This window comes from Podarcis muralis, chromosome 1 (genome assembly GCF_964188315.1).
Source record: "Podarcis muralis chromosome 1, rPodMur119.hap1.1, whole genome shotgun sequence".
Classification (NCBI taxonomy): Eukaryota; Metazoa; Chordata; class Lepidosauria; order Squamata; family Lacertidae; genus Podarcis; species Podarcis muralis.
The window spans coordinates 118,019,119-118,091,207 of record NC_135655.1 but is presented as its reverse complement, the minus strand read 5'-3'; the positions used below and the strand labels follow the sequence as shown (position 1 = coordinate 118,091,207).

General features: G+C 44.0%; 1 protein-coding gene across 3 annotated transcripts; it reads left to right on the top strand.

Moving 5' to 3' along the window:
- The first annotated feature begins 20,958 nt into the window (after window positions 1-20,958).
- On the top strand, window positions 20,959-71,784 carry TFPI (tissue factor pathway inhibitor). Of its 3 annotated transcripts, none has more exons than XM_077917207.1 (9): window positions 20,960-21,402; window positions 46,147-46,272; window positions 52,744-52,944; window positions 55,773-55,811; window positions 56,118-56,294; window positions 58,167-58,244; window positions 66,220-66,402; window positions 69,129-69,311; window positions 70,415-71,784. In XM_077917207.1, the coding sequence occupies exons 2-9, from the start codon at window positions 46,161-46,163 to the stop codon at window positions 70,498-70,500; spliced, it is 1,059 nt and encodes a 352-aa protein (XP_077773333.1). In that variant the 5' UTR covers window positions 20,960-21,402; window positions 46,147-46,160; the 3' UTR covers window positions 70,501-71,784. The 3 variants fall into 3 exon arrangements, with proteins under 3 accessions (XP_077773339.1, XP_077773333.1, XP_077773327.1); XM_077917201.1 differs by having other exon boundaries at window positions 20,961-21,391; XM_077917213.1 differs by lacking the exon at window positions 69,129-69,311 and having other exon boundaries at window positions 20,959-21,391.
- Window positions 71,785-72,089: the final 305 nt, after the last annotated feature.

Sequence of the window (72,089 nt, the reverse complement as noted above, 5' to 3'; positions counted from 1 at the left end):
AACATAGTTGTGTGATTAGATCCCTTTTTCTCCCTGGCTGTTCACTTTCTCGCATCCCTTATCTTTCCTTCAGAAGCTTTGTTGACGAGGGAATTGGCCTGACGTTCTTTACCTCTGGGTTATATTCCGAGGAAGCAGGGTCATTCCATTACTGCAATTCATCTTTCTATCTTTACTCACTACGGCCTGTGATAGCAGTAAGAATGGGGAGCTTTGACAGAAGAGTCAGTTGTAATAAAAGCCACAAAGGTAGGATGCTTTCTGTACGCCACACAGAGAGACCCCCACAACAAGGTGCTGTTGATTCACACTCCCCTCGGGAAATAGGTGACTTGTAAACAGTTCTCCTCTCTCTTTTCAAGAGAGATAAATCAGGAGAGCGAGCAAAACGGGGGAGCGCCGAACGAGGAAGAGCGGGATGTGATCAGAACTTCATTTCCGCTCAAATCGCTTTTCACCAAACACGGCGACCTTGCCACATTTCGTTAGCTGTCCCGAGACCAGAACCAACCTTCTAAAAATGTACTTTACTGGCAAAAGTTCTCAAGAGCCTTTCTGAAGAAGAAAGTTTCCTCTGAGTGAATTCTTTTTTCCTCTTGAAATATCGTTGCAGTGCAACAATATGTTGCGGGGGGAATTGTGCTATACTGTATTTTTCACTCTATAAGACACACCAGACGCACCTAGTTTTTGGAGGAGGAAAATAAGAAAAAAAATATTCTGAATCCCAGAAGCCAGAACAGCAAGAGGGAACTGGCTTCTGGGATAGCCTCTTGCTGTCCTGGCTTATGGGATAGCCATGCGCAGCCTCTCCCGGGCAGGGGGATGAAGGCTACCCCTACCCAGAAGAGGCTGCGCACAGCTAAGGCAGAAGCTAGGACAGCAAGTGGGATCGCTGCCCGGCAATCCCACTTGCTGTCCTGGCTTATGGGATAGCCACGCGCAGCCTCTCCCAGGCAGTGGTAGGAAGGCTCCCCCAAGAGCCGCGCTCCCTTTAAAGAGCACGCGGAGCATGTGTGCAGCTCTTGGGGGTTTTTCCCAGGAGGGAGAAGGGCAGCCCTTTTCCCTCCTCGGGGAAAAGTCCCCAAGAGCCGCACACGTGCTCCACGTGGCTCTTTAAAGGGAGCGCTGAGCAGAGCCTCCGGCCTGCATTCGCTCCATAAGATGCACACACATTTCCCCTTACTTTTTAGGAGGGGAAAAGTGTGCCTTATAGATCGAAAAATACGGTACTTTCATAGCATTTACTTTTGAACAGTAGGATACCTTATATCTCCCATGCAAGCAAGAGTTCATGGATGTAGTCCAGCCAGGGGGGGAAACCTCCTGGAGGATGCAAAGCAAGGGAGTGAGGGATGCAGCCCTGGGACAGGGTGTGTGGCCTAGGAGGAATCTTGAGGTGTGGATATAAGACTGAAGGGCTGGTTTAGAACTTGTTTGCCTTGCTTATCCAGAAACATAAACCTGAATGGGACCTCTACGATTGTTTCAGCCACCTCCATTGTTTCTGCCCTCCCATTGCACTTAGGCAAAATTTGCTACACTTAAACCACTTTGCTAAATTATTTGTAGACTAGTGGAAACTGGTAGATCTTGATTCAAGAAGAGTCTTGGAATCTCTGAGAATTGTTGGACGAAAACGTTGCAAAATATCAATAACGGCTAGTCATGCAGTTTCCCCGGCAATGTCAGCATGAAAGCTACAGCCATCTAGCTCTGGGTTTCCCAAACCCGGGTCCCCAGCTGTTTTTGAACTACGATTCCCATCCTCCCTGACCACTGGTCCTGCTAGCTACGGATGATGGGAGTTGTAGTCCCAAAACAGCTAAAGACCCAAGTTTGGGGGACCCTGGTCTAGATGATCAAGGCTGCAATCTTATGCACTTTTTATCCCGCTGAAGTCAGTGGGAGTTTCCGATATGGAGAGTGGTTTTACTCTCCAAAGGAAGTAAACCTTTTACATGAAGGTACAGTGGTACCTCGGGTTAAGAACTTAATTCCTTCTGGAGGTCCGTTCTTAACCTGAAACTGTTCTTAACCTGAAGCACCACTTTAGCTAATGGGGCCTCCTGCTGCCGCTGCACTGCCGCTGCACGATTTCTGTTCTCATCCTGAAGCAAAGTTCTTAAACTATTTCTGGGTTAGCGGAGTCTGTAACCTGAAGCGTCTGTAACCTGAAGCGTATGTAACCCGAGGTACCACTGTAGTCAACAAAAGAGGCATAGGCCATATCTGTCTGCTGTTTAGTGTGATGCCTTCAAGGACTAGACATTCTAGGGCAGTGGGTTTCAAACAGTGTGCCTTGGCAGCCTGGGGTGCCTTGAATGATGGTCAGAGGTGCCGTGGGCAACCCTGGCCTCGGTCCCTCTTTCCTTCCCTCCTTCCTCTGATGCCCTCTTGCATCACTGCCTCCCAAAGGCTTGCACAGCTGTTTATTACAGCAGGCCTGGCTATAAGCTCCATAGGTGAATGGTGTCTCTGGGGTTGACTAGGAGGTGCTTCCCAGGCTCCCATGGGGCAGTGTGGGGCACCTCTCTTTGGGGCAGGGGGGCAACTCAGAGACCAGGGGACCCAGAGGGCTCTCAAGGAGAGGGGAGCAGAAAGGAGGCTGAGGGAACCCTCCACAAAGGAGAGTGTTCCAAAAAGGGTGAGAGATTGCCAGCTCTGCAGGCAAGGGGTGACGTAACTGGGCTCCTGAGCCCCACAGAGGTGCTGCAGAAAGAATGCAGTTGGTCAAGGAAGCCATGGACTCAAAAAAGTTGAAAACCTCTGTTCTAGGGGAGAAAGTGGGAGAAGCCTTAGTGGGTCAAACTGCAGCTTGAGGTGGGGCCAATGTCACCCTATTTTGTTTTAAATACAAGGCTATGACTGGATCAATCTGGTTTTGCACTGGTTTATAAAAACGAACACATGCCGGGATCCGCAGGACTACTTTAAGACTGCACAAGGATTTGGGCATGCCCAGGAAATCTTTGGTCTTTTGCTGTGTGAATAGCACAACATATTCTCGCTTTTAATGGTGGCTTCCCATGGGATATTAGTAAGGGGCTGCTGTTTGAGAATCGCATTCTCATAGTCCCCCGCAAGAATGCAGAACTGGTTCCATAGATCTTTGGATTTCAGTTATAGTACTTACTAGAAAAGTTTAAATGGTTTTATTGTAAAATCTGTTCAGCTGCAAAATTGTACTTGAGCTCCACCTTTAGGACATTTGAGAGAGAGAGTCAGTCAACCATTTACCTAATGTTTGATTAAAACAAGGGCATTTTAATGGAACTTTGAGCCTCTGGTTACAATTCTCATTTACCTGTTTGGATAACCTGGCTGTTTACCACAGAAATAATCCAATCTTCCTCAACATAGACTTGCCATAAGGCAGACTGGGCTACACACCAGTTGTGATAGGAACCCATTGAAATGCAGTTTCTAAATGGCTTTAAAGGTTGGCTAATGTATTTCTAAAATCTTAATGGTTTGGTTGTAAAATAACACTGGCATACAGAAATCATTCTGCAGATATGCCCCTGCTGGTCCTGAATGAATATGAAACTCTAAATCAAATTCATTCTCTCTCTCTCTCTCTCTCTCTCTCTCTCTCACACACACACACACACACACACACAGACATATATGCACATTTCATTTAGAGTTTCAGGTGAAGATTGGAGTGGTCTATGTATTGAGAATCCACAAAAGCAATTACTGCTGTCTCATTTTTTCCCAGCAAAAAATATGAGATTTCCAACTGCTACAGTCTCGACTTCTAGCTGCTACAGTCTTTGAGAGATAATGAGTTCACTGCCTAAAGAACACTTTCTGTGGAAGTGAGGGGGGGGAAATAATTTGCAGGAATGCTTTTTTTGCTGAGAGTGATTGAAAAGTGTTTCCAAACTCCATTGTTGACTCGAACCGCCGTTTCCAAAGAGCCATGTAAAATATTGAAACTTGAAATTATATTGGTTCAGATAAGAGGCAACACCTGGAGAAGCGAAAATCTGCCCCCGCCAAAGAAATGATCAAGTCATTTGCCTGAGGAAGAATATCTGTATATGCATAGAATTTCCCTTTGCTGCCATTCCTCCACAACTTTAAGAAATTTTGCTAGGTTTTCTCAAAACTCTTTTAGCGTTCCCTCAGAATTCTTCAGATGAAAACAGAAACTGCAGATAGCATCTGGCAGCAACTTCAGATAATTTTGTTGTTGTTGTTTAGTCATTTATTTGTGTCCGACTCTTCGTGACCCCATGGACGCCAGGCACTCCTGTCTTCCACTGCCTGCCACAGTTTGGTCAAACCCATCCTGGTAGCTTTGAGAACACTGTCCAACCATCTCGTCCTCTGTCGTCCCCTTCTCCTTGTGCCCTCCATCTTTCCCAACATCAGGGTTTTTTTCCAGGGAGTCTTCTCTTCTTGTAAAGTGGCCAAAGTATTGGAGCCTCAGCTTCAGGATCTGTCCTTCCAGTGAGCACTCAGGGCTGATTTCCTTCAGAATGGATAGGTTTGATCTTGCAGTCCATGGGACTCTCAAGAGTCTCCTCCAGCACCATAATTCAAAAGCATCAATTCTTCAGCCCTATATGGAGGTAAACACTCATACATCAAATCTGCATGTGAGTGGAGTGTGACCATTTTGTCTGTATAGGGCCTTCAACATGGGATTTTTCTAAGATGGTTCTCATCACTGGCCAGCATGTGTCAAGCTGTATGCCTGCCTGCCTGCCTGAGGACAAAACTCAATATTACAGCAGGAGAAATGGAGATAGTCTTTTCATTATGCTTTAGATTTCAGTCAATGCAGCTACATACCAAGCATGAAAGCCTCATAGGAATCTAGTTTGCCAACATCTAGAGCAGCCATATGTCCGGATTTTCCCAGACATTACCGGGATTTCAAAGGCGGAAGTGACGGGGGGGGGAGCGATTTCCGAAATGTGGCGCTTCATCCTGGATCTGAGCCAAGTCAACCAAAAAAATCACATTTTTGTAACAATTTTTGAGAAGAAGAAGAGGAGGAGGAGGAAGAGGCGTTTGGATTTGATATCCTGCTTTATCACTACCCTAAGGAGTCTCAAAGCGGCTAACATTCTCCTTTCCCTTCCTCCCCCACAACAAACACTCTGTGAGGTGAGTGGGGCTGAGAGACTTCAGAGAAGTGTGACTGGCCCAAGGTAACCCAGCAGCCCCAAGCAGAGGATCCCAGAATCATCCATACGGCGCTGGAGCAGCTCCGCCAGCAACCTATGTACAGCGTATGTGCGGCGTCGCTACGTATGGCACATGTGTCGTACATAATGACGCCACACATGAGCCCTACGTAGCGATGCCCCGCCCTGGGTGTCACAACGCCTTCATTCACACCTGGATGGGTGGGGTATTGTATCGTATCGTATCGTATCGTATTGAATAAGCCGTTCCTATTTTCATCAGAGAAATGTTGGAGGGTATGCTATCCAAAACATAATGAGTCTCTGGCTAGGAGTTAAGGAAGGCATTACTTTCTGCTCTGCCCTGTATATCCTGCAAAGATCACACTGATAAATCAGCACCCAGCAGGACTGAACCCATAGGGAAGACATTGCCAAAGCAGCACCCAGCAGGATTTAATCCACCAGCTGATGAGTGGAGAGTTCAGTCCTGCAGGCTAACAAGCTCTGCTTCATCCCAGACAGGGAACGCAGGAATGAAGAAGACCTCAGCACAATTGGATCTCGCCCATCACTTGACATGGGCAAGGATTGGGGGAAATGGCCTAGTAAACTAACTTGGACTCCTTGGTGAGCTAAGGTTGGCCAGTGGACCATTACTGGCCTGTAGGCTGGAGGTCTCCCCTGTTTTGTTTTGTTTTTTAATAAATTTTTTATTAGATTTTCCACAATGATAACACAAACCACAAAACAAAATGATACACGAAAACAGAAAAAGAATTATTAAACTAAAACAATTTCCAATTATAGTCCATTTTATTCACTTTTCTTAACATTCTAAATCCCATTTATTTAATTATAATTTAGTTTAATCCTAGGCCTATCTGTTTCTTTCAAGCACTTTCTAATTTTTTATATTACAATATTTAATCAAATAGTCCTTAAATTTCCTCCAATCTCTTGAAACTCCTCTTCTTTCTGGTCGCGGATTCTTCCAGTCAGGTCAGCTAGCTCCAAAAAGTCCATCATCTTCATCTGCCAATCTTCCACTGTTGGTAGTTCTTGTGTTTTCCAATTTTTAGCAAGTAATATTCGGGCGGTCTCCCCTGTTTTTGAGTATGCATCTCATTTGAAAGCAATGCAATAAGCAAGGGCATGTCTACTGTCGCATATCCAGATGTCAAGGTCATGCTGGATGTGCCTCAACATTCTGACCCAACTCGTCAACTGCATACAACTAGATTTCGCTGAAAATGGAAATTGAGGGAGGCCCCTAGTGAGGAGGATCAGCAACTTGAGATGTTAGAATATGCAGAATTAGCGGGTCTCACAAGTAGAATAAGGGAGCAAGAAGAACAGGTATTTAAGGAGGAGTGGGAATTTTGTTGTTGAGCTTATCCAAAACAATTGTGTGCAGTTGAAAACTCTGGCAGTATTAAAGTGAATTCAACAGTTTAATAAATACCAAAGTGATGTAAGATAGGAGAATAGAATTAGGTGCATATATCAAAATATGCAGGGATGGTTGGAAAAGTCTAATGAACCTTGGAAGGGGAGGGGGGATTTAATAAGTGTATGGTATAATGCAAGAGGTCTCACCTGTAACGTAAAATATGAAAATTTAATAAAAATTATAAATAAATGAATAAACAACTGGATTGGATAGGGAATTTAAGTCCAGTTGCTTCAGAAGTGGGTATACATTCCTTTTCCTTTCCAACACTGCCCCCTGCCACATCCCCACTGCAAATTCCATCGCAAGGGATGCAAAAAATAATAATAACCAAAAAGGTTTCTTTTGCTAGAGGTGAAAACATGCTGTGAAATTCTCCTTTCTCATTTTGCCTTGGCAGCTTGAAAGAAGCTGAACACATCTCATATAAACAGATACGACTGTACACTTAGCATGCCTTTTTTCCTTCCTTCTGTCAGATTTTTACTGTTTCATATATTGATCCCTGAAAACGTCCACAATGCCTGTCTAGAGCAATTTGCGTCATACGCTTAATACAATTATACTGACTTGAGAGAGCTTCTGAGTTCTCTTTAAGCAGGACAGCAGAGGCCTCTGCTAGCTGTTCCAAGCCAAGCCAAGCCTGTCTGGCAGGTGGCTAAAATATTCAGATACAGCAAACCTTCAGGTATACTGGGCCAAGGCCATTTAGGGCTTTAAAGGTCAGCACCAACACTCTGAATTGTGCTCGGAAATGTACGAGTAACCAGTGAAGATCCTTTAGGAGCTGTGTTATATGGTCCCAGCGGCCATTTAAGGGTGTCTTGGGGAGAAATGGTCAAAGTCGTGCATGTTTTGTACTTTCTTAAAAATCTCACAAAGCTACAAGTACATGGTTCCTTCATCCCACATGTGCAGCCATTTCAGTGCCCTCTCCACCCAACCAGATTCTCAAAATCAGCACAAATAACTAATAGCAGAAAATGAAGGTCACCTGGGGGTATTTATCCTCTCGTGCAGCACCAGATGAAAGGAAGTGAAAACTGGCATGAAGTATGGTGTTAAAACAAGACTGTGGGATCAAGTGCTGTTTTTCATAGAAAGGTGTCTTTTTGTAATAGGACTTCTATTCTAAAAGGGGGGGGGGGGAGTGACGTTCTCTTAGGGTTGCTGTAGAAAAACCAGAACACCTTGAGAAAACCACCCAAACTGTTGAGCTTTGTTTAGACAAACCCCAAGATTGTTGAGCGCTTTTCTTTTTAAATGAAAATGCCAAAGAAACACAGTTTTTTGGTTGACTTCTCTATGATCCACCTTTCGTGACCATGTCACTTCTGCCTTTGAAATCCTGGTGATGGACCTACAGCAGCCCTACGCCACTGAAAGAAAGACACAAGGTCCATAGAGGCCCTCATAGCAAGGTGCTCTACAGTGGACACAGGTGGAGAAAATTGCCTACAATTTTCTGAACATCTGAAGAAAATTTGGCATAAAAGTAATCCCTTTGGCAGTTTCTGCATTATTGAAACTACTTGCCCCCCCCCCCCCGCACCAAGGATGTTGTTCAAGTTTTGTTTTTTTTTAGTGTGTGTTTTTTTAGCTAGTGGAACAGGTGAGGAAATGGATGAAGGCAAAGAAGAGGTGGGGTGAGATCCTTGCAGGGCAGATCAATACTTGCTTCCCACCTAAGGAGGCAGGAAAAGAGATCAAAATTGGTTTTGTACGGTGGGTAGAATTTAATTTTGAAGAGAGGCATAAACTCATGGGGGGGGGGACAACTTGTTTGTGAGGAGAACAGCTGCCAGAAATCAAGAAAACAGAGCAGGCAGAAGGGTTCCCAATAATAGCACTGCCTAATTATTTTTAATCACACATTTAGGATGAAATGCTGTACCCACCCACCTGGGACAAAGCGTTTCACCTCATTTTTCAAACTCCTGAGCCATGTTTTTGCTCAGTTTGTTGGCCCTCATCCGTCCCATATCGTATCTGTGCTCAATTGTTCATTTAGGGATTGAGTAGATGCCTCTGGATTTGATGGAAATAAAAAAAAAAACAGAGCTGGTTGCTGTCAGTACATTGATTTCGGCTATAAATTGCTCCTTATAGGGGTTTTTTTAAAAAATGGAACATTTATCTTAACCAAATCACCTACTCTCCATCCCTTATTCTTCACCAGCGAGAAACGCAAGTTGTTTTGTATGCAACCGAAAGAGCAACAAATCCATTCTCATTTGTTTTGTCTGTTACAATGACATCTCAGGTTTACTTCACCAGACCTTTTGTTAATGGATGGGGGGGGCACAGATAAGATGCCATGGCACATTCCCTGACCTGTTTGGTTAACTCCAGGTGAGCTATTTTAATTATCTAATGGGCTTTGCAAAATCTGCTTGAAGTTCTGGTTGCATCGCAACACTTTAACTGTTGAACAAGCTCCTATTTACACTCAGCAAAGTGTGTCTTTCCTCATATCTTTGCTGCAACTTAGAATACAGTGGTGCCCCGCGAGACGAATGCCTCGCAAGACGAAAAACTCGCTAGACGAAAGGGTTTTCCGTTTTTTGAGTCGTTCCACAAGACGAATTTCCCTATGGGCTTGCTTCGCAAGACGAAAGGTCTTGCGAGTTCTTGCGAGTTTGTTTCCTTTTTCTTAAAGCCGCTAAGCCGTTAATAGCCGCTAAGCCGCTAAGCCGCTAATAGCTGTGCTTCGCGAGACGAAAAAACCGCAAGACGAAGAGACTCGCGGAACGGATTAATTTCGTCTTGCGAGGCTCCACTGTACCAGCTCAGCCAGAAAAGCCCATATGCAACACCTCATCCCCCTAGTTTTCAAAAAGAGAGCTGAATCAACAGAGAAGATGGGAGGGAGGGGAGAGAAAGAACATACTAAATTAGCCTTCGGCTTAGTGAGTCTACTTCTGAGGGTAGTTCGTGAGTCTGCTTTTTTTTTTTTTTTTTTTTTTGGTAATCCACTTTGGAGAGATTTGTCTCCTCAAAAGTGGGGTGTAAACAAGTGTAATAAATACATTTTAGGAACCTGGGAAGCTGCCATATAAAGTGGTACCTCTGGATACGAATGGGATCCGTTCCGGAGCCCTGTTCGCATCCTGAAGCGAACGCAACCCGCATCTGCGCATGCGCGGGTCGCAATTTGCCGCTTCTGCGCATGCGTGTGATGTCATTTTGACCGTCTCCGCATGCGTGAGCGGTGATACCCGGAAGTAACGTGTTGCGTTACTTCCGGGTCGCCACAGAGTGCAACCTGAAAGTGCTCAATCTGAAGCAACTTCAACCCAAGGTATGACTGTACAGTCGTACCTCGGCTCTCGAACGCCTTGGGAGTCGAACATTCTGGCTCTCAAACAACTGAAAAGCAGAAGTGAGTGTTCCGGTTTTCGAACGTACTTTGGAAGCCAAACGTCCGACGGGGCTTCTGCGGCTTCCTGCAGCCAATCAGAAGCCGTGTTTTGGTTTCCGAACATTTCAGAAGTCGAATGGACTTCCAGAATGGATTCCGCTCGACTTCCAAGGTACGACTCTACTGAGTTAGACCATTGCTCCATCTAGCTCAGTATTGTCTGCAGTAACTGACAGTAGCTCACCAGGGTTACAGTCTCTCCAAGCCCTGGCTGGAGATGGCACAGGTTGAAAACTAGGACCTCGTGTGTGAAAAGCAGATGTTCTGTCAGTGAGGTGCAGCCCTTTCCCTGAATACATCAGTTATAAAGAGCCTGAGGGTAAGATGTCCTGAGGGGGACCCCTTCCATGATTAAGGGTGATCATGTGTCCTAGTTTACATTCTACAATCCTCTATTTTTCCTGTTCAGGTCTGGAACATCTCCCCTCCCCCCAAAATAAGTTTGCGGACTTTGGGGGATTTTTTAATTTGTTTCTTTTTTAAAAAATACCCCCTTGCCATATGTCTGGGTTTTCCCAGACATTTTGCCAATTTGGCAAAAATCCCCCCCCCCCGACGCCAAAATGCTGTTCGATCCCAGACATATGGTAACCCTATGTGTCATGCTCCTTCTGAGGTAGTTTGTCCACCTTTTGTTCCCACCATGCACTCAGCTCTCACCTGTGGCCACTAGAAGCTGTCAGCATGAGACAGCGGCCACCCCCTTGACAACGGCATAGATTGGCCAGCTAAACCAGGTGAGGGTAGCCGATGGGTCTCAAACCCTCGGTGAGTTAAGGACTTCCCCTGCGTGCGAAGACAGGCTCTGGCAGATTGAGCGGATGAGACCAAGAGTGGGCCCAATGGTCAAGTAGGCAGTTTCTTCTCATACCGTAGAGGGAAGTGAGGGGCATATGGGGCTTGTCAACCTGGGAAGGTAGCTCATCTGGGAGAAGAAAAACACGGATCCTGTTAGGAGCATCCTACTCTCATGTAGGACCCTGGCAGAGACACATCCCCTATTGCCATGTTCTTTCCCTCCTGGCCTGTCGTTCGGGAGCTTCAAAACCTTTCTTCAGTCCTAACATTACAGCGACTGATACCAAGAAGCATCAGCGCGCTTAGGGATCCTGCAGAGTATTCACGGTTTGTGTAACAGAACCAGTAGCACAGCATTTTGGCTAATCTACTTTTATTTACATATAATACACTCGGAGCATTCTGACTTAGCTCCTTCCTCTTTCTCATCAGACAGCAAAGAGAGAAAGGACAAAGGACAATAGTCCTATATTCCAGAACACAGTAACACAAAACATCTTGTCTCCGTCACTTCCCACACTGTGGAATGAAAACATACACCGTCATGAGATAGACAACAATCTCATGACTGCAAACACGGAGCAAGAATCCTAACAGATCCTAACCTTGCGCTGCCTTGTGGGATATCTTCATGAGAAGAAAAGGCTATGGAGTACACAAGTCCCCTAAGACGGTTAGATGGTGCCTTTGTACGTCTCCTTCTGGCAACTCCTGCAGCCAAGCTGGTGCCAAACATATTGCTCTGCTTTCTTTGGGCCACATCAACGAGGCTGAGAGCTGGGGGGGGGGTTTCATCTGGGCCTCCAGATGACCTTCATACATGCTACCCAGGCTTGCACCTCGGGGAGGTTACGTTGATGTTGCTAACGCAGCAGTTTGACTTCACCCCTGGAGGTGCACTCCATTGTCTCTCAAGACAGACAGATGCCAACAAAGTTATAAACTGCCCTGTGCTCTTTCGACGAAGCGCTGTATATAAATTTAATGAATGAATAAATGAAATAAACCCAGTACAGCATTGGATTAGAGAGAGAAAAATATTCAGCTCTCTTCCCAATTTGACTCTTATCAATATAGTGTATTATTAACAGCTTAAAAAAATATTCCTACAAATCAAATTTGCTTGGCCACTGATCGTTTATATGCATGCTTCTTATGGACTTTCATCCAACATTTTACCATATGTTTCACCAGTTTCAATTTATAACTTACTACAGGGCAATTAAAAAGTTTGAGAAATTAGCATAAACTGCTACAATTCTTTAATCTGAAATATGTTTACACTTAATTCTTCCAGCACCGTATCGCCATCCAACCAATTCAGGATCTGCTTTGATGTGATAAGCATCTCGACTATAGATTAAGCAGTGAGCATTTTTGAGTCTGCAATGTAATTACTGTTACGTTCCTATAATTTCCTGTCTGACTGAACTATCTATAAGCATCAGTCAATAGCTAGGCTGCAGATGTCCTCCAATTTCATCCAGATATCCTATCTTCAGGTTTAATAAGCCTGTATTCTGAACAGTTTTTATCTCGTGGCCAAAGCCCTGTTGCCTTTAATATTAATATGTTCCTCCTGGTTGCCATCTCCTGGAGAGATTTTGGTTATCTGTGGCATCACTTTCATATGTGTAGGCCTCCAGCCTTTCTTTCTGCTTTGATAACCTTCTCACATTTATATATTACAACAACAAAAAACTCTCAATTTTTTCAGTTTGCCTTCTCTGGGATCAATTCCCCTCAGTCTCCAAAGTATTCCTCCTCCTCCTCCTCCTCCTCCTCCTCCTTTTACCCAACTGACTTACGACATTCTTCCTTTACAGCAAAGGTTCTCAACCTTTTAGAGTCCATGGCTCTCTTGACCAACTACAGGGGTACCTCAGGTTACAAACACTTCGGGTAACAGACTCTGCTAACCCGGAAGTAGTACCTTGGGTTAAGAACTTTATCTCAGGATGAGAACAGAAATCGTGTGGTGGCGGCAGCGGGAGGCCCTATTAGCTAAAGTGGTACCTCAGGTTAAGAACGGTTTCAGGTTAAGAACGGACCTCCAGAACGAATTAAGTTCATAACCAGAGGTACCACTGTATATTCTTTCTGCGACACCCCTGTGGAGATCAGGAATCCAGTTATGTCCCCCTTTGTTGAGCTTTGCCTACTGAACTGGCAGCCTCACCCTTTTTCAAACACGCTTGTGGGGTGTTCCCTCAGTCGCTTCTCCTCCCCCCTCTCCTTGGGTGTCCTCTGGGCAGCCGCTGCTCTGCCCCTGGTCTCTGAGCTGCCCCACCCCTGCCCCAAAGAGAGGTGCCAAAGAGACACTGCCCCATAGGGGCCTGGAAGGAAGCTGCCCCCAGCCTTAGCTGCCCAATGGAGACTGACCAAAGGTGAACATGAGACAAACATATGTTGGAAATGTAAAGAAAAAGAAGGGACTTTTTACCATATGTAGTGGGAATGTAGAGAAATTTTCTTTAAAAATTGGGAAATGATATATAATGAATTGAAAAGAATGTTTAAAATGACATTTGTAAAAAAAACAAACCAGAAGCATTTTTGTTAGGGATTGTAGGACAAGACCTGCCAAGAAAAATAAAGAATTTATTCATGTATGCTACAACAGCGGCAAGAGTCTTGCTAGCACAAGGATGGAAGAATAAGGAAATCCCAACAAAAGAACAGTGGTAAGAAAAATTGATGAGTTATGCAGAGTTGGCTAAATTGACATATAAACTGCGGGACAAGGACAACTGTGACTTTAAGGAAGTATGGGAACTTTTTACAAATTATTTAAAAAGACAACAAAATGAACTGGACTCCTTGGCGGGTTTTGAATAAACATACACAAATTTATTTGTTGGTTATATGATAGGTAAGGTAAGGATATGTAAAATTTTATAACTTGCAGAGAATAATATGTGCAGAGAAATCAGAGAGAGGAGCTGAGGGAAGTCCTTGGTGGGGGGGAGGGAGGGAGGAAGAGGGGGGAGAATGTATGAGATTACCACATTTTTCACTCTATAAGACGCACCAGACCACAAGACGCACCTAGTTTTTGGAGGAGGAAAACAAGAAAAAAAATATTCTGAATCTCAGAAGCCAGAACAGCAAGAGGGATTGCTGCGCAGTGAAAGCAGCGATCCCTCTTGCTGTTCTGGCTTCTGGGATAGCTGCGCAGCCTGCATTCGCTCCATAAGATGCACACACATTTCCCCTTACTTTTTAGGAGGGAAAAAGTGAGTCTTATAGAGCAAAAAATACGGTATATGGTTTGATAATTTGCCATGCCTGCATGGGGGAAAGGCTCCCCTTCACCAGCAGGCACTCAGCTCCCAGATGGGCCTTGCACACAGCAAGCACAAGAAAGGCCAGGACAGTGCCTGCCTGCCTGCCAGTCTGCCTGGTCTCCCGTTTGTCTGTCCATTCCCAACAGCAAGGGCTGGTGGACTGGCTGGCTGGCTGGGCTCCCACAGCCACTTGCTTGCTTCCTCCAAGGCCACCTCAGCCCCTAGCAACCAGCATCTCCTGGCCAGTCCCAGAGGCACCAAACAAAAAAAAACAGGCCTCTGAGAGGCAGAGATGCAAGGAAGCATCAGAGGAGGGAGGGAAGGAAGATGGAGAGAGATGCCGGTGTTTGATCGCCTACTGTGTTCACAGCCTAAAGTTGCAGGGGACATTTTGCAGGTGTTTGGCACAATTTTTGAGTGAATCGAACGATGTCAGAATTTGGGCAAAAGCACCAAGGGCACCAAGGGCTCAGCTTTTGGCCTACCTGGAAACGGGGCGTATGCAGCACAAAATGTCACACTGTGCAATTTGCAGGTGTTTGGCGCCGTTTTTGAGTGACTTTGACAACGTCAGAATTTTGGCGAAAAACGTGACCCATGAGTAATGCCGAGAAGGGGACGACAGAGGACGAGATGGTTGGACAGTGTTCTCGAAGCTACCAGCATGAGTCTGACCAAACTGCGGGAGGCAGTGGAAGACAGGAGTGCCTGGCGTGCTCTGGTCCGTGGGGTCACAAAGAGTTGGACACGACTAAACGACTAAGCAACAACAACAATCTACCAGAATTGCACATAGGATTCTGTATCGTACGAAATAACGCATCTTGTTTCGTTCTGTCGTTACATTGCTTGTGGCATTCTAAGACTTCCGGTGAAGCCTCCTCTCCCTTTTCCCTTATAAAATGAGGTTCTTTGCTTTACACTCAGCATGAAGGTCCATTTAAAATGAAATAGGTAGTTTTACTGCTACTTTCTTGTGTTCTCAGGTGTCAAAGTTAGCCTCCTAGCTCTGCCCCACAGCAACATTCCCCTCCACGAATCCCTGCTTGAGCTTTCATTGACCATAAGCAATATCCCATGGAGCTAGGTGGTGACACTCCCTGGAGAGAAATTACATTCAAGGGCTCTAGCCTCTGTGCATGTACAGAGTTCATGATTCAGCAAATCTATTAGACCATTTAAAGAGTTGCATCCCCTGATTAAATTACCAAAGGGGGAAAAAGCCATCATTAGCTTTTCTAACCAGGGACACAAGGAAGGGGAAGCTGTAGATTTAAGAAATTATTCTATTGCTGCGAATTGTCTTGGAGGCTCTTCAAAGAGCTAAGGCAGGATGGAAAAGTCTTAGAAATAAATAAAGCCTTATTCTCAGTTAAAAAACCAAAAACCTCTTTTATTTGCAGCTGTGTAGCTGAGTCCTTGTAAGGTGACTCTCTGGCCCCTGACAGGCATAGAATCACCAGTATCACTCAGCAGCGGAAAAGGGGAGAATCTTAAATATCTTTAAATGAACTTTTTTTTTTAAGCCCTTGTAATTTTGAAAGCTGGCAGCAGAGGGCCATATAAGATAACTAATGTCATTGCCTATTAAGCCACAGAACCATGCTGGACGTTAGAAGCAAACTATTCCGTATAGCACAATTATATGTAACAAAACCTTAATGGCACAAGAGGGAAGGGGGTAATTGACCCCTGCAAGGAATGGGCAAGCTTATCCGTTCTGGTTTCTCTCAGTCTCTTATTTTTACAATCTTAAATTCAGGCCCCCACATTTCTGCAGCAGTTTGTGGTTTTGAGGTGTTTGCTTGTGAAAATAAAATAGCATTTTCGAGGTTGGTATTTTAGCATGCAGCTAAGTAACCATCATACCCATTTTATTAGGATCAGCTGACAGTCTGTGATAGTAAGCTGGCAAAGGTAAAAGGTAAAGGGACCCCTGACCATTAGGTTCAGTCGTGGCTGACTCTGGGGTTGCGGCGCTCATCTCGCTTTATTGGCCGAGGGAGCTGGCGTACAGCTTGCAGGTCATGTGGCCAGCATGACTAAGCCGCTTCTGGAGAACCAGAGCAGCGCACGGAAATGCCGTTTACCTTCCTGCCGGAGTGGTACCTATTTATCTACTTGCACTTTGACGTGCTTTCGAACTGCTAGGCTGGCAGGAGTGGGGACCGAGCAATGGGAGCTCACCCCATTGCGGGGATTCGAACCGCCAACCTTCTGATCGGCAAGTCCTAGGCTCTGTTGTTTAACCCACAGCGCCACCCGTGTCCCTTATTGAAATGGATAGATAGAACTAATTTAGAGCCCCTAATTTCAACGGGTCTACTCTGAGGAGGCCTTAATTGGTCACAACCCCTAACCTTGCTCATTCATGCTGTCATTTTGTACTTCTACTGTTGATAAATGGGAGTGAAGAGGAAAGTAATATTACTGAAAATGTGACCTTTCCTTTGACATTTGTTCAGCTGCCAGCATATCACAGCGCTAACCAAAAACTCAGCTATACAGCTGCAAATAAAATGTTTTTTGTTTTTAATTTATAAACTGTCTTATACCGGGAGGTCACAGAACAAAAAGTGCTGTAAAGTGCAATATACAAATGTGACACTAGATGGCGACAGTGAGCTATGCAAAATGTAGTGTATTTTTCAAAACTTTTTTTAAAAAAACATTTTCGCAGCGTTTCTTATATGTGTGTAGATTCCACCCTAGTAAGGAGTAACTGCATTTGCTCGGATTTAGGCCTTGCTATCCTGGCATCACATTTCCTCCTCCTCTTCCATTGTCTTCCCTTTTATCAGTTGCAGACTGTATGCTGCTTGGAGCCTGAGCTTATGTAGAAGCACAGGGAGGAATCCAGTGTCTCCATTCCTCCTCTGAGGGACAGCTGTTGATTCAGCAAGATGCCTCTGCTACTGTAAGGGAGAGGAAGGATATTCTCACTACTCCCTGCTTCTCTCAGCGTCCCCCTGCTGTAAAGGAGGGTCCCCAAAACTCTGGAACAAATTTCCAGGGGCTGGCAGGGTGCCTTCAGCACACAGAAGTAATTAGCAAAGCTCAGCCTCTCCTTCCCTTAGCAGAGGCATCTAGCTTAAGGTTGCCATATTTCAAAAAGTGAAAACCAGGACACCCCAAAATAAAGTTGTCGAGCTTCATTTAGGAACCCCCCAAAATGGTTGAGCTTCTTTTAGGAAACCCCCAAAATTGATGCACTTTTAAAAACAAACAAACCCCAAAGTTGTTCACCTTTAAAAAAAAAAAAGCCAAAAAACCCTCCCCCAATAATTCTGATTTTTTGATTGACTTGCCTAAGATCCAGGACAAAATGTTGCCCTTCTAAAATTCCCCCTGGACTTCCACCTTTGAAATCCCTGTAATGTCTGGGGAAATCCGGATGTGTGGCAGTCCTAATCTACCAAAATCAAAAGCTAATAATGTGTTCCTTCTTCTATTAAATAGGTTGCTGCCATCATCCCTGACCACTGAGTGAGCTGGCTTGACCTTCTGAGAAAAGGTCTCCTCAGCCAAAGGCCAGCATATAGATAACCTTTTACAGGGACGCGGGTGGCGCTGCGGCTTAGTCATGCTGGCCACATGACCTGGAAGCTGTACCCCGGCTCCCTCAGCCAATGAAGCGAAATGAGCACCACAACCCCAGAGTCGGCCACGACTGGACCTAATGGTCAGAGGTCCCTTTACCTTTACCTTTATCCATTTCAATGGGTTTATTCTGTGTAGGACTAACATTGTACACAACCCAAGTAATTTTATTCAAGAACATTTGCACGAGGAATTCTTCCAAGAGTGCCTTGCAAACACCCTCCCCCTACCCCCACCCAAAAAAGGTGGTGGAATTGTGTGCATTCAGCTGAGGAATGAAACAGGAAAACTGTAAGAAATACATTTTAAATGCACAAAACCTGAACAAGCAGAAAAGCCCTGTGATCTTGAGATATTTTCAGGCACTTGTCATTTCAGCCAGGCATCTGGATCTTACACACAAACATACACAGAGAGTAAAATGTTTATTTTGATGATATATATTCTGATCTCCAGCGGCCATGCGTTCCTGACAGATGAAAGAAAAGTATCGGGTAAATTCCTTTGCGTGAACATGCTGGGCAGAGTGAAGGGCAAAGGTACCATTTCAGATCTCAGCAGGGTTGGACGAGAGTCAATGGTTTGCTGTTGGATACAGTTCAAGATTCTATTTCTTTTCAAAGGAAGGACCGCTTTTTAGAAGCATTTCTTAACAAAGCTAATGCACAGGTCAAAAGGTCACATGCGCACTGCCCTTTTCAAAGCGAAGGTGTGGCTGCGTTTGTCATGCATCTCCAGCATACAGGCCATTTAAGAAGTTCTCCTCTGCTCCACTGGAGAGAGGCTGAGAGGCCAGAGGGAATGGAAGACATCCTTCTTGCAGAGAAGAAGGGATGTGGCGCAGTGGCAAAGCACCTGGTAGTTTAGACCACAACACCAGCCGTGTCCCCTAGTCCTGTAATAAGGAGACTCATTTGCACTGCAACCCTACATATACCTAGCAATAGGTCCCATAGAGCTCAGGAGGATTTATGTCCAAGCAGATGACACAACATTGATGGAAGAAAGTGAGGAGGAATTAAAGAACCTTTTAATGAGGGTGAAAGAGGAGAGTGCAAAATATGGTCTGAAGCTCAACATAAAAAAAAAAAAAACACGAAGATCATGGCCACTGGTCCCATCACCTCCTGGCAAATAGAAGGGGAAGAAATGGAGGCAGTGAGAGATTTTACTTTCTTGGGCTCCATGATCACTGCAGATGGTGACAGCAGCCACGAAATTAAAAGACGCCTGCTTCTTGGGAGAAAAGCAATGACAAACCTAGACAGCATCTTTAAAAGCAGAGACATCACCTTGCCAACAAAGGTCTGTACAGTTAAAGCTATTGTTTTCCCAGTAGTGATGTATGGAAGTGAGAGCTGGACCATAAAGAAGGCCGATCACCAAAGAATTGATGCTTTTGAATTCTGGTGCTGGAGGAGACTCTTGAGAGTCCCATGGACTGCAAGAAGATCAAACCTCTCCATTCTGAAGGAAATCAGCCCTGAGTGCTCACTGGAAGGACAGATCCTGAAGCTGAGGCTCCAATACTTTGGCCCCCTCATGAGAAGAGAAGACTCCCTGGGAAAGACCCTGATGTTGGGAAAGATGGAGGGCACAAGGAGAAGGGGTCGACAGAGGACGAGATGGTTGGACAGTGTTCTCAAAGCTACTAACATGAGTTTGACCAAACTGGGGGAGGCAGTGGAAGACAGAAGTGCCTGGCGTGCTCTGGTCCATGGGGGCACGAAGAGTCAGACACGACTAAATGACTAAACAATAACAACAACAGGTCCCATACAGCTCAGGAGGATTTATGTCTAAGTAGACACGTTGAGGTTTCCACTAAAAGTGATGCTACATATCTTTTTTTCTTTGTTTAAAATTCATTTAATTTTTTTCAATACAAACAACAACCACAAAAAACATATACAACAAAAACCACAATAACACTAATAACTAAATTTAACAATTCAGATTTGAGTACTGATATACCTATAACTACACCTTTTTAACAATATTTCCCCACCTCTCCTCCCCCTACTTCCCATCACTGTCCACCTTATCGCTTAAGTATTCCTTCCAGATTTCTTCATATTTATCCATTTTTAATTGCGTCGACATGCAATTTGTTCGTATGTAGCTAGTCTGTCCATATTGCCAATCCATGTGCTCAATAGAATCTTTTTGTGGCTCTTCCAATTCATCAAAACAAGTTTTTTGGCTTCTAATATGGCACGGTACACCCATTTTTTTGAACCCTTGTAATCTCCCACGTTTCCGGTATATAATTTAGAATTAAATTAAATTCCCCTAAATAACAATTTTTTTTATTACTCTTGCTATATATATCCTCACCTCGCACCAAAATGATGCTACATATCTTAGGAAAATCCACATTTCAGTTTCTCGGGGGAAGGACATTCAGCACAAATGACTTGTTACTTTTTGACTTGCCTGTTTGGTTCTAAAACACCATGGCTTTGCTGCATCACTTCTGTTTGCCATCCAGTGCTTCAGTGGCACTGCAGGTTTATGCAGCTGGATGCCCCAAGTTACATCATTTATCTTAGGGAAATCCACATAAGGAGCAAAGGGCCGGAACCAGAAGAACTCCAGCTGGGTACGTGTGCATGCTTTGCCTTTGTTTTCACCAAAGCCAGACTAAACGTCTTTCCTTCTGCAGTGTTGGATGGCAGGTTGAGAGGAGTTCCCTACCAGGACAGACTTTGCTCATGTGCTCAAGACATTGATTCCATAAAACATATTTTGTTGCACTGTGCAAAATATGAGCCATCCAGGGCTGAACTGATACTACCCTTGCTGGTATACCTTTCCCGGGAAAATCAGAGGCTCACCATGTCAGGTTCCTATTGGAAGACCGGACAAATGCTAGAACATTAGCAGTGGCAAAGTTTTTATCGGTGGTTGCAAGAACCAATGATCCCTATATTCTGAACAAAATGCTTCTTTAACCTGGAGGTAGGCTGTATGAATTGTGCATTGCTTTTGTAACGATTTGTTGGGTCTCTGGACCGTAATAAAGATTGCTGTTGCCTTTGTCCCCAGCATCCTTCCCAAAGCCCAAAACAGAGACACTGTTTTACCACTGAAAACTTCAGGCAAACACAAACTGTCTCTGGTAAACAGGGGCAGCCGGAATTCGGGGAATCTGGTAGCGGCAAGCAGCCCAAGTCTGAACATGTCTGCAGACACCGTGTTTCATGTGGGGTTGGACCGAGAGCCATTAACTCTTTGGGGAACCAAAGAGGGCATCTGTGAACCGAGCCTGAACTTAGTCAGACAGTCTGTGTTCAGTCTGTTTCCCATACGTTGTAGAGATAGCGTACTTGCGGGGGAGGGTTATCCTAAACGCAGCCGGGGGTCACTGTGCTCTGAACAGGAAGCTCTGCTATTGCTTCATTGCAGCTGATCCTCTGGAATCCCAACGCCTCTCCTCTCCGGAGTCAAGAGGGGCAACCTCAGAGCACAGCAGTCACATCAGGCTGTTGCAGCTGTGCTAACAGCTCCAGCAGCGAGATCAGATTACATTTCTCCCCTTGTCTCTCTCTTTCTCTTTCTTTCTCTCTTTGCTTCCCCTCTGCCCCCCAAGGCCTTACCTTCTGAAGCGGGAAGGGGAAGGAGCAGGCTGCAAAACTCACTCAGGAATTCTCCCTCTGAGGAAGCGTTTGACATTGTGAGCTGCTTGGTGAGTAGCTGGTGAGATTCTGTCTATTTGAAGCTGTTTATTTTGCTAGATAAAGACCGCCACCCTCCCAGGTGGGTTTCACATAGCTGGGTGTTGTTGTGAGGTATGTATCGGGTTATGGAAATTGAAGACTGGCAGCCTATTTGTGTTTACTTATGTGCATTGAACTCAGTGGGACTTACTTCTAAGTAGACATCTGCAGCTTTGTTGTGCATGTACAGTGGTACCTCGGGTTAAGTACTTAATTTGTTCCGGAGGTCCGTTCTTAACCTGAAACTGTTCTTAACCTGAAGCACCACTTTAGCTAATGGGGCCTCCTGCTGCTGCCGTGCCGCCAGAGCACGATTTCTGCTCTCATCCTGAAGCAAAGTTCTTAACCCGAAGCACTATTTCTGGGTTAGCGGAGTCTGTAACCTGAAGCGTATGTAACCTGAAGCATATGTAACCTGAGGTACCATTGTATACTCCATACAAAAAGACAGACTTAGCGCTTGAGGAAAAGAAATTATCCCATGATTTATACTTGGGCTCTTCATTTCCTTGGCTCAGCACAATCCAAAGCATATTCTACTTGGAAACAAGGCTTTCTGATTCATGTAAAATGTAAGTGTTCAGCCTTAATAAAAACCCAACGCTATTATGAACCCCAGGAATAGCAGCTGAAACATAAATCATTAGGGGAGTTACTCTGCAACTACTTGCACACTTTAAAGCAGGGGCAGCCAATGTGGGGTCCTCTAGATAAGTGTTTCCCAAACTTAGCCGTTTTTTGGACTACAACTCCTGTCATCCCAAGCTAGCAGGACCAGTTGTCAGGGATGATGGGAATTGTAGTCCAAAAGCAGCTGGAGACCCAGGTCTGGGAAACCCTGCTCTAAATGATGCTGGACTGCACCTCCAAATTTCCCTGACCATTCTGGCTGGAGCTGATGGAAGTTGTAGTTAAACTACAACACATAGACAACTTGCACTTTAAAGCAATATGTACCAGAAAGGACTTGGCTGGGCTTCAAGAGAGGGAGCAGACAAGTATTATAATACCTTTTATGGACAACTTTATAAAGGCAACCTTTTAGAAAAGTATTTCCCAACCTTAGATCTCCAGTTGTTTTTGAACTACAACTCCCATCATCATCCCTGTCTAGCAAGACCAATAGTCAGGAATGATGGGAAATGTAGTCCAACAACAGCTGGACACCCAGGGTTGGGAAACACTGTTTTAGAGCAAGAATGGGAACCTCTGGCTCTGCAGATGTACCGTATTTTTCGCCCCATAGGGCGCACCTAGTTTTTTGGGGAGGAAATAAAGAAAGAAAAATTTATTCCCCCCCTCCCCAGGCATGGGGCTGGGGCGGGGGAAGCCCGAGCTTCCCCCGACCCCAGCCCCCAGAATAGGCTGCTCTCCGCAAGCCGTGGGAGCCCTCCCACGGCTTGCGCAGAGCTACCCAAAGCCCGGGTGCGACTGCTCAGTGCGCCCGGGCTTCGGGATGCAGGCAGCTCTCCGCAAGCTGTGGGAGGGCCCCTGGCGGGAACTCCCGCGAGCTCCCAAGGCGCACCGACCCCTCTCGCTCTCGAGGCTTCAGCGAAAGCCTGCATTCGCCCCATAGGAAATGGGACATTTCCCCTTCATCTTTGGAGGGGGAAAAGTGCGTCCTATAGGGCGAAAAATACGGTACTTGTCCCATCAGTCCCAGCCAACTTAGTCAGAGATCATGGATGATGGCATCTGTAGTCCCACAATGCCTGAATAGCCACACGGTCCGCATCCCTGATTTAGAGAGCAATGAGAATTGCTTGACATGCCCAATATATGCCTATGTAAGTCAACGGAGAAGTAAGTCCCACTGGGACTTACTCAATGGGACTTACTCCCATGTAAACTTTCAATAGGTTTGTAGCCTTAGCTGGAGAGGCATTAGTGCATTTTGGCCTGTAAGCCTATATGTGCTTACTTGGGAGTAAATCACATTGAACTCTGGGAAGCTTTCTTCTGAGTAGACATGCACATACACGATTGTACTGTTAGTACAGCCATCTATCAATGTCTATTCAGTTTGTACAACCAACGTTTTCCTTATAATGCTGTATGTTTAGTTAGGAATGAAACAGACGGTGCCTGATCTCTAAATGCTGCAACTCAGGAAACAAGATGCATTTTCCCCCCTTCATTATCTGAAAGCCACAAAGTGGCCTTGAACTGCCTTATTTCTTGGGAGGGAATCTAATGTACAGAACCACTCTCGCAAATACAGGCAAAGGTTAAAATCTGAAAACACCTTGCCCTGGGAAACCTTCTAAATTAGATTGTGATTCACCCTTCATTATGTTTCAGTCGAACTTCCTCTCTCATACACACACACACAGCTTTTTTTCTGGGGGTATGCAGGGTTACGCATACCCTTAAACATTTTGTGAATCTTTGTACTTTTGTCCATTTACTGCATTTATTATTCCTGATTAGAACTATACAATGGTGATTTTCTTGAGTCAAAATGAGATTACCCCTAAACATTTTTTTAGAAAAAAGCAGTGTGTGTGTGTGTGTGTGTGTGTGTGAATTTTTCTGTTTTACATTTCAAAATATTCATTTAGACAACCTTAAATCAATTACTTCCCTTCCTCTCTTTCTGTGGTTCATTTTGCATACCATGTTGTTGTTTAGTCATTTAGTCATGTCCAACTCTTCATGACCCCATGGACCAGAACACGCCAGGCACTCCTGTCTTCCACTGCCTCCCACAGTTTGCTCAAACTCATGTTAGTAGCTTTGAGAACACTGTCCAACCATCTCGTCCTCTGTTGTCCCCTTCTCCTTGTGCCCTCCATCTTTCCCAACATCAGGGTCTTTTCCAGGGAGTCTTCTCTTCTCATGAGGCGGCCAAAGTATTGGAGCCTCAGCTTCACGATCTGTCCTTCCAGTGAGCACTCAGGGCTGATTTCCTTCAGAATGGATAGGTTTGATCTTCTTGCAGTCCATGGGACTCTCAAGAGTCTCCTCCAGGACCATAATTCAAAAGCATCAATTCTTTGGTGATCAGCCTTCTTTATGGTCCGTGGCATACCATACATCCCTGCATATTTTACATGAACTAAACCATTCAGTATTCCATTGTTACATCCATCAACACTTATTCACACTGTTGAATTTATCTTAATGTTACCAGCATTTTTAAATGTACACAATTTTCACCCGTATATTCAGTAAATATTTTCCAGTCTTCTTTAAACGCACATTCTTCTTGTTCTCTTATTCTATATGTTCAATCTGCAAGTTGCACCTATTGAGAACTTTCATGCAACTAAATACATCACACTAAAATGCGCGTGCAGAGAAATAGCAAACCCAGGATGACTTTGTGTAGCTCAGCATAAAAATACAACCATGTGACATGTTCTTCTCAGTGTTATCTTAGGGCAAATCTAGACTAGACGGTGAAGGTCTGTAATCAGATTTCCCATCTCTAAATTTTGGAACAAAGGAAGCTGCCTTAGTTTGAGTCAGACTGTTGGTCCAACTAGCTGAATGCTGTCTACAGTGCAGATGTGTACCTTGGTTCCCTTGCACCCTTGGCCAAGGAGGTGCATTGGTGCCTCCAAAGCTGGGAGAGACTATAAACCAGAAATTCTAAAAGTTTGCTTTTGCTGGGTAGAGGTTGTGGTGGGCTGCTCTGACGGCCCACTCCAGTGACTGGATTTCTTTTTATATATATAAATTTATTTATTTGGTTTTTGACATTGAAATTTTACAGATATATATCAAACATAAATCATTAAAACAAGATTCCAAGGAATTTCCTGAACTTCCATCCTCCCCTTTGTGAGCCCTAATTTAATCATTTCCTCCCCCATCTTTTTATGATAATCCAAATCCTTTACCTCTTCCGTTATGTGCAGAATCAACCTTAAACTACAAGTGATATTCCAATCCTACTAACGATTTTAACAGTTTACAATGGTCTTTAAGAAAAGTTACAATTTTCCCCCATTCCTTATTAAAATTTTGGTCTTCCTGATTTCTGATTCTTCCGATCATTTTAGCCATTTCGGCATAGTCCATCAACTTGATCTGCCATTCTTCTCTGGTAGGGCCAATAACATCTGGGCAGCCATGGTCGCATACATAAATAGTCTTTTCTGCTCCCTTGGGATTTCAGCACCTAAAATTCCTTAAAAGAAGGCTTCAGGTTTTTTTAGCAAAGGTTATTTTAAGCATTCCCCCCCAACTCATTATATATCATTTCCCAAAATCCTTTTACTACCTTACAATTCCACCACATATGATCAAAGGTGCCTTCTTTTTCCTTACAATTCCAGCATATATTTGAGCATGTTTTATACATTTTTGTTAATTTACTAGGAATTAAGTACCATCGGTACATGATTTTCATATAATTTTATTTCAACCTATAACATGCCGTGAAATTGAAATCCCAGTTCCATAACTTCTCCCAACCAGTGACTGGATTTCTGCACCCAATGGAGCCTTTGCACCTTGCCCAGCCATGCAGAGCTGTGTCAGAGCGGCCCAGGGATTGTGCAGGCTCCTTGCCACTTCAAGCTAGAGTGGAGAGATGCGATTTTTGTGCCCCTTATGGGCCTGCGCCCCAACCTGGCCAACCCCTAGATATTCATTCATTCATCATTCATCATTTTATTTGTATGCTGCCTATCCATAGTTAAAACAATGCTCAAGGCGGCTTACAACATGGCAAGATTTACATAATTACCAACATAACAAAAGTCATAAACAATACAGTGGTACCTCTGGTTGCGAACAGGATCTGTTCTGGAGCCCCATTCGCAACCTGAAAGGAATGCAACCCATGTCTGTGCATGTGCCGGTCATGATTCACCACTTCTGTGCATGCATGTGACATCATTTTGCGCATCTGCACATGCGCGAACGGTGAAACCCGGAAGTAACCCTTTCTGGTACTTCCGGGTCGCCGTGGGATGCAACCTGAAAAGACGTAACCTGAACTGAACGTAACATGAGGTATGACTGTAAATAAAACACATCAATTTCCACATAAATCATCAAATCAAAAACTAAGAATACAGCATTAATATCAATCACAATGTAAAATGACATAGATAAAAAATATAAGCAATTTTTTAAAAAATGGCCCAGCAGCAGCAACAGCAACAGCGCTCCTTTATGGAGCCTGTCAGGCCCCACCCCAAGCCATGTGGAGAGAAGCAGGGCAGGGCCTATCAGGCTCCCAGCAGGTCAGATATGACCCTGACCCTGAGTGGCAGCAGCTCTCTGGGTTTTCACTGCAATGAAAATGAAGGTGTTCAATATGATCTGGAAGGACAATAGAAATGATGTCGGCTAGATGTGTAATGGGAAGGTAGGACCTCCCGGACGGCACAGATTCCTACGTCTCCTTCAGAAAGCAGTAATAGAATGGCGAGCTGGTTTTTTGGTTAGTCTGGAATAATACGAAGACGTGCCTAAATCTAAATGACAAATGGCTGGCCTTGCTCTGTACCGGAAATAATTCATTACCGGGATGCATGACAATAACGATGCCAATAAGCATGACGGACCAGGGATTACGAAAAGGAAATAAGCCATAAGGAGCGGTCACACAATATGATTCAGTGCTCTGGAAACTGGTCATAAACCTAAAACAGAGCAAAAAGGTGAAGATAGGAGCTCTTTCCCCAACTATTTCCCCCAGCTACAAATATGTGAGACCTCTGTTTTAACGCACGTCCGCAAAGGGAGACAGAGGCTCTCCCATATCCCTTGCAAACCAGTTCTCTCTTTTAGAATCAGGGACTTGAATCCAGATAAGGTTTTTGTTTGCTTACAAACCCTTGAAAAGCACAGCTTAATTGTGATCCAAAAGCTCTGAAAAGGGGAAACCGTGGGACAGAAAGGGGAAGGTAACTTGGGTACTTCCCAATCCTGTCAGGCTGAGAATGTAGTTTGAGTGACTGGTTTCATAGCTCCGCCTAGATGCCATGACCCTTCAGAAAATTGCATTCAAAGTTCAAGTAGGTAATCTCTGGGTCTTCAGGACATAAGGCTGACTGTAGCAGTCTTCATAGCCAAAAACAACTCTCTCTTTTTCCCAGAATCTTTGTATGCCTTTATATCAACATCCATCTTATCCTTAATGTGAATGCCACATATTCCTTGTGGCCAGATCCCAAAGGTGATGGTGATTATGGTAATTTATGGATTATTGTTTTTACCTGCCTTTCACCACAAGGTCCCAGGGTGAGGGACATGGGTGGTGCTGTGGTCTAAACCACTGAGCCTCTTGGGCTTGCCGATCAGAAGGTCGGTGGTTCGAATCCCTGCAATGGGGCGAGCTCCCATTGCTCTGTCCCAGCTCCTGCCAACCTAGCAGTTCAAAAGCACGCCAGTGCAAGTAGATAAATCGGTACCACTATGGCGGGAAGGTAAACAGAGGTTCGGTGCGCTCTGGTTTCCGTCACAGTGATCTGTTGCACCAGAAGCGATTTAGTCCTGCTGGCCATATGACCCAGAAAGCTGTCTGCAGAGAAACACCGGCTCACTCGCCCTGAAAGCAAGATGAGTGCCGCAACCCCATAGTCGCCTTTGACTGGACTTAACCGTCCAGGGGTCCTTTACCTTTTTTTTTACAACAATAAACCATATAATAATAAAATATTAAATTCAGCATACCCGCCAACATTTCTCTGATGAAAATAGCGACGTCCTATTCCATATTAATAATATGATTAATGATTTTATTATTTATACCCTGCACATCTGACTGGTTTGTCCCAGCCACTCTGGGTGGCTTCCACATATACGAAAACATAAGACATTAAAAAAAAAAAAAACAACTTCCTTGTACAGGGCTGTCTTCTAAAGTTACTTACCTCCTTGGCTTCGGTGTGTGTGTGTATGTCACATAACTCAATACCCTCCAACATTTCTTGGATGAAAATTAGGGCGTCCCAAGTAAAAGTGGAACATACTGGGTTCAGATCAGAAACTGGGATGGTTTTTGCAAATCCGGGACTGTCCCTGGAAAATAGGGACACTTGGAGGGTCTGAATCAGTTAGAACAACTTTCCATCGGAAGAGTAGGGTAGGGATATATATATATATATATATCTTCTGCATTTGATGAAAACTATACAAGGAGTTCCTGCCAACCTAGCAGTTCGAAAGCACGCTAGTGCAAGTAGATAAATAGGTACCGCTCCGGCAGGAAGGTAAACGACGTTTCCGTGCACTGCTCTGGTTCGCCAGAAGCAGCTTAGTCATGCTGGCCACATGACCCGGAAGCTGTATGCCGGCTCCCTCGGCCAATAAAGCGAGATGAGCGCTGCAACCTCAGAGTCGGTCACGACTGGACCTATTGGTCAGGGGTCCCTTTACCTTTACCTATACAAGGAGGGTGCTGGAATCACTTCTGTGAGGAAGAAATTCAAGAGCTTAAACCACACTGGAGTGCCACTGCCAGTCAGTGTTGGCAATATTGAACTAGATGGACGAGTGGACTAAATCGGTGTAAGACAGCTTCACATGTTCCTAAGACATGGGCATTTCTAGAGAGTATATGGAGCTTTAGGGCAGCAGTATCTGAAGCCACTTCCAGCTCCAGGGTTTTCTCTGTTAAATTGGAACAATGCTCCCTGATGTAATTGCAAGCAGTATCCTCCTGTCAAGTATTTATTATTACACCATCTGTATGTGTTTTCCCTAACTCCTTTAGACTGGCCTTGTTTGTTTAAAAATTAATCTCTGGAGAGCAAAGAAATGGGCCAACACTTGTTTTCACAATTCAGATATTAATTCTAAGTAGAAGCGGAAATTCCCCCCCTTCCAGGATGCTGCTAAACTTTTAAAGTCAATCTAAGTTCAGTATAATATTTAACCAGGGATGAACAACGCGGTCTGTTTCAAAACAAAGGCCTTATTCTCCCCTTGGTTACTCGCTCATGACTGTTTCAGACCTCAAGATGAAGGGAGACTTGTCTGGGATATCACGGAAAAGCCCCACAGATTAACAGTCCCTTTAAACCACATCAAACATGATTGCTGTTTGCTCAAATCAGTTCACGCACCTTCAGCCCCATCATTTGTCAAGCGTATTGTACTCAGATGTAGAGTAGGATGCTGTGGTATAAACTACCAAACTTCTTGGACTTGCCGATCAGAAGGTCAGCAGTTCGAATCTGTGTGACGGGGTGAGCTCCCGTTGCTCTGTCCCAGATCCTGCCAACCTAGCAGTTCGACAGCACGCCAGTGCAAGTAGATCAATAGGTACAGCTGTGGCAGGAAGGCAAACAGTGTTTCCATGCGCTCTTGTTTCCATCACGGTGCCAGAAGCTATTTAGTCATGCTGGCCACATGACCCGGAAAGCTGTCTGTGGACAAATGCCGGCTCCCTCGGCCTGAAAGCGAGATGAGCGCTGCAACCCCATAGTTGCCTTTGACTGGACTCAACCATCCAGGGGTCCTTTACCTTTTTACCTTTACTCAGATGTAGAGAAATGAAGCAATGTAAATGCATGAGTGAAACTTTGCCACCTGTGAATTTAAGACTCAACATTGTGCCCTGAATGTTGCTGGTCACTCGTGAGGCTACTGAAAGTCAGAAGTCAGGCATGTCCAAAGTTCGTTTGGGGGGCCTAATCCGGGGCCTAATCCTTTCCTGGGGTAAAATCCTTAAAAAACCCTCAATAACTTCAACCCTCAATAACTTCATTTATTGCATTGCCTGTTGCTGCTGCCAGCAGTCACAGCTGTTCCCTTTGGCTCCTTTCCATCACAGTTAAAATAAAATAAAATGATTTCAGGATATAAACACAGGTAAATGTGAAGCCAGCCAATCAAAGAAAGGAGCACAGAGATGCATGACACTCTGACATGTGACACAGTGGCAGGATACTGATGGCATGCTCTGAAGTTGCACTTTTTAATGTACATGCACAGAACTCAAATATACAGTGGTACCTCGGGTTAAGAACTTAATTCGTTCTGGAGGTCCGTTATTAACCTGAAACTGTTCTTAACCTGAGGTACCACTTTAGCTAATGGGGCCTCCCGCTGCCGCCTCGCCACCGCTGTGAGATTTCTGTTCTCATCCTGAAGCAAAGTTCTTAACCCAGGGTACTATTTCTGGGTTAGTGGAGCCTGTAACCTGAAGCATCTGTAACCCGAGGTACCACTGTAGTTCAGGGATGTTGGGGAAATGGCGAATCTTCGGCCAAGAGGATACTGTGGGTTTCCGTAAATAGCAAGGCAATTACGATTTCTCACGGGGAAAGTTCATCCATCCCTGCTTCTTAACACATCTTCCACAGAGCTGGAAACGGGTATCTCTCCCACTAGGGAAACTGGAAATGGAGAAGCAGCCAGAGAGTTCTCTGAAAAATCCCAACGAAAAAAGAAGTGGAAGTTGGAATTGAAGGTGTTTGCTTCTCCAGGGCACGTCTGGAATGGAAATCATTCTGGGGAATAAGATTAGTATTCACTGTTATTGTTGCTTTCAGTCCTCCCGCAATATGCAACTCATTATTTTTATTCTCCCATTTGCGTTGTGTTTCCTTTGCATTGAAACGAATGGAATGGAATAGCACAATGACAACATGACTTACACAATTTAGATAATATGTAAATTATGTAGGGTACATAATTTCCCTGTACCAGACAGCGAGGCACATAATGTAGCTTTCAATAGAACAGTATTCATGGGCGTAGCCAGGATTTTTTTGGGGGGGCAGGCCTTTTGTTGGGGGGCAGTTTGCTATGTATTTTTATTGATTTTTATGATGGGGGGACGCTGCTGCTTCCTGCCCCCCCCCTTGGCTATGCCCATGAGAGTATTGGTTTTTCATTATTTTCTTGAATTTATAGCCCGCCCGCCCTCCCTCCCTAAGGAGCCCAGGGCAACAGACAGATACACGATTTAAAAACAAGAAGCATGCAAACACATTCTAAAGCAGCTAAAATATTCTAAAACCAATAACAATGGAAAAACAGAAGGATAACAGCAGGAAGATTTAAAGAAGAAACTATTGGAAACTCAAGGCAGTAGAACCATAAGATGATTGGACCCTACTGAACTTGAAGCATGGGAAGCCCCAACAAAAATCTATAATTTGGCAAAATATTTGGACTTTATGATATGTATTTGTATAATTTGGAATATTTAATGTGATTTGATTGGATTGTTAAAATGGAAAACTTAATAAAAATTATTCAAAAAAAAAAAAAAGGAAAAACAGTTATACAGTGGTACCTCTGGATACGAAAGGGATCCGTTCCGAAGCCCCGTTCACATCCTGAAGTGAATGCAACCTGCGTCTGCGCGTGTGCGTGACGTCATTTTGACCATCTGTGCATGCACGAGCAGCAAAACCCGGAAGTAACACATTCTGTTACTTCCGGGTCGCCGCGGAGCACAACCCGAAAACGCTCAACCTGAAGCAACTTCACCCCGAGGTATGACTGTAGTTAAAAACATTCTTCCGTCGTGGTTGAACTGCAGAGGAGCGGAAATGGCGCTGCGTGCGATGAATAAAGTGTGAAAAGCTGCCTTCCTACATCCCTAGGCAACAATCACAGCAATACAGATGCTACCTTGAAACACAAACACTGTTATTCAAGACTTCCCCATTCTACTTTACAGAACTGAAGTAAGTGCAAAGGAGTGGTCAAAAGTGCATCCTTTGTGCTCTGATTCGAGGAGAAGAAGAAGAAGATCAGCTGTTCTTTTAAGAACTTTTATCCCACCCTATTACAAAACATTGGGAGAAAAGCAATAACAAACCTAGACAGCATCTTAAAAAGCAGAGACATCACCTTGCCAACAAAGGTCCGTATAGTTAAAGCTATGGTTTTCCCAGTAGTGATGTATGGAAGTGAGAGCTGCACCATAAAGAAGGCCGATCGCCAAAGAATTGATGCTTTTGAATTATGGTGCTGGAGTGCACCATGGACTGCAAGAAGATCAAACCTCTCCATTCTGAAGGAAATCAGCCCTGAGTGCTCACTGGAAGGACAGATCCTTAAGCTCAGGCTCCAATACTTTGGCCACCTCATGAGAAGAGAAGACTCCCTGGAAAAGACCCTGATGTTGGGAAAGATGGAGGGCACAAGGAGACGGGGACGACAGAAGATGAGATGGCTGGATAGTGTTCTCGAAGCTACCAGCACGAGTTTGACCAAACTGCGGGAGGCAGTGGAAGACAGGAGTGCCTGGCGTGCTCTGGTCCATGGGTTCACAAAGAGCCGGACACAACTAAACGACTAAACAACAACATTACAAAACAGGCTTGGTAGGAATGACACTGTTCACGATGCCAGCCGGTAATGTCTCAGCTCAGCATTCTGATCTGCAATTCGTGTCCACTGACTCAAAAAATGAAATAAAATAAATAAATTTGAACTGAAAGCAGAGGAACACTTTCAACGTCTGTGCAGTGTATAGCTGTCCAATGAAATGTTCTTCCTGAAGGAACTCATTGCACTGATGGCTTTTATTCTGATATTTGCTATGCTTATTGAGGCATTTTATAACCTACCCTTCATCTCAACGGATCCCAGGGTTGGGGACAAAAAACAACAACGTAAAACACAGTAAAAAAAAATCTAAAACCCTTTTAAACAGTAGGAACAACTAAAACCACAATCCAGGCTGTCTGCCAGCAACTGACTAATCTCCTCCTTCTTCTTTGGAGATCACTCATAGCCAAGTAAAACATGGTTTTAACAGTGGATCCATAAGTGACTGTGGAGGCCAATTCTGGATCCACACGTCCTTCCACAGTGGTGACATAGGTTTGATCTTGGTGAGGGTTTGCCAAGCGTGCCTTCCTCTTTGCATGCTTCTCCCTTTCATCCTAAGTTCAAACGTCTTCAAAGTCCATGACACCTTTGGTAAACTGACTAATAAACCCCTCAAAATCTGTGGGGGAAAATGTGTAAGTCTTCACTTAAGTCAATTGCAGGAGGGTCGAGTGTGCTTTGAAGAGGAGGGAATTCCACATATGAGGTGCCATTACAGAGGCAACTCTGTCTTGGACAAGCACATAATACACTTCCTCAACAGTAGGGTTGTCGTATTTCAAAAAGTAAAAACCAGGACATCCCGTTGTTGTTGAGCTTTTTTTTTTCAGGAAACCCCCAAAGTGCCGCCCTATTCAACAGCAGTATGCTGAGGACCAAATTGCAAACATGCGCTGGATTATGGAGAAAGCTAGAGAGTTCCAGAAAGACATCTACTTCTGCTTCATTGACTATGCAAAAGCCTTTGACTGTGTCGACCACAGCAAACCATGGCAAGTTCTTAGAGGAATGGGAGTGCCTGATCACCTCATCTGTCTCCTGAGAAATCTCTTTGTGGGACAAGAAGCTACAGTTAGAACTGGATATGGAACAACTGATTGGTTCAAAATTGGGAAAGGAGTACGACAAGGCTGTATTTTGTCTCCCTGCTTATTTAACTTATATGCAGAATACATCATGCGAAAGGCTGGGCTGGATGAATCCCAAGCCGGAATTAAGATTGCCGGAAGAAATATCAACAACCTCAGATATGCAGATGACACAACCTTAATGGCAGAAAGTGAGGAGGAATTAAAGAACCTTTTAATGAGGGTGAAAGAGGAGAGCGCAAAATATGGTCTGAAGCTCAACATCAAAAAAACGAAGATCATGGCCACTGGTCCCATCACCTCCTGGCAAATAGAAGGGGAAGAAATGGAGGCAGTGAGAGATTTTACTTTCTTGGGCTCCATGATCACTGCAGATGGTGACAGCAGCCACGAAATTAAAAGACGCCTGCTTCTTGGGAGAAGGGCAATGACAGGCCTAGACAGCATCTTGAGAAGTAGAGACGTCACCTTGCCAACAAAGGTCCGTATAGTTAAAGCCATGGTTTTCCCAGTAGTGATGTATGGAAGTGAGAGCTGGACCATAAAGAAGGCTGACCGCCGAAGAATTGATGCTTTTGAATTATGGTGCTGGAGAAGACTCTTGAGAGTCCCATGGACTGCAAGAAGATCAAACGCATCCATTCTTAAGGAAATCAGCCCTGAGTGCTCACTGGAAGGACAGATCGTGAAGCTGAGGCTCCAGTACTTTGGCCACCTCATGAGAAGAGAAGACTCCCTGGAGAATACACTGATGCTGGGAAAGATGGAGGGCACAAAGAGAAGGGGACGACAGAGGACGAGATGGTTCGATAGTGTTTTCGAGGTTACCAGCATGAGTTTGACCAAACTGCGGGAGGTAGTGGAGGACAGAGGTGCCTGGCGTGCTCTGGTCCATGGGGTCACGAAGAGTCGGACACGACTAAATGACTAAACAACAACAACATGCTGAGGAGAGCTTTCTCGAAATATCTTAAGGCATGGATAGGATCAAATAGGAGTCTCCCTGCATCGACCTCCTTCCATGCCACGTTCTACCTTGTTCTGAAGTATTCCCCCACTTTCTGGAGGTGGTATTTTTGTTTTTGGAGGAGAGTGCTGGGGCTACAGGAAGAGACGGAATCAGCCAAAGTTGCCTCCTCTCCTCTTCAACTAGTTCAGAATGCGGCGGTTAGACTGGTGACTGGGAGTGGCCGTCGAGACCACATAACACCGGTCCTGAAAGACCTACATTGGCTCCCAGTACGTTTCCAAGCACAATTCAAAGTGTTGGTGCTGACCTTTAAAGCCCTAAACAGCCTCGGCCCAGTGTACATGAAGGACCATCTTCACCCCCATTGTTCTGCCCGGACACTGAGATCCAGCACCGAGGGCCTTCTGGCAGTTCCCTCACTGCGAGAAGTGAGGTTACAGGGAACCAGGCAGAGGGCCTTCTCAGTAGTGGCGCCTGCCCTGTGGAATGCTCTCCTGTCAGATGTCAAGGAAATGAACAACAATCTGGCTGTTAGAAAACTTCTGAAGGCAGCCCTGTTTAGGGAAGTTTTTAATGTTTGATGTTTTATCATGTTTTTAATATTCTGTTGGGAGCTGCCCAGAGTGGCTGGGGAAACCCAGCCAGTTGGATGGGGCATAAATAATAAATTATTATTATTATTATTATTATTATTATTATTATTATTATTATTATTATTAAGTCCCCCAAGATTGGAGGGGTGTTCATGCACAGGGTCTATAGCTACAAACAAGCCCCCTCCCCATTCCAAATTCCATTCCATTCCATTCATTCATCATACTTAGGTTGTTTCAGCCAGGCTTAGCTTTTCTTGTGATTGTGGACACAGGTTCTCCTGCAAAAGCACAGTAATGGCATTTTTTAGGATGATACACAATGACTACCCAAGCTATGTTTTTATTGCTTTTTTTCAAAAGAGGTGTGAAGGCAGAACAGGTCTAGCAAGGCTCTCTTAAAAACCTTTAAAGTAAGCTGTGTTTGCAGTAGCTTCAACCTTTGCATGTGCAATTTCACCCATTATCTCCTTTCTGTTTGCCCTTTCCCCGTATCCTTTGTGCCGCAGCCGCAGAAGTGACTCACTCCAAGTGACAGCGCAGGAAATGGAGCAGAGAGGGTTTGGGAGAGCGCGAGTCAGTATCACCCTGTGACATTCGCTAAGGCTGTCCGTGGTTGGCTCACAATCCACAGGCTGCCTTCTCTTTTGCTTGCCATTCTGCCCAATAGGATGCCCACAAAAAGCTAAAGAGGGGGTTAAGAATAGGCTTTAAAAGTCTAATTACTGTGGAAATCAGACCCAAACAAAGTTGTCTGAAAGGAAAAAGTGCCGCACACCAGAGGAACGCTCCCATTGCATGTAGCTAAGGAGATATCTAGGTGCTGTTATGTCTTCTTTTTTAAAGAAAACGCTCCTGTGTTTCTTTTTTTGTACACCTTTTCTACAAGCAGAGATGCTATAAGGAGTGCCACTCCGAACACAAAATTTGTTACGTTTTTTGTTTTGTTTTGTTTTTGCAAAGTTTCCAGCAGCTGAATCCCATATGGCAACGTTTCCTTTTTTATATAACAACAAATAACAATTCCACATCCAGATGTTGAGATTACTCTGAATCTCCTGACTCCCCCCCCCCATCACTTCCATGGGTCGTAATGATAATATTTACAACTGCATATCAATATTTATCCGAATTTTTATCCTTCACAATTATCCATAATTTCCATTACTTTACAAGTGTGGTTAAAATCCTGCCAATGTTTTGACCTGCTTGCAATGGTCTCATAAATAAATTATAATCCTTTCTCATTTGTTTTTAAAGTTCTTTCCTTCTTGATTTCTGAGCTTCCCAGTTAGTTTTGGCATTTCGGCATAGTCCATCATCTGGGTTTGCCATTCTTCTCTGGTCGGAGTTGATTCTTCCTTCCATCTTTGGGCTAATAGTATCCGTGCTGCTGTTGTCGCCTACATAAACAGTCTTTCCTGGTCCTTTGGGATCTCGGTACCTGTAATTCCCAATAAGAAAGCTTCTGCTTGTGGTTCAAGGACCCACCATGGCCTGCGGATAAGAAACACACATGGACATGGTATATTAGGTTAATGGGCTAAAAAAGGCCACAACTTTATTGATTACAGCATGTGAGAGGTATTGGCTTAGGCATTGGATAAAACAACAGAGCATGACTCCACCCCCTCGGGGAGGGGTGAGTCTATCAAGGGTTAACCACCAGTGGGAGGAGCCTGTTGATGCAAATACAACTGAAAGCTCCCCCTGATGTCACCGGGGGTCGTGCCATGGCCCTAGCCACCAGCAAGGGCGTCGGACAGGATCCACGACCGCCGGATTCCTTTACCGGAATACCCATAAAATGGAGGGGTAGGCGATGGCCACACCCTGCCCTCCAACACACAACCATATTCTAATGCCTAACCGCCAATACCCAAAAGTTGTGACGATTTGTAGGCAAAAAACCAAGTGGCCGGTGCCAATTTGCTAATTGGATAAAAATTCCTACCAGGCCCCTTGGCCAACCAAGGCGACCAACCACAGGTCCATAGCAATGTCAAGAACCAAGCAATGAACCAAGGGAGGATGGGTGGGTGATCTGACTGTTTTTTAAACAAAAGTTATTTTAAACATTTTTTTCATTTCATTATATATCATCTCCCAGAATTTTTTAACTACAGTGGTACCTCGGGTTAAGAACTTAATTCGTTCCAGAGGTCCGTTCTTAACCTGAAACTGTTCTTAACCTGAAGCACAACTTTAGCTAATGGGGCCTCCTTCTGCCACCCCCACCCCCCATTTCTGTTCTTATCCTGAAGCAAAGTTCTTAACCTGAAGCACTATTTCTGGGTTAGCGGAGTGTGTAACCTGACGCGTATGTATCCTGAAGCATATGTAACCCGAGGTACCACTGTACTTTATACGTCCACCACATATGATATTTTTTTTAAAAGATATTTATTGAAGTTTCAAAAAAAATTATATAAAATAAAAAGAGCAAAAATAGAAACACAGACAACAACAAGTATAATTTCGATCCCTTATTTTCTTAATTCCTTACTTTCCCGACCTCCTCATACCTCCCCTTTCTGTATTCCAATTTCTAATTATTTAATTCAGCAGACCCCCCCAAAAAAAAATTTCTATTGATTTTCAACATTTCTTTTCTTAGTTACATAATCATTACAGCTAGAAACCACTTAATTTCTAAACCAACATGTTCTAACATTCAATAATTTTACAATGTTTTTTAAGATAGTCCTTAAATTTCTTCCAATCTTCTTCCGCCGTCTCTCTCCCCTGGTCTCGGATTCTGCCAGTCATTTCTGCCAGTCCCATATAGTCTATCACCTTCATCTGCCATTCTTCCACGGTGGGTAGATCTTCTGTCTTCCAATACTTTGCAATGAGTATTCTTGCTGCTGTTGTAGCATACATAAAAAATGTTCTATCCTTCTTTGGCACCAATTGGCCGACCATACCCAGGAGAAAGGCCTCTGGTTTCTTCAAGAAGGTATATTTAAATACCTTTTTCATTTCATTATATATCATTTCCCAGAATGCCTTAATCCTTGGGCATGTCCACCAAAGGTGAAAGAATGTACCTTCAGTCTCTTTACATTTCCAACATTTATTGTCAGGCAAATGATAGATTTTTGCAAGCTTGACTGGTGTCATGTACCACCTATATATCATTTTCATAATATTTTCTTTTAGGGCATTACATGCCGTAAATTTTATACCGGTGGTCCACAACCATTCCCAATCAGCAAACATAATGTTATGACCAATATCTTGTGCCCACTTAATAATGGCTGATTTAACTGTTTCATCCTGTGTATTCCATTTCAACAGCAAGTTATACATTTTTGACAAATTCTTAGTTTTAGGTTCTAGCAATTCTGTTTCCAATTTTGATTTTTCCACCTGGAAGCCAATTTTCCTGTCCATCTTATAAATCTCCATTATTTGATAATAATGAAGCCAGTCTCGCACTTTATCTTTTAATTTCTCATAACTCTGCAATTTCAATTTATCCCCTTCTTGTTCCAAAATTTCCCAGTATCTCGGCCATATTGACTCCATATTGAGTTTTTTCACAGCCTTTGCCTCCATTGGCGACAACCACCTTTGAGTTTTGTTTTCCAGCAAGTCTTTATACTTAATCCAGACATTATACAATGCTTTCCTGACAATATGGTTTTTAAAAGCTTTATGAGCTTTAACCTTGTCGTACCACAAATATGCATGCCACCCAAAAGTGTTGTTAAAACCTTCTAAGTCCAAAATGTCTGTATTCTCCAGAAGCAGCCAATCTTTCACCCAGGAGAAAGCTGCTGATTCATAATATAATTTAAGGTCTGGCAGGGCAAATCCACCCCTTTCCTTTGCATCAGTTAATATCTTAAATTTTATTCTGGGCTTCTTGCCCTGCCAGACAAATTTAGAAATATCTTTCTGCCAGTTCTTGAAACAGTCCATCTTGTCAACAATTTGCAGTGTTTGAAACAAAAATAACATTCTAGGCAATACATTCATCTTTATAGCTGCAATTCGACCCAACAAGGAAAGCTTCAAATTTATCCAAATTTCTAAGTCTTTTTTCACTTCTGTCCAACATTTCTCATAATTATCTTTAAACAAATTCACATTCTTAGCTGTCATATTAATCCCCAGGTATTTCACTTTCTTAACCACGGTTAACCCTGTCTCATTCTGAAACCTCTCCCTTTCTATAGGTGTTACATTTTTCTCTAATACCTTAGTTTTTGATTTGTTCAATTTAAATCCTGCTACTTGACCAAACTCTTGAATTAATTCTAGAACCCTTTTAGTACTAGATTCTGGCTCTTGTAATGTAAGTACCAAATCATCTGCAAATGCTCTCAATTTGTATTGTTTAACTCCGACCTGTACCCCTTTAACCAGCTGGTCCCTTCTAATCATGTTCAGCAAAACCTCCAGGACTGATATAAAAAGTAATGGAGAGATTGGGCATCCCTGACGTGTCCCTTTTTCTATCTTGAATTCTTCCGTAACCACATTATTTACAATTAGCTTAGCTTTTTGCTCTGAGTATATTGCACCTATACCGTTTTCGAATCCTTGGCCTACCCCCATCCCCTGGAGATTCTTCTTCATAAAACTCCAAGAGATATTGTCAAAGGCTTTCTCCGCGTCCACAAATATCAAAACTGCTTTGGTGTTTATATTCACTTCCAATTTTTCCCAAATGTCAATTATATTCCTTACATTGTCTGACAAACGTCTTCTCGGGAGAAAGCCCACTTGGTCTCTATGAATCTCCTCCACGTCCACCACATATGATAAAAGGTACCTTCTTTTTCTTTACATTTCCAACGTATGGCAACATTTCCTCAGCATATCACCCCAAATGGGAATGAATGATAGCTGGGATTGACATTTGGTCAACCTAGAATTTACCTAGGTAAGCAGCAATGATAGTGAAATACTATAGGGAGCTGCTTTATACTGAGTCAAGCCATCAGGCCATCTCGCTCAATATTACCTACTCAGACTGTCTGGCAGTTCCTGGCAGCCATGTTTTTTAAAGGGGACATGAGAACATCTCAACGCTCCATTACTAAGCATGTTTGTTTGCAAATTGCAATAGGGTGTGCTTCTGGGAAGAGGTGTTTGGGATTAAAGTTTATGACGGATCAGTCAACACACTAAATATTCCAGAAAGAGACTGCAGCTGCTTCACAAATGACAACTATTCTGCCTCAAAACAGACAGTTTGATTCCTTTCTACTTTTTGGACGTTTGACAGTATCAAATCCAGCTTGGGGGGGGGGGCGCGTTTCTAGAAATAAATGTGCTGGATCTGTCCCTTCACCACCCCCATGGCTCCCTCCCTCCCTTGCCCCCCTCAGCGCACCCCGTGAGCCCTTTCCATTGTGTATATCTTTATTGTTTTAAAATAGATACATTCGTGCCCCAAAGGCAAACAAACCAACAGGCAAACATACAATCAAATAAACCAACTATAAATTGACAAACAGACCGTAGCAATATATGAAACAACACAATACGTATAACTAACATCCTTTGTACTCCCAATGATGTGAACGATTGTAAAACAAGAAATTAAAAATGACTTCCAAATAGTCTCTCTGTACTTTATCTGTTGGGACGCGGGTGGCGCTGTGGGTTAAACCACAGAGTCTAGGGCTTGCCGATCAGAAGGTCAGGGGTTCGAAACCCCATGACGGGGTGAGCTCCCATTGCTCGGTCCCTGTTCCTGCCAACCTAGCAGTTTGAAAGCACGTCAAAGTGCAAGTAGATAAATAGGTACCGCTCCGGCGGGAAGGTAAACGGTGTTTCCATGCGCTGCTCTGGTTCGCCAGAAGTGGCTTAGTCATGCTGGCCACATGACCTGGAAGCTGTACGCCGGCTCCCTCAGCCAATAAAGCGAGATGAGCGCCGCAACCCCAGAGTCGGTCACGACTGGACCTAATGATCAGGGGTCCCTTTATCTTTACCTTTACTTTATCTGTTGATTATCTTATGCAGTGGTATCTCTTGTTACGTACTTAATTCGTTCCGAAGGTCCATTCTTAACCTGAAACTGTTCTTAACCTGAAGCACCACTTTAGCTAATGGGGCCTCCTGCTGCCGCTGTGCCACCGCTGCCTGATTTCTGTTCTCATCCTAAAGCAAAGTTCTTAACCCAAGGTAATATTTCTAGGTTAGCGGAGTCTGTAACCTGAAGCGTATGTAACCGGAAGTGTATGTAACCCAAGGTACCACTGTATTCTTCTACACATTTCCATTCCTGTTTGAGATTTTGATTAGATTGCATTCTAATTGTTGCCGTCATTTTTGCTAATTCAATCATTTCAAAAAAAATATGTTGCCAGTCTTTCAACGTTGGTACTTCTTCTGATTTCCAATTTTTTGCAATCAATATGATTGCGGCAGCTGCTGCATATAAAAATATTCTCTTCATGTCTTTGGGGGATGTCATTTGTTATAATTCCTAAAAGGAATGCTTCTGGCTTCTCACCAATTGTTGTTTTAAACATTTTTTTCAGTCCTTCATGTATATTTACAAAAAAAAATTAATAATTTTATCACATCCCCACCAGACATGATATAAGGATCCCTCTGATACCTTACATCTCCAACACAAATTCGATGTTAGTTTATAAATTTTGGCCAGTTTTACAGGAGAGGTCTGGGGTTGGGTCTCTGTGTCTGGAAACTTCTCACTTTTGTGTGGCTGGGATGTTACCTTCAGTCTTCAAAGGTAACATTCATATCCATTGCTCCTTCTACTTTCCCCTCTGAGCCCACCCACCAAAGGAAGGTTTTCCATGAGAGCCTGAAAAAAAGGTTCTCCACCTTTGACTCTACCAGATTCAGAGCTACAGTAAGGGCAAGCTCTGCTTTTAAACCCAAGTTTTGTGATGTATTGAACGCAGATTGTAGCCCGAGCAGTCCTGTATTGCATAAGGGAAGAGGGAAAGTGAGAGCAATGTGTCTCTGGCATCCTCATCTCTCTGCCCCTGTGATGTAACAGTTTAGGAATCTGAGATACAGAAGGAGGGGGAAATGGAAGTTCTGTACCAGCTTGTGTAATGTGAGGAGTTATAGACAGTAATTTCAGTGGAAACACTTCCTTCTCCCACTCACTTCCCTTCAAGGCATGCTTTTCAAGGGAACAAAAATATTGGGCAATTTCTTTGTGAAATCCTGTTCCTTGTAATTAGTGTTGGATCTATTCCATTAATATTTCACAAGTCATTCACTTAAAAAAAATTGTTGCTGCTTGCAAATGTTATTTCATTATCTGTTTCTGTTTCTTAAGCTGCACAAGTAATGATCTCTTCAATTATGCTGCTGGTTATTATCAGAAATCTCCTAGGGAGCAGTTTGGGTTTAACATATGCATTTCTAATATTAAAGAGTCGTTAACATTAAGGCAGTACAGTGTTCCATTAGTGGAGAGTTTAATTCTGTTCCTAATTAGATACTTAGGAATACTTGCTCCCAGAATATTTCTTTTGAAACCAGAGCTGACTTAGTGAGATCCTGAAACTATAGAATCATAGAATCATAGAGTTGGAATAGTTTCCCCTAATGCAATGCATTTGGGGGATTTCATTTTCATCAACATATTACTTGGCTAGAGAACTGTGAAATTCAGAGAACTGTGAATTTTAAATCATAGAATCATAGAATCACAAGGGCCATCGAGTCCAACCCCCTGCCAAGCAGGAATCACCATCAGAGCACTCCTGACATATGGTTGTCAAGCCTCTGCTTAAAGACCTCCAAAGAAGGAGACCCCACCACACCCCTTGGCAGCAAATTCCACTGTCGAACAGCTCTTACTGTCAGGAAGTTCTTCCTAATGTTTAGGTGGAATCTTCTTTCTTGTAGTTTGGATCCATTGCTCCGTGTCCGCTTCTCTGGAGCAGCAGAAAACAACCTTTCTCCCTCCTCTATGTGACATCCTTTTATATATTTGAACATGGCTATCATATCACCCCTTAACCTCCTCTTCTCCAGGCTAAACATGCCCAGCTCCCTTAGCCGTTCCTCATATAAAATTATAGAAGATAATCTTACATTCTAGGTGCTCAGTATGATTGGTGTCAAATGCTTCAACTGTAGCAATGTGGTCTAGATATTTGATCAAGTCATTTACTTTATGATCAAGTCATTTACTTTATGACTAAAACCTCTTTGGAGAAATTGTGAGCAAATGAAAGTATGTAATAAAAGACATAGGTTTGCAGGAAGGCAGCCTAGAGTTGGACTTACTGTCAAACTTCCTCTCCGATCAACCATTGGCCATGTTGACTCAGGCTGATGCGAGTTGGTGCTCAACTATCTGGGGAACCACATGTTAACCATGCCACCGACCTAGGACATTCATTGTATATCCATGTTCATGGCCTCCCACAAGGAGGTACTGGGGGCATGCATGTGCCAGGCCCCATGTCAACAGGGCCCCAGATTCTTCCTTAAAATAAAAAAAGGTAAGTTAAGTGGACATTTCTGAAGAACGTTAGAGCACAAAAGTGAAGGCAACTTTACTGTTTCAGCACTCTTAAAACCATAATAATAGAATCTTAGAAATGGAAGGGACCCTGAGGATCATCTAGTCCAACCCTGAGACAAACCATCTTGTAAAAAGCAAAAATAGCATTTACTCTCTCAGAATACTTGTTGAAGAGTAACGAATACAGCAGCTTTGTTCAGGCAGGCTTAACGTAATAATCCAGTTACAAAGACATAGCGGTCTAGATCAAAATGAAGTCTGAGCTGGAATGAGATGAAAGAGCAAAAAGGCAGGTGAGGAAATTATATATTAGGGTTGCCATATTCCCAAAAGTGAAAATCCAGTCATTTCAGGAATCATTTTATTATATAGGGCTATGACCTCCCATTTCAGGAGGAGTGGGTTTCAGAGTTCTTTCTAGCAAACTTACAGGAAAACTCTGTGAGCTTCAACTCCTATCATGTGCCTATCTAGCAAACGTGCGTTGTTGGTTTGACTGCATTGTAAATACCCCACAAGTTCAATGCTGGTGATGGGGGAGGTCCACCCTTGCACCTGAGGACACAGGACAGGCTGGCTGTCACACATAGTTCTGCCCTCCAATACCTCATGCCTTCTGCCTGCCCCTCCCCACCCCCCAATTTGCTGCCTGAGGTGGCAGCCTCGCTCTCCTCATTATTAGGGCCAGCCAATCCTCACTTTGATCCAGCCATCTCCGAAGCAGCCAAATCTATAGCCCTTCTCTTGGAAGTCAAGAACAGGGCTGCTGTTTGAAGTGAATGGGCTCGCTGTTTGAGGTTGGGTTTTTTGCGTGTGTGTGCCTTGGGCTCGATTCAGAGAGTGAAATAGATGCTTTCCTTCTTGGCTGGAAGCTGTCTGAGTCCTTTACTGAACAACGAGGGAAGGCCTGCCAAGGAAGTGTGTGCTCTTGGCAATGTCAACACTGCCCTAGTTTAAGAAATTGGATGGCAGGCAGCTACACTCACTTCAACCGTGACTTCAGGATGGATGAGAGGGCAGTTGCTCAGGACACATGCCTCACTTGAGATTTAAATTTAAATCTTTGTAGCACGAGCACAACGGACCGGATGTGATTGCGTTTTTTCAGCACTCCCCGTGGCTTCTTGACAAACTGTGTGGTGACAATACCTGGAAAGGAGGGCAAGAAATAACCTCTGTATTGTTTTTGCCCCTTCCTCTCTTTAAGATAAAAATAAACACAGGGGAAGTGCCATTCCAATGACTTTGCATTGGCATCATTTCAGAGGCTCAGGCCTCGCTACTCACAGGGGTTTCTCCTGGGAATGGTGCAGGAGGATAAAGGAAACAGCCCTGAAGTTCTGGCCACATGTACGACTATCACCCTGTTGGACAGAAGCCCTGGGTGTGTTGAAGGTGCCACTAGCTCCTGGTTCTCTGGGAACAAGTTACAGTGGTACCTCTGGTTACATACGCTTCAGGTTACATACGCTCCAGGTTACAGACTCTGCTAACCCAGAAATAGTGCTTCAGGTTAAGAACTTTGCTTCAGGATAAGAACAGAAATCGGGCTCCGGCGGTGCAGCAGCAGCAGGAGGCCCCATTAGCTAAAGTGGTGCTTCAGGTTAAGAACAGTTTCAGGTTAAGTACGGACCTCCGGAATGAATTAAGTACTTAACCTGAGGTACCACTGTAGTTCCCCTGAGGCTAAGTTGGCAGACATGGAAAAAGTAAGGGAGGCAGAGACCTTGATAGATGAGGCCTTCAGGGACATTATAGCTGTGCCCCATTCCCACGATGATAACTCTCCTGGTGTCAGGAGAAGGCAGGTTTCAGGGAAGGAGAGTAGCATTTTGAGGAAGAATGAAACTTAGATGGCACTCATTCCTTGGGGGACATAGAGCTATCCTCTTGCGCCTTTCTTTATCCTGGGGGGTGGGTCCAGGTTCCTCACCCCCGATTTGTCCTCCTTGCTATACAGTGGTAACTCAGGTTACATACACTTCAGGTTACATATGCTTTAGGTTACAGACTCCGCTAACCCAGAAATAGTACCTCGGGTTAAGAACTTTGCTTCAGGATGAGAACAGAAATCGTGCTCCGGTGGCGCGGCGGCAGTGGGAGGCCCCATTAGCTAAAGTGGTGCTTCAGGTTAAGAACAGTTTCCAGTTAAGAAAGGACCTCCGGAACGAATTAAGTACTTAACCCGAGGTACCACTGTACTAGGAGATAACTCTGGCTAAGCTGAGAGTCAATGGCTTGTCCAAGGCCATTAAAACAGAATGTGGTATTTCAAAACAAATTTGGGTTTCAAATGCATCACGTTCTCCAGCGTCATGTTTTCTTTTGCTTTATTCAGGAGAGGCGAGCAGGATGAGAGCGGATGTATTTCTAGCTGCCATCTTGTATCTTCTGTCCAGCAACGGGCCATGTCATGGGACTGCACCTTCAGAGGAGGAGGAAGAGGAATATGGAGAGGCAGTCGGTAAGAGATCTGACTACAGCGCATTGAAATCAAGCGCCCCTGTTTAGCTGAATAACATGGCACCGCGTTGGGCCAAGTTGCACATCAACTTTGTGGCTTTCTTCCGTTTTCCCTCATATTTGAGCAGTCTGTTTGCAAGAGCAATTCTTTGCCCAGTGAGCATGTGAATAACTTGAAATAAAGTCATACCTTGGTTTTCGAACAGCTTAGCTCTCAAACGTTTTGGCTCCCGAACGCCGCAAACCCAAAAGTGAGTGTTCCGGTTTGCAAACTATTTTTGGAAGCCAGATGTCCAAAGGGCTAACACAGCTTCCGAGCTTCCTGCAGCCAATCGGAAGCCACACTTTGGTTTCCAAATGTTTTGGAAGTTGAACAGACTCCCGGAATGGATTCCGTTTGACTTTTGACATATGACTGTAATAAAACCCATAACCTTGTTAATTTGAGCTAGGGACGGAGGAGAATTTTGCTTGGTCCACATTTTCAAGTCAACTGACTAAATGCACACATCTTGGACTAATACACAGATCAGAACATCATTTGGATTGTGCACTTCTCTGAATTTTGCGATGGAACTATTGGCTCGTTAAAAAATGCACCCAAATGCTTAAACATATATTTAGAAATATGTAAAATGAGATACACACAGGTCTTGCTATCCGAACACAATGCGTTCTCCAAGAATAATTTTTCTGGCAAGTGTTCACATAGCGAGTTGATGATTTCCATTGATTCCTATGGGAACGTTTCCAATGTGTTCCTGGTCATGGAATTCTGACCCCAAAATGACCAAAACAAAAAAGCCCAGGAAAACCCTCTGAAATTTGCAAAAGGCAAATGGAGAAAGAAAAAATGTTCTCTATTGTGTCCCCCTCCCTCCCCCTTCCCAGCAAAACACCCCAAAGTAGGACTTGTTAAAAGCTGCTTATTTGGTCTGGCTGTTGGGATATCTGAATCTGCAGTGTGCATAGCAAGATTTGGGTGCTAATTCCTCGTGTTTGGATAAGTGAATTTTCATACAACAAGCGTTTGGATTGCAAGACCTGTGCGTACATATTTTCTGTTAAAATTTAACGGCATATTTAAGTGTGAAATTTCTTACAGAATTTTTTAAAAAAACACAAATTAACGTAGAAATAAGATGGAACAAGAGGGACGCAGGTGGTGCTGTCGGTTAAACCACAGAGCCTACGGCTTGCCGATCAGAAGGTCGGCAGCTCGAATCCCCGTGGCGGGGTGAGCTCCGGTTGTTCGGTCCCAGCTCCTGCCAACCTAGCTGTTCGAAAGCATGTCAAAGTGCAAGTAGATAAATAGGTACCGCTCCGGTGGGAAGGTAAACGGCGTTTCCGTGCGCTGCTCTGGTTTGCCAGAAGTGGCTTAGTCATGCTGGCCACAAGACCCGGAAGCTGTACGCTGGCTCCCTCGGCCAATAAAGCGAGATGAGCGCCGCAACCCCAGAGTCAGCCACGACTGGACCTAATGGTCGGGGCCCCTTTACCTTTAAGATGAAACAGATTTTTGAATAAGAACATGTGAAATTGACATGGAATGGAAATAGGTTGATTCCTCTGTCCCTAATCTGAACCAAACCAAAAAAACAGCAAAAGATAGACAATTACTATGGAACGGCACTGGGGATAAAGCCCAACACCACAAAATATGCATGATGTGGGTTTTTTACAAAAATTCCTGGGTGCACGTTATTTTGTGTGCTACAAAGAGAGCACTGAGGTGCTAGATCATGTCCAGCAACCTTTATCCTGGCCCGCCCCCAGCTGCATTTCCCAAAGGGAATAAGTCACAGCAGTCAAAATGCCTTTTTTTTTTGTAAATGGGAAGGCCTGTGAAGTATTAGCATCGCAGTTTGACAATTGGGCTCATCTAACAGGAAAAGCTTTCAGCAAAGTATGCCTGGGTGGCTGGCAAGTTGTCAAATCAAGCTGAAGGAGGGGACAAAGAAGAAGGTCATCTTCTCTCTGTGTGACAAGCTGTTTTCCCTTGATAAAGTTCATCAGCAAAATGTATTTGGTAAGAGCCTTGCATTTACAGCTGTGCAGAATGCATATACATGGGAATAGCCCTTCCTATAAAAGAAGCAGCTAGCCGACAGAAGAACAGACCACAAAAAGACGTAGCGACTCGTACCCATTTGAAATCAATTGTTCCAATCTAAAGCCCGTTGTACACAAATGGATGTGCAGAATTAAATTGCTGCCGCATTCTGGAAAGAGATTTGCTTTGGCTGGGTAGTTTTGTTTTATTAGACATTCTCAAAAGAGAGGGGTAGAGGAGATGCGAGGCTGCTTTTCTTGTGATAGCCACGTGTAAAGTCTACTTTTCAGCATTCTGCCATAAGCTCCAATACAGTGGACCCTCTATATTATATTTCATTAACTGTGCTGTGTATAGTCAATGGACACGGATGGCGCTGTGGTCTAAACCACTGCCGACCCAGTTCAGCTGCTGATTGATTGATTGATTGTGTGACTGCAGTACATTGTTTATTGCTTTCATTTTATGGATCAATGGTCTCGTTAGATAGTAAAATTCATGTTAAATTGCTGTTTTGGGGGTTGTTTTTAAAAGTCTGGAACGGACTAATCCGTTTTGCATTACTGTCTATGGGAAAGTGTGCCTTGGTTTTGGAATGCTTTGGTTTTGGAACGGACTTTCAGAACAGATTAAGTTTGAGAACCAAGATACCACTGTACCTGAGACCTCCAAGTATAGGGCAGTATATAAATTCAATAAATCATCATCCTCATCACCATAATTTTGTTGTTTATACCCTGCCCATCTGGGCAGCTTCCAGCAAAATATAAAAAATAATAAAATGGCAGACATTAAAAACTTCTCTAAACAGGGCTGCTTTCAGATGTTTTCTAAAAGTTGTGTAATTCTTTACAGTGGTGGAACTTCGTGCTCCAGCACTGGGGGGCGGAGAGCAGGCAGGGACGGGCCTGGCGTGCATCCCGGAGGCATGGCGCACCACCGACAGGGGTGTGGTGCATGTCCTGGGGGCATGGCATGCCGCCTGCGGAGACGTGGTGTCCAGTGTGGACGGGGGAACAGCCACTATGGCACCCCACTGGGATCGCACTGCCATGGGCAGTGCGCTCCCCCCACAAGTGATTCTTTATCTCCCTGACATCTGATGGGAGGGCACCACTGCCGAAAAGACCCTCTGCCTGGTGTATATATAACATTTTTGGATTGCTCTATGGGATGTGACTGTAGACTTGGCGACGTGTCTGTGGAGGTCGTCACCATGAACTCCTGCACTTTAACATTGACTGCTACACCGCCTTGTTTCCAATGAATTGTATAATATTATAGGATAATTGTCAGCTGATGTCATCTACTCTCAAGACTAAATTACAAATCTACTACATTTTTAAGTTGCACGCAAGCAATTGTCCAGGCCTTTGTTCCCTGGGGCAGGGGTCACTGCGAGCGAGTCCGCAGTGATTCCTGAAATGGCCCGTGTTTTGTTCCTCTTTGCAGCTTATTTCTCTGGGAGCTTCCCCATGACTAACAGAAGCAGAATAAGTTCTGCAAACTGAGGCAGCAGTTATTCCCAGATGACTTCATGAGACAGCATTTTAAGCTCAGTCCTCAGGGGGGTAGGACATATTTTTTAAAACAACAACAACAGCATTTAGAGAGCCACCCAGTTTCTTGCCGGTTTCTCGTGGCTTTTATTGCTATGGAAGTGTTGGCTGCTATGCATGTGTTGGTTCAGATTTGTTGGAGCCCATAGGGAGAAGTAAGGCAGAAAGTGTGTAAATTTTGAGGAAACTGAAAATCAAGCATGTATGTTGGCGGAAATAAGGCAGAGCTAGGATGCTGGTCCTAATAAGTCCCACAGAGACCTTGCCTTACACCAGGGGTGCAAATTGACGAAGACGAATGTTATAAATAGTTTAACGGTTTAGCCTCCACTGAATTGCAAAAGCAATCTCAGACTGTTTTTTTTTTTGGGGGGGGGGTTGAGCTATCTTTTCAGCATGCTCGCTGCATCCTAGAATGACACTGAGTACACTGGAAATAATGGAAGCATGGAAGAAATAGCGATTGCTACATAAGAGATGAAGATGCGTTGCTGCATCTCAAAATGAGGTCCTCTTGGGCTGCAAGTTCTGGAAGGCTTATACAGTGGTACCTCAGATTAAGTACTTAATTCGTTCTGGAGGTCCGTTCTTAACCTGAAACTGTTCTTAACCTGAAGCACCACTTTAGCTAATGGGGCCTCCTGTTGCTGCTGCGCTGCCAGAGCACGATTTCTGTTCTTATCCTGAAGCAAAGTTCTTAACCTGAAGCACTATTTCTGGGTTAGCGGAGTGTGTAACCTGAAGCGTATGTAACCCGAGGTACCACTGTAGAGCCCTTTGCTTCTTTTATTTACAGTGGTACCTTGGTCTCAAACTGAATCCATTCTGGAAGTCTGTTCCAAAACCAAAGCTTTCCAAAACCAAGGCACACTTTCCCATAGAAAGTAATGCAAAATGGATTTATCCGTTCCAGACTTTTAAAAACAACCCCAAAAACAGCAATTTAACATGAATTTTACTATCTAACGAGACCATTGATCCATAAAATGAAAGCAATAAGCAATGTACTGCAGTCACACAATCAATCAATCAGTAGCTGAACCAAGTTCCACACAGTCACCAAAACAAAAAGAGCCGCAAAAACAAAAACGCAAAATAAATAGCAAAAACAGACAGACCTCAGCTTAACACTCAAAACAGAAGTATGGCACTAAAATCGGAAGTGTAACACTCAAAACGGAGCATGTTTGGCTTCCGAAAACTGTTCACGAACCAGAAAACTTACTTCCAGGTTCGCAGTGTTTGGGTTCCATGTTGTTTGAGAACCAAGGTGTTTGAGAACCAAGGTACCACTGTATTTATATTTGTTGCAATATTCTAATCAATGCTTCTTTTTAAAAATAAGTAACAGCAATTGTTGGGCATCAGGCCCAAACGTGGCCAGCGTGTTAGTTTTTAAAGGAAAAGAAAGAAAATTGGCATCCATATCTAGCACCAGCTCAAAGGTACGTGAGGCTGGGTCTATGGCTCAGGGATAGGGCCATGAAGCTATTTACTGAGTAGCGGACAGCCTAGTTGGGTGGAGGCACTTACCCAGGCATAGGCAAACTCATCCCTGACCACTGGTCCTGTTAGCTACAACTCCCATCATCCCTGACCACTGGTCCTGTTAGCTAGGGATGATGGGAGTTGTAGTCCCAGAACATCTGGAGGGCTGAGTTTGCCTATGCCTGCACTTGCCTGACCTCCCAGCAAGGGTGTCACTGCTTCTTACTAGGAAACTGCAAAAACTGTGGGTGTTGGCTTTAGATCTGGATGTTCCAGTGAGTCTGTTGAATTTATGACTCCCTGGTGTGTTATTTTCTGGGGTGATGCTGCCCTCTGGAGAACATTTGGTGCTCATCAACATTCAGGTACGACGTGGCACATTTTACATATCTGTAACCCCCTGCAAGAAAAACAGGTGTGCATTTAGAGCCCAAAGTACCATTTGCATAATTTTTTATTTGTTAGATTTCTTACCCACCCTTAACCAGAAGGCTCCAGGACAGGTTACGTCAATGAAATGGGCAATCTTGAAACAAAGAAAATGGTTGCAACTATACAACAGGAAAAGTGTAAAAACAAGTAAAAACAGGCTCAATATATAAAACAAGTATATTTTTTAAAAAAAATTAAAATTCAGTGTATAAAAACAATGCAAATGTTGAAAAACAATTCCACATATAAAAACAGTTAAAAATACTGGAATTGGTGCCACACTGTCTAATGCAGGGGTTGACAAACTAAGGTCCATGGGCCACAAACAGCCCACGGGGGTCATTTAATCAGCCCACGAGCCACCCCCGAACCAAGCCGCCCGCCCAGCAAGTCCCTGTACACTGCACTAAACCGGTGCAGCGCAGCTTGGGGACTTGCTTTTGCAGTACTGGAAATCATATCTGCACATGCACAGATGCCGGAAATCGCGTCTGCGCAGACGCCAGAAATCGCTGGCATGCACGCTCATGTGCATGTGCAATCAGGCCCACGGAGGGATCTCCACTGGAGTGAACCGGCCCAGGCCGACCCCTGATCTAATGTAATCCACAAATGCTGATCTATATTTCACTGTTTTTTGTAGCATGGCTTGAACACCCAGGTCTCTCTCTTACCTATCAGTGGTAAAAGGTAAAGGTAAAGGGACCCCTGACCTTAGGTCCAGTCGTGGTTAACTCTGGAGTTGCGGTGCTCATCTCGCTCTATAGGCCGAGGGAGCCAGTGTACAGCTTCTGGGTCATGTGGCCAGCATGACTAAGCCGCTTCTGGCGAACCAGAGCAGCGCACGGAAACACCATTTACCTTCCTGCCGGAGCTGGAGTTAGAAATGGCGTTTATAAGTGGATTATGATATGCTGAGCTTTCCTTCACCTTCCTCCAGGTCCTGCTTGGCCCCCACTGAAACTGGGCATGTCCATCTGTGCCTTCAAAGCGGATGGCGGGCCCTGCAAAGCATTGCATGTCCGGTATCACTTTGACATCCAAACCCGCCAGTGTGAAATCTTTAACTATGGTGGATGCGAAGGCAATGAAAACAACTTTCTGACTCTAGAGGAGTGCCAGCTAAAGTGCATAGTACCAGGTCAGTACATGTCTTCCTCCATTTCTCTCTTTCTTTAGGTTAAATGCAGCACATTTTCCTCCCATCGGATCCTTATAGGAAATGTTATTTCACTTTATGAATTGATACCGGGGTTTGCTTTTCTCCCTCTTCTCTCCCCTCTTTCTTTCCCCCCTATATTTTAAGACAGTCTTTTTTAAACTGATTGCATGTTAGCGCTTCCAGGAGGCTTTTTGCTGAAGTGCAAATACTTATAAGTAATATAAGTAAACAAATAACTGATACATCACTTCATGTCTGGGACACGGGTGGCGCTGTGGTCTAAATCACAGAGCCTAGGGCTTGCTGGTCAGAAGGTTGGCGGTTCGAATCCCCGTGATGGGGTGAGCTCCCGTTGCTTGGTCCCTGCTCCTGCCCACCTAGCAGTTCAAAAGCATGTCAAGGTGCAAGTAGATAAATAGGTACCGCTCCGGCGGGAAGGTAAACAGCGTTTCCGTGCGCTGCTCTGGTTCGCCAGAAGCGGTTTAGTCATGCTGGCCACATGACCTGGAAGCTGTCTGCAGACAAACGCCGGCTCCCTCAGCCTATAGCTCGAGATGAGCGCCGCAACCCCAGAGTCGTCCGCAACTGCACCTAACGGTCAGGGGTACCTTTACCTTTACACTTCATGTCTAGTATTGGAGGCAGCCAATGGGAGCAGCAGGTTTTCAAATGACAGGACTGACTACCATGTTGTTTGCATCAGAGGGCATCAGAGGAGGGAGGGAAGGAAAGAGGGACAGAGGCCAGTTTTGCCCATGGCATCCCTGACCATCATTCAAGGCACGCTAGTGTGCCATGGCACAATGGTTGAAAACCATTGGTCTAGACTCTAGAGGCTGACAACTGGATGTCAGCTTCCTCTTTAGAACTCAACAGGGAAGCAGAATTAGTGCCTCTGCCTCTTGCTGGCTCTGGCATAGCTAGCCATGTCCTCTGTCGCCACCTACTGTGGGCCTCCCTGCCTTTCGCCCTACCAGTTCTAATGAGCACACTCATTAGACTCTTACATGCATAGTTTTTAAACTTAATACTTTATCAAAGGCTTATCACTTGATGACTGAAAAAGTGAACTGCTCCCACTGAAATTGGTTCCCTTGGAAGTGACAACAGATTACCCTGAAGCCCTTACTCTGGTGTGGAATGGGACCATTTTACAAGTGTCAGTCATCACTGTGACAAGCATGTGGCGTGTGAACCAAACCCAAACATTGCAGTGCTCACACAAGTGAATCAATTCAAAGGCAAAACGTCAGCTGTGTTTGGAGCATCCTTTTAGCAAAAGAGGAAACGAGCAAAGCAAATGTGGTTAGTATCAGGCCAACGGAAAGCTAAGAGCTGCTTAAGGCATTTGGCTCAATTCTTGGATATGAAGAAAAGCGTGGGAAAGCCCATTAAAACAGAGCATTATAGCACACTGTTTCTTAAACTGATGGATGGGACTGACAACTTGCCCCCTAATGTTCCAGGAATGGGTACCATATTTGGTTCGTGAAGCATCCCACCCACTTTGACTAGCGCCATTATAGCAGGTTGCCCTTTTTGCTTTCTATGCAATCATGAAAGCTTCAACAAAGCAAATACACACATAAACACAAACACACACAGTACTGGCAACACTTGTAGGCAAGCAAATTCAAATTGTAGATTAGCTTTTGACAATCAGCCAGGAATTCATTGTGTATGGGTTAGGCTCGTGTGTTGGAACACTCCAGCTGGTCTCTGGATTCAGGTTTCAGCTGAAATATCAAATCCCGTTACTGCTCTCATTCACTCCTCTTCTTGCATTAATCCCAACATGCCTAGTTGTCCACAGCTGTCAGTACTTCACGTGAGCCTTACTCCTGATCAAATGTCACCTCTGAAAAAATTAAGATGACATGGCTGCACATAAGACAATATTCATGCTGGGACAGATTTGATCGAATCTACTATTAAATCTACTATTAAATTGGGACGCGGGTGGCGCTGTGGGTAAAACCTCAGCGCCTAGGGCTTGCCGATCGCATGGTCAGCGGTTCGAATCCCCGTGGCGGGGTGAGCTCCTGTCTTTCGGTCCCAGCTCCTGCCCACCTAGCAGTTCGAAAGCACCCCTAAGTGCAAGTAGATAAATAGGTACCGCTTTATAGCGGGAAGGTAAACGGTGTTTCCGTGTGCTGCGCTGGTGCTGGCTCACCAGAGCAGCTTTGTCACGCTGGCCACGTGACCCAGAAGTGTCTCCGGACAGCGCTGGCCCCCGGCCTCTTAAGTGAGATGGGTGCACAACCCTAGAGTCGGACACGACTGGACCGTACGGGCAGGGGTACCTTTACCTTTACCTTTACTATTAAATCAGTTAGATTGTTGTTGCAATCCTATGCCTAAAAAAAGGTAAAAGTAAAGGACCCTTAGATGGTTAAGTCCAGTCAAAGGCAACTGTGGGGTTGCAGCACTCATCTTGCTTCAAGGCAAGGGAGCCAGCATTTGTCCACAGACAGCTTTCCAGATCATGTGGCCAGCATGACTAAACCGCTTCTGGTGCAACTGGACACTGTGATGAAAACCAGAGCGCACGAAAATGGCATTTACCTTCCTGCCGCAGCGGTACCTATTTATGTACTGGCACTGGTGTGCTTTCAAACTGCTAGGTTGGCAGGAGCTCGGACAGAGAATGGGATCCTGTACAGCATTTCTAAAATAAAATATGGAATTCTGGAACCATGAGAAATGGTTCAGTGCTATGGGGTATATCATTATGGGCAAAAATATATACTTTTTTTAGTAAATGTTATTTTTTTCCCTACACTAAAAACATTTTGTTTCGATTTCAGATGTGCCTGAGAAGAAAAAGAGATCAAAATCTCAGACAGGTAACTGAAATAAATGTGTTCTATGTGTGTTACCTGTGTTTTGTTTCTTTTTAGCTACTGCTGTTTTTAATCATCTTTTTGATACTTTAAAATGCATCTTAGCTGGTTTTTTAATCAATGTTTTAGTTTTGTGATCCTCAGCAGCAGAAAATACGTTGCATGCTTGCTTTGCCCCTATTTGTCTCCTACACCTTGCCAAAATGCTTAAATTGAGTTAGATCGTGCCCACTTTTGGTAAACTGCAGTAAGTCCTTCATTAATTGGATTATCTGACACTTTCTCCCCTCAAACAATCTCCATTCTCAGGAAAGCCTCCTTACTGCCTTCTGGAGAATGACCCCGGTATCTGCCGAGGATTAATTACCCGGTATTTCTTCAACAAGGAATCGATGAAGTGTGAGAAGTTCCAGTATGGTGGTTGCCTAGGAAACCAAAACAACTTTCATACTTTGAAAGAATGCCAAGATACCTGTGAGGACAACCGTAAGTGGCCTTGTCTTCTGGTACTGTATCTTACAATATCCCTTGGTGCCCATAGTAGATGGTATGATGGTTATACCATGTCAAGAAGGTCCAATCTCTACCTGAAACTGTGATGTCTGCCATGTCTCTTTTCCCCTGAAGATGGATTTTGTTGTACTTACATCACACATTGTCCATCAGTTATCCTTTTCCTAAAGACTTCCCAGTCCATCTCTCTGTGGCATTCTATGCAAACACTGATCGGTTGCATATCCTGATCTTCCACCCAATTTTGTCTCAAGTCTTCCCATATTTGATATTATCTGCTGCTCATAGGTTTATTCTCACTTGGAGATTTGATTGAATATTATACCTTCTAAAATGTTCTCCCAGGCACTTTCACTCTTCTTTTAGCCTCATCTTTATTACTTCTTATTTTCATGGTCACAGATGCTAGTTCTGTATATTCTATCAATTTATTCTGCCGCATTTATTTTGTAGGTACCTCTTTTGCTTTCCATTTTTTGGGGCGTCTCTTTTATGCCAACAGGCCTTTGCAATTGTTTAAAATATCTCTCTGAGTAGCCTGTGGCTTTAATGATCGCTCTGTATTGCTTTTAAACATTTGTATGTCACTGAGGTTGTGCAAGAGGGTGGCATACAAATACAGTTGTACCTTGAAAGTTGAACAGAATCCGTTCCAGAAGTCTGTTCAACTTCCAAAACGTTCGGAAACCAAAGCGCGGCTTCTGATTGGCTGCAGGAAGGTCCTGCAGCCAATCGGAAGCAGCAAAGGACATTTGGCTTCTGAAAATCGTTTGAAAACCGGAACACTCACTTCCAGGTTTTGATCGTTCGGGGGCCGATTTGTTCGGGAGCCAAGGCATTTGAGATCCAAGGTACAACTGTACTTTGTAAGTAAATAAATAAATAGGATCACACTGCATGTTCCCATTCAAATCAGTGGGACTTAAGTCACAACTAACTTGGCCAATTGATTTTAATGGTACCTAAGCTCAACAATAGTGATGTATGGAAGTGAGAGCTGGACCATAAAGAAGGCTGATCATCGAAGAATTGACGCTTTTGAATTATGGTGCTGGGGGAGACTCTTGAGAGTCCCATGGACTGCAAGATCAAACCTATCCATTCTTAAGGGAATCAGCCCTGAGTGCTCACTGGAAGGACAGATCCTGAAGCTGAGGCTCCAATACTTTGGCCACCTCATGAGAAGAGAAGACTCCCTGGAAAAGACCCTAATGTTGGGAAAGATGGAGGGCACAAGCAGAAGCAGACGACAGAGGACGAGATGGTTGGACAGTGTTCTCGAAGCTACCAGCATGAGTTTGACCAAATTGTGGGGGGCAGTGGAAGACAGGAGTGCCTGGCATGCTCTGGTCCATGGGGTCACGAAGAGTTGGGCACGACTAAATGACTAAACAACAACAGCAATAACAAGCTCAACAAATTGGGGCTGCAATCCTTCCCCCGTTTACTTAGGAGTAAGCTCTTTCAACTCTGTGGCACTACCTTCCAAATAAACATGGTTAGAATTGCACTGTTACTCTGGATCCAGCCCATTGTTTCCTCTTAATCTCAGGGCAAGTCGAAGAGGAAGAGGAAGTGATTTAATCCTCAATGAAGAAGTTGGGGGAAGTACTATAAAGTATCAGAATTCTGCACTGCTGAATTTCAAACGGGAATAAACCTTTTGTAAAATGTAACTGAAACATAAATCAGCCTAAAAGAGCAACTTGTGCTTAAATAAAATAGTGAGAAGATGGTTTTGAGTAATGCCCTCTTATTATATGAGTTATACATCAATCATTGTTTTCTCTACTAATTATGCACACTTCTTAAAAGCTTCTTTTATCATTGTTTCATCCCTTTTAGTTCGTTCTGCCAATTCATTGCAAATAACCGACATGCTGGTTAGCACAACGAATAATACTACTCCAGTTGTAAAGCAAGGTATGTATTCAAAATTTAGCATTAAGTACGAATTATAGGGTTCTCTCATCAGCGTGAGATGAAATTCAAAGAGGTACCAGTGCATTAAGAACTGTCTATTGTTGTATTTGTCAGTTATGAGCACGGAAATGGGAACAAACTACCACTTTTGTCAAGTGTAAGTGAAATGTAAATGAACCTAAAATGGAAACTTATTTCCATGATACCTTTCTCTCCTGTACGGCACTGATATGCAAATACGTTTTGATAAAACATACCGAAAAAGCTCAGGCTTGATGTGAATATATATGGTTGCATTAAGATTCTTTTTGGTGGAAGATGGTCAATGTGCAGGAATACATGTGCATTTTTAAAAAATATTTTTTCAGTTTTTAAAAGATATTTTAACAAGAATACAAATCCAATGTTACAATAAACATGAATATTTTGACTTCCTCCTGCCCCTTTTGAGGTTTCTTATATTACATATTTTTGCTTCTGACACTGCATTTTCTTCGTTATTCCAGTTATTACTTAATCCTTGATTTCTCCTTGAATTTCATTTTAACTGGTTTAAGTTAACCCTGCTAATCAACTTCTATGTGTACAATAACCTTTCAGATAATCCATACATTTCCCCCAGTCTCTGATAAGTCTTTCTCCTCTTGGTTCCTTATAGCTCCTGTTAAGCTTTGCCATTTCAGCATAATTCAATAATTTCAGCATAATTCAATAATTTAAACTGCCACTCCTCCATCGTTGATACACAATCTTCTTTCCATCTCTGAGCGTTAAGCATCCTGGTCTCTGTTGTAGCATAAAGGTAAAGGGACCACTGACCATTAGGTCCAGTCGTGGCCGACCCTGGGGTTGCAGCGCTCATCTCGTTTTACTGGCCGAGGGAGCCAGTGTACAGCTTCTGGGTCATGTGGCCAGCATGACTAAGCCGCTTCTGGCAAACCAGATCAGCGCACAGAAACACCGTTTACCTTCCCGTCAGAGCGGTACCTATTTATCTACTTGCACTTTGACGTGCTTTTGAACTGCTAGCTGGGCAGGAGCTGGGACTGAACAATGGGAGCTCACCCCGTTGTGGGGATTCAAACCGCCGACCTTCTGATCGGCAAGTCCTAGGCTCTGTGATTTAACCCACAGCACCACCCGCGTCCCTGGGAGTAACCCCTGTAAATTCAGTAAGACTTAATTTGGAGTAGACATATATAAGTCTATTTTTAGTGTTGTTGTCATTTTGCTGCGGATTGCTGTGGGTCTGCGCTGTCTTCCCTCCGGAATCGCAAGCGAGGAGAGTGCTCTTGCGCTCAGGATCTGCTTGCTGCAACGGTGGGAGAGAGGGACCAGTGACAAAGGTCTACAGAAAGCCTCTCCCCTTGCCAAGCCCTGCTTTGCTGCCAGGCAGGAAGGAAGTTCCCCCACCCCAGGCTGGCACAGTGGCGAGGCTTGGCGAGTCCTCGCAAAGCCCTATCTCCGCACTGGACTGACAGGGGGCAAGCTTTGTAAAGGGTTTCTCCTTAAGAAGTGCTTTTCTCCCCGCTTAGGGAGAAGCCCTCGTGGAGCCTAATGACGCCCCCCTCCACCTCATTACAGTAGTGCAGACACACCAAGTCTATAGGGCTGAGGCCTCTTCAGCCCTCTGATGTTCCCTGAAAGGGGGTTCAGGCCCCCCAATCATGAGGGGGCAGAGGAGGCCTGCTGGGATGTTGCCCCAATGCTGTGCGGCCCGACGGGATGTTGGCCTGGGCCAACCAGCATGGCATGGTGTCTGGTTGGCCTCTGCCAGTGCAACAGTCGCCATGCACGCACACAGCTCTGCAGTGTTGAGCGCAACTCGGCTCCCGAGCAGTGGCAGCAGGGAGCATTTTGATTCGAGCACTGAAGCATCTCAGACCACCCCTGATCTTGGGTTTGGATTGCTCCCTCAGTAAGTACCGTATTTTTCGCTCTATAAGACGCACCAGACCACAAGACACACCTAGTTTTTGGAGGAGGAAAACAAGGAAAAAAATATTCTGAATCTCAGAAGCCAGAACAGCAAGAGGGATCGCTGCACAGTGAAAGTAGCGATCCCTCTTGCTGTTCTGGCTTCTGGGATAGCTGCGCAGCCTGCATTCACTCCATAAGATGCACACACATTTTCCCTTACTTTTTAGGAGGGAAAAGGTGAGTCTTATAGAGCAAAAAATACGGTACCTTGGCTCAATTCCTTTTTATCTTAGACCTTCGCTAGTTTCTCTTCTAAAAGCCATATTTTAAGGAGCAAGTACTCCTCCGTGAGTCTTCGCTGTACTGGAGATTGAGGCTTGTCGTTTTTGTGATCCACAGTGGTGCGGAAGGCAGAAAGCAACAGCTGGGGAAAGACGGATCCCTTTCGCCATGTTTTCCTGCTGGCAATCTGCACTTGCACTCACATGTGCTTCTGGGGACCGGCGTGTAATGTGTGGATAGTGGTTAGAAAACAAGGAATGAACATGCATGCCACACAATAAGATATCCTTGAAACATTTCGAGTGTGTACATGGAAACCGTTGCACTAGTTTATAAAAAAAATTTGCACCGTGGCTCCATTTGCCATAAACTCTGGAAACCACTTGAGCTGCAGTCAAACATCCCGATAACTGGAAGAAAGCCATTTGTGTTGGAAATAATTGAGTAGCGTTATGATAGGGTTGCCATATTTCAAACAGTGAAAATCCGGACGGAAAAGTTGTTGAGTTGCTGCTGACGGCGGTATTCCGGACGTATGGCAACCCTACATTATGACAAATCAGTACTTTATTCTTTTATTTCCTTTTTTAAATAGAAAAGGAGCAATTTCTACCTCCGGTGTGTGGTTCAATGCCTCAGCCTTAATTGTCTGCTTTGCGATAGACATGTTTCACTTCATCCTGTCTTTTGAAACACACATTCAAGAGATAAAGGTAAAGGGTAAAGGGACCCCTGACCATTAGGTCCAGTCTTGACTGACTCTGGGGTTGCGGCGCTCATCTCGCTTTATTGGCCAATGGAGCCAGCGTACAGCTTCCAGGTCATGTGGCCAGCATGACTAAGCCGCTTCTGGCGAACCAGAGCAGCGCACGGAAACGCTGTTTACCTTCCTGCCGGAGCGGTACCTGTTTATCTACTTGCACTTTGACGTGCTTTCCAACTGCTAGGTTGGCAGGAGCTGGGACCGAGCAACGGGATATCACCCCGTTGCGGGGATTCGAACCGCCAACCTTCGGATCGGCAAGTCCTAGGCTCCATGGTTTAACCCACAGCACCACCTGCGTCCCTATGCTCATTCATCTCCACAGTGAACAACGGGTGGAAATCTGCATTTTATTTTATTTTTGCAAAACCCTGGTAAGGGATTGTACATAATCAGAGTGCCCAGATCTCAGGAAAGAATCGTTCCACTCTGGTCTGAGTACTGCTTTTACAGCTTTACTAAGACTTTTTCATGATGCAATAAAAAGAAACAAACTATTCTAAAGAAAAAAAAGAGTTTAGAAAAAGTGAAGAAAAAGAGCTGGAAGAATGCAAAGTCCTCTCTCATGATATGTCCTAACTATTACCCCACGCGGACAAAGATGCAAACTCTCAGCTCTCACCTGGAAGCGCCCCTTTCTCTGCCCAGCCTCCAACCCTGGGAGATCTCCTCTTCCCTGCCTCTCGCAAAGGTCTTCTGCCAACTATCTGTCATCTCCATCGCAGGCAATGTACTGCAGGCAGAGACGCAGGTGGCTCTGTGGTCTAAACCAAGGAGCCTCTTGGGCCTGCCAATCGGAAGGTCAGCGGTTCAAATCCCCGTGACAGAGTGAGCTCCCATTGCTCTGTCCCAGCTCCTGCCAACCTAGCAGTTTGAAAGCAAACCAGTGCAAGTAGATAAATAGGTACTACTGCAGCGGGAAGCTAAACGGCATTTCTGTGCGCTCTGGCAACCGTCACGGTGTTGCGTTGCGCCAGAAGTGGTTTAGTCCTGCTGGCCACATGACCTGGAAAGCTGTCTGTGGACAAACACTGGCTCCCTCGGCCTGAAAAGCGAGATGAGTGCTGCAACCCCATAGTCATCTCAGACTGGACTTGACCATCCAGGAGTCCTTTACCTTTACTGCAGGCAGAGACATACCAGAATAGGAGGGCAACCAGGATCAATTGCAGCACATGAGTCAGGGCACTACGCCACCCTCCTGGTTGCAGGGGTGCCAGGATAGAGCAGGCAGAGTGGCACGGAGTTTGCAGGAAGCCCCGGATTGCGGGTGGCAAGTGCAGATCTGTGTGAACGTGCGCCTCCTACTGCCAGGACTGTGCTTTGCTAGCCAATGGCCTGCCCCACCCCAGTATTATTTTTTTGCTGCGTTATGAACATGTGACAACAGATGGTGCTATAGGGCAGTCAGACGGGTGGGGTACAAATAAATTATTATTATTATTATTATTATTATTATTATTACAGTGGTGCCTCGCAAGACGAAAAGAATCCGTTCCGCGATTCTCTTCGTCTAGCGGTTTTTTCGTCTTGCGAAGCAAGCCCATTGGCGGCTAAGCGGATTAGCGCTATTAGCGATTTAGTGCTATTAGCGGCTTAGCGGGCTTAGCGGCTAAGCTGTTAAAAGCCTATTAACGGCTTAGCGGCTTTGAAAAAGGGGGGGAAAGCGGGGGGAAGCAAGCCCATAGGGAACTTCGTCTTGCGAAGCGCCTCCGCGACGGAAAACCCTTTCGTCTTGCGGGTTTTTCGTCTTGCGAGGCATTCGTCTTGCGGGGCACCACTGTATTATTATTCTCAGTGCTTTTTTCTGGGGGGACACAGAGGGACACATACCCTTAAACATTTTGTGAATCTTAAGTTTGACCTCATTGAGGGTCAGTAGCTCAATATTAGTAGGAAAATGAGAGTATCTCTAAAGATTTTTTAAAGGAAAAAAAAACACTGATGATGATGATTTTTTCTCTATCTATCCCCAATGGGATTTTGCATTGAGAGCTCTTATACTGTTTCTTTTTATAGTGTTTTTTTATTATCAGTATAGATCCAGCCTTAGTTTGATCCAGGAGGGCCCCTTCTCATGAGAAGTCTCTCTCCTTCTTTCCACACAAATATCTGAGATCTTTCCGGATCATATGATTGTAGCTGCAAGAGGGTTTATTGCACAAAATGGAGGCCTGTAAATAACACAGGAGGCATGATGCTTATGGATATTGTCGTGGCAACTGCACATTGTATAGTTATATGCACTCTTTCTGAGTTTGTCAAAGTCAGTAGTAGTAGTAGTAGTAGTAGTAGTAGTAGTAGTAGTAATAATAATAATAATAATAATAATAATAATAATAATAATAATAATTTATTTATACCCCACCCATCTGGCTGGGCTTCCCCAACCACTCTGGGCGGCTTCCAAAAAAATATTAAAATACTGTAATACATCAAACATTAAAAGCTTCCCTAAATAGGGCTGCCTTCAGATGTCTTCTAAAAGTCTGGTAGTTGTTCTCTTTGACATCTGGTGGGAGGGCATTCCACAGGGCGGGTGCCACTACCGAGAAGGCCCTCTGCCTGGTTCCCTGTAACTTGGCTTCTCACAGTGAGGGAACCGGCAGAAGGCCCTCAGCGCTGGACCTCAGTGTCCGGGTAGAACGATGGGGGTGGAGACGCTCCTTCAGATATACTGGACCGAGGCCGTTCTTTTACATGAGACCGTGTAATTCTTTTATATCATATGAGATATAAAAATTCACAGCATATTATTCTCTGAAGGAGAACTACTTGATAATGATTTACAACTGGTATTTAACTCCGAGTAGGCTTGCTAAGATGTATAAGGCTGAATCAGATAAGTGCTAGAGGTGCAATGAGGTTGAGGGAACGATTTTTCATATGTGGTGGGCCTTTGAAAGGGTAAAAGAGCATTAGGAAATAATCCATAATGAATTGAAAATAATAAAAGTACTTTTCAAAAAAAAAAACCAGAGTCCTTTTTGTTGGGGATAATTCAGACGGAAATTCCCAGGTTTCAAAAAAATGTTATTTATGTATGCCACTACTATGGCCCATGTTTCATTAGCCCCAAAATGGAAAACGAGTGAGGTCCCAACGAAAGAAGAATGGCAACTTAAATTGATGGAATATGTGCAGCTTGCAGACTTAACATATACAATAAGAGAGCAATAAGAACATACGTTTAGAGAAGATTGGAAAATGTTTATTGAATATATAGGGTGAAATTGTGTACACTTGAAAACGTTGGCAGCATTAAGACAAATTCAACAGTGTAAATAAGTTTTGATGGATGTAATAATGGAATACTGAAGGGTTTAGTTTATTTAAAATATACAGGGATTTATGATATGTAAAACGAACCATGGAAAGAGAATAAGGGAAGTCATTGATATCTTACAATTACTTAAATGAGTATTCAAAATTGCAAACATAAAATTTAATAAAAATTATATATACAGTGGTACTCCAGTTGCGGATGGGATCTGTTCCGGAGCTCCGGTCGGATCCTGAGGTTTCCACAACCAGAGGGACCACTTCTGTGCATTCACGCAGCGTGGTAGAGCACTTCTGCGCATGCGCACACGGTGAAACACTTCCGGGTTTGCTGCTTTTGCAACCCGAAGTTTATGCCGCCCAAGGTTAACGTAAGCCAAGGTGCTAGGTAAAAGGTAAAGGTACCCCTGCCCGTACGGGCCAGTCTTGCCAGACTCTAGGGTTGTGCGCTCATCTCACTCTATAGGCCGGGAGCCAGCGCTGTCCGCAGACACTTCCGGGTCACGTGGCCAGTGTGACGAAGCTACTCTGGTGAGCCAGAGCCGCACACGAAAACGCTGTTTACCTTCCCGCTAGTAAGCGGTCCCTATTTATCTACTTGCACCCGGGGGGTGCTTTCGAACTGCTAGGTTGGCAGGCGCTGGGACTGAACTACGGGAGCGCACCCCGCCGCGGGGATTCGAACCGCCGACCATGTGATTGGCAAGTCCTAGGCGCTGAGGTTTTACCCACAGCGCCACCCGCGTCCCAAGAGTTCCGTGTCCCAAGAAGAAGAATTGACCAAAGCACAGGACTGTTAGAATTCGTGTGTCAAATTTAATTTAATGAACCCCATTCGTTGTGACTTGTTTGTTAGTGCAAAACATTGCCTTGGTTTTTATCTACTTCCTTCAATTCAGTTTCTTACGTGATTTTTAAAATATTTACCTCCATATAGGTATGCATGCTTTGTTTCTCTGCATTTTAATTTTTATAAACAGCAAATGTTAAAGGTCCTAGGCTTTTAATCATATGATATAAATATGGTTTCTCATATTGTATAATCCAAAGCCTATGACTTTTAACATTTTGCAGTGTTGCGGCACCTTGTAGACCCCTACAGTATTGGCATTTAAGCAGCCGCTTAACACTCACCTGTTTACCCAGAGGCGATCTAGCAATGTTGATGTATCAGTCCAATCTACTGATCTGTGATGTCTTTTGTACTTCTTTTGTGAATGCAATGCCATTGTTGATTTCATGCTCTTTGTGGTGTGTGTGTGTGTATACACACACACACACACACACACACACATTTCTTTGAAATAATTTTTAATTTGATTTTCAAGAATATAAACATACAACAAAACCAATTCTGAACTCAAATATCAAGATCACTTTGAATCTCCTGACTCCCCACCCTCATCCCTTCCATGGTCCTATTAAGACTTTTTCAAATACGCGTCTTCTTTCCAAATAACCTGCTGAGAACCTAAACGCAGCAAGCAGAGGAGCACATCTTTTTAAGAGGTGCCCAAACGCAATGGAATGTATATAGTTACATACAGCCTGTTACGTTGTTGTGTTGTTATCAGTTTTGGAATTTACGTGACAAAGGGTTTGGTAGTGTTTTGAGAACATAAATGCAGCAGGCAGAGGAGCGCATCTTTCTAAGAGGTGCCCAAACGCAATGGGGGCATTAACGATTTGGTGGATCCTTAATGAGCTTCTCCTTCCTCCTGTGCCCAGAGTCAGTCCTGCTCCCTTCCCTCTGTGTGATGCGCAGGGACAGAGGCCTTTGCAAAGCCAACGAGAAAAGGTTCTTCTACAATCTCACTACCGGCAAATGTCATCCGTTCAATTACAGTGGCTGCGGTGGGAACGAAAACAACTTTACCTCTAGAAAGTCCTGCCTGCAGATGTGTAAGAAAGGTATAAACACAACAGTCTGAGGTATAAGGGTTAATATTTTTCCTCCACTGGGCGAAAAAGGTAACTATCTGATACATAAGTCAAGCAAATTTAGACCTTTAAAAAATATTTATAGAAATTTGAAAAATAAACGATAATTCAGCAACATTTAAAATTTAAAATTCCGTTCATCAACCTAGGACTTTCCCTTCCACCGCTCCATGGTTTTCCCCTAGTTCCAATTCTTGCTGCATATTATAATTATTCTATAATAGGGACTTCCGGTTTGCTGCGGAGGCAATGATGGCGCGCTCTGTGTCTTCTGTCTGAAAGACGACACAGTTCAGGCTGAAAGAGCTTTGGGGGTGTGCCCCAGGGCTAGGTGCCCGCCGAAAAACTCCCCACGGAAGAGTGGGGACTCTAGGGGTCCAGCAGGGCATGCAAACTCGCCGATCATAATCCCCCGACTGCCGTTTTTGCGCGGGGGGGAGGAAAAGGCTTGAGTCCGCTCACGGCTCCGCCGCGCTCTACAGCCGAAGCCACACACCGCCACCATAAGCAGTGGATTTTCCAATTAGAGATAAAAACCAAATAAGGAATTAAGAGAAGAAATTAGGTTTAAATTGATTGATTTGGTGAAACAGAAGCCAAAAGGGAAGTCAGCTTCCGATTTCTGCGGGCAGGCTCTGTAAGGGGACTTTTTGTGAATGGGAGCAGACCATAGTACTTGCAGCTATGGAGATTTTGTAACAGTTTGACTTTGGACATTTGAGAGACTCTCTTTCTCTTGGATACATATTGGCTACAGCTGTGTCAAGTTGTCCTCTGGATAAAGGTAGGATGTAAATTGACAGCTGGGCAGAATTTGACAGATTGATACTTTGGCAGAGTAGAAAGCAAAAAGACTTACATAAAAGTACTGTGGAAATATAAGCTTTAACTTTAAACCCTTGAACTCGGTGGCACAAAACTGAAGCTAAGCAGGAAAACTCTTCATCATATTGGGGGAGAAATTCCCCAAGAAGGAAGGAGAACCTGGAATAGCTGGAGTTGGATTTGATATTTAGTGCTTACTGAAGACCAGGGAAATTCATGCAATACTACCTGCCAATAAGCAATTAATTAATATCTTTGGACATCCTGGATGCATATTTTTCAAGCCTAAAAATTGGAAGATTTGGATTACAATATATTGCAGAACTGTACATTTGGATTTACATTTCGGATTTAATTCTGGATTACAATTACAAACTCTCATTTGCCGCCACTTTTTTGGAAAAGGAAAAGAACGATTGAAGAGAAGTACATAACCTTATATTAACTTTATATTAACAGTCTGTATCGGTTTTTAATATCTGGTTTTAGTTTGGGGGAGAATTGTCCTGTTTGATATATGACATGCAATTTTGAATAAGTAAGATTTGGTTGGGGGTTAAGGGGCCTGAGAGTGATAACAGTCATTTTCTGTTTTTTACAGGTTTTATTGGGTATTTTTTGCTCTTCCTTCTGTCTGTTTTTTTTTTTTTACTGTTTTACAAGGACTGGTGGGGGGGAGGGAACGCTTTAAGGGTAAAGGGAAAATTTTATGGTTCAGCTTGGGAGTGGGGAAATACTTTCACTTCTGGGCTGAACTAAGAAACGCAGGTGTGACCTTGAATAGATCAAAACAAAGGCATTCAATTGTGGGAAAACTCTCTAGCTTAGATATGGCAGGCAAACAAGATACAGGAGCTGTCACAAGGAATCTCCTGACTCCCCATCCCTCCCATGGGTCCTATTGATCCTATTTTCAACTGCATATCAATACTTCTCCATTTATGTTTATCTTTCTAAGTTATCCATGCACTCTATTATATTACAAGTGTGTTTAAAATCCTGCCAATGTTTTAACCCGCTGACAATGATCTTGTATATAAGGTATAAACTTTTCCCAATCTTATTTTAAACAATATATATATTTTCTTAATGTTGGCGGAACACAAATCTTTTCACACAAATAAATAAATGAAAAGACTGAGTAGTAATCAGCCCTTTCACCATCTCTTCTGAATGTGGACCATTCTGTCTGTTTCCAGATGATGTCACTGGGTTCCCCCCCCCCCATCCCTCATTCTGTCCACATTAATCTGCACTTTAAAAGAATACTTTTTCAAATACACGGCTTCTTTCCAAATAACCTGCTGAGAATTTAAATGCTGCACAGCTGACGAAGCCCGGTTGGGCGAAACAAGGGATTATTCTGGAATCCTTGTCTTATTTTCTGCATGTGTCATTCTTATTTTCTGCATTTGCCATTCTTCCAAGTTTTTCGTCTGACACCTGCATACAAGGAACGCTAGAATTCTGAAAAGCATTTTCATGTGGAACACTACAAGATTGATATAAGAATTCCACACCGTGGATATTGCCAATATAAAAACTGAATAGACTGTCTTTCCTGATCAATCTTCTGGACTTTAATTTCTCATAATATGTTTTGTTTATATGATAAGTTGGTCTATAGAACCATATATTTTGATATGATATGTTGAATCTCATTTTAAAAGAATGTATATAGTTACATACAGCCTGTTACGTTGTTGTGTTGTTATCAGTTTGGGAATTTATGTGACAAAGGGTTTGGTAGTGTTTTGAGAACATAAATGCAACAAGCAGAGGAGCGCATCTTTTTAAGAGGTGCCCAAATGCAATGGGAGCATTAATGATTTGGTGGATCCTTAATGAGCTTCTCCTTCCTCCTGTGCTAGAGTCTGTCCTGCTCCCTTCCCTCTGTGTGATGCGCAGGGACAGAGGCCTTTGCAAAGCCAATGAGAAAAGGTTCTTCTACAGTCTCACTACCGGCAAATGTCATCCGTTCAGTTACAGTGGCTGCGGCGGGAACGAAAACAACTTTACCTCTAGAAAGTCCTGCCTGCAGATGTGTAAGAAAGGTATAAACACAACAGTCTGAGGTTGTTGTTTAGTCGTTTAGTTGTGTCCAACTCTTCATGACCCCATGGACCAGAGCACGCCAGGCACTCCTGTCTTCCACTGCCTCCCGCAGTTTGGTCAGACCCATGTTTGTAGCTTCGAGAACACTGTCCAACCATCTCGTCCTCTGTCGTCCCCTTCTTCTTGTGCCCCCAATCTTTCCCAACATCAGGGTCTTTTCCAGGGAGTCTTCCCTTCTCATGAGGTGGCCAAAGTATTGGAGCCTCAGCTTCACGATCTGTCCTTCCAGTAAGCACTCAGTCTGAGGTATAAGGGTTAATATTTTTTTCCTCCACGGGGGGGGGGGGAGTAACAAGTCAAGCAAATTTAGACCTTTAAAAAAATATTTATAGAAATTTGAAAAATAAACAATAATTCAACAACATTTAAAATTTAAAATTCAGTTCATCAACCTAGGACTTTCCCCTCCACCCCTCCATGGTTTTCCCCAAATTCCAATTCTTGCTGCATATTATAATTATTCTATAATAAGGTTACCAGATATTTTTTCAAAGAGTCCAGGGACACTTTTCTTTTTTTAAAGAGGGGAGGGGGAGTTATTTTTTAAAAAATTATTAAAAAAATAAGAAGTAATATCTTCTCTTCTGTGGTCTCCCCTGTGCAAATCTAAATCCTTGCACTGATGGAACGAGCTAGTTGGGTACCAGCCAACATGAGGACAGGTCCTTGTTCTGAGGGGGGGGGGGGTTTCAACCTAGGATTAGACAGAAGAGAGTGGGAATTCAGAGCCAGGTTTAGTACATCACATCCACAGGTCAGCAAACTAAGGCCGGGGGGCCAGATCTGGCCCAATCACCTTCTAAATCCGGCCCACAGACAGTCTGGGAATCAGCATGTTTTTACATGAGTAGAATGTGTCCTTTTGTTTAAAATGCATCTCTGGGCTATTTGTGGGACATAGGAATTCGCTCATTCCCCCCCCCCCCCCGAAAAAAACTAGTCTGGCCCCCCACAGGGTTGGAGGGATGTTGACTGGCCCCCTGCTGAAAAAGTTTGCTGACCCCTGATAATTTTTCACATCTATGTTTCTTGTTCCCTCCAGGTTTCCAAGGCAGAATGAAAATTCGCCGGAAGAGAAAGAAACAAGCGAAGCTGATAGATGGGGAAATTGTCATTGAAAGGATATAGCTTCCCTTCTGCCATCTCTGCCTATCATTTGCATTTCCTGCCTTATTCACACATATTATTTATCGAGATTTTATGCTGCTGCTTTTGTGTTTCTTCTTTCTCCTGTACATTTTGTAGACAGTACAAACTGAAGCTTTCGCTGTTAAAACTAACGCCTGTCCTATGCTGGTTGCATAGAAATCAGTGGGACTCCCCCCACCCCACATTTAAATGTTGACCAGTTTCCATGGTTATAAGGCTCTGATCCTGAATTTTTGTATCCTCGGTATTCCCAATTTTCGCCTTTGGATAACCCATTTTAATCTGCAGTCATAACTAATCTACCATAATAATTGCTGCGAAGGCTATAAGTTCTATTATATGGGCTTTGATAAAGAAGTGGCTTTGGAATTGCAGATGTACAAAGTAAACCTATGCCTGTCTCCTCAGAAGTAAGTCCTACTGAGGACTCAAGGAAGCTTGCTTGCAAGTACAGAGGTACCTCGGTTTACGAACTTAATTCGTTCCAGAAGTCTGTTCTTAAACCAAAGCATTCTTAAACTGAGGCACGCTTTCCCTAGTGAGGCCTCCCGCCGCCAGTGCCCTTCCACCGTTCAGCTTCCGTTCAGCTTCTGAGGCAAAGTTCACTAACCGGAACACCTACTTCCGGTTTTGCGGAGTTCGTTCACCAAATAGTTTGTTAACAGGGCTGTTCGTAGACCAAGGTACCACTGTAAGTATATATTGGCCTGTAGCCTTGCTCCTTATTATTTCCACTATAGTGGTGACAGTTTGTGGTCAACAGATCCAAAGACTAGAATTCACATCATCCCTGGCCATTGGCCGTTGACTGTGTGACCTGGAGCAGATTTTCTGTCACTATTTTAGAAAAAAAGTCAACAGGCAGGGGGATTGGTGTTTGTTAGGTTATGGAGTATAAAATTATACCTCATGTGCTTTTATAAAATAATGACATTGCTATTGTCCAGTTTCACTTTTCTATATACTTTTGATAACTGCGATTCTGGAGCATTTGAATGCTATTTAGCAAAGGGAACTGGTGTCAATGGCTTTACTAGACACTCAGGAATCTGAGCTTTCTCGTGATTCGTGAATCCTTTCAACGGCTGACTGCAAAACCAGAAAAAGCTCCGAAACAAGGAGGTTTGCCAGAAGAAACAATCGTGAGAGCTCCCCACCTCATAAAACTCGATATATCCCCCCCCCCTTTTTTTTGCTTGTAAATACTTGGTTCCATTTCTGTTTATTATGAAACTGAGTCATTAAAAAAATCATCATAACAAAGTTCTGCTTTTAGTATAATGCCCCTTGAAGATGGTTTGGAAATTGCTTCTAGTGTAAAACATGGAACGAGAACTTTGAGCAGAGTAGAAAGTTGGGTTTGAGGTACACTGACCCCTTGGAAGCTATCCTGACTGCCTGATTGCCACTAGGCCCAATTCAAGGTATTAGTTCTGACAGCCAGCTGAGGCCTGTAGGGGAGGTTCTTTGCACGATCCTGCCAAAGGTTTTGGCCTATATGCAATGACCTGGCAGAAAGCCATTTCTCTGTAATGGTCCCCCAATAAGGTAAAAGGTAAAGGACCCCT

Coding starts and splice junctions, on each gene's coding strand:
- TFPI (XM_077917207.1), top strand. CDS start 46,161: ATGAGAGCGGATGTATTTCTAGCTGCCATCTTGTATCTTCTGTCCAGC. Junction 46,273..52,743: donor GGAATATGGAGAGGCAGTCG/GTAAGAGATCTG, acceptor ACCTTCCTCCAG/GTCCTGCTTGGCCCCCACTG. Junction 56,295..58,166: donor AGATACCTGTGAGGACAACC/GTAAGTGGCCTT, acceptor CATCCCTTTTAG/TTCGTTCTGCCAATTCATTG.